Source organism: Argopecten irradians, chromosome 6, assembly GCF_041381155.1.
Source record: "Argopecten irradians isolate NY chromosome 6, Ai_NY, whole genome shotgun sequence".
In the NCBI taxonomy this organism is placed as follows: Eukaryota; Metazoa; Mollusca; class Bivalvia; order Pectinida; family Pectinidae; genus Argopecten; species Argopecten irradians.
This window is the reverse complement of record NC_091139.1, coordinates 29613965-29686053: the sequence shown is the minus strand read 5'-3', so window position 1 is coordinate 29686053 and position 72089 is coordinate 29613965. Positions and strand designations below refer to the sequence as shown.

The window sequence follows — 72089 nt, the reverse complement described above, 5'->3', positions numbered from 1 at the left end:
AAGACAAAACCACATAATATAACGACAAAACCACATAATATAACGACAAAACCACATAATATATTAGAGATTTACCGCATAAGACAGTAATGGCTTTCCATACGCCACATTTCAACAACTATATGTGGTTATTAACACACAACACTGCGTGTGTTAGTTCGCAAAACCTGCCTATATCACTAGGCTCTTAAAATGTGTTTGCCTAATATATAGTTAGCTCGCAATGCCTCTTAAAACATGAAATCGTATGAAAGATTTGGCCTACGCTACGTCAGCGGCATATTTCTAATACATCGCGGTACCGCCGCCGTGTTCAATTTGATGCTACATTGCTACAGTGAAAAACTTATCGAAGCTTGATCAAAACGTGTAAAACGTAGCAGACCTCAACAGATCGTAACAGGCCTAGAGAGATCGTAGTGGTATCCTTGATAGACCGTGCTAAAGCCGTAGTGTACCTTTAAACCTCCCGGAACAGCACTTTCCCCTATATCTTCGGTCCACCACGTAATCCGTAAAAGACCGTGGCAAAACTTTACAAGACCTAGCTCAACTTGAATACTGAGACAAAAATAGCCAAAATTCCACGGCGCACCACGTTTCGGTCAAACGGGGCTACCGTGGTCGCCGGGAACATAGTGTAAACCTAGCATAATGAAACAATATTCATTGCCGAAAATGTCATTTCAAACTCGTATTAATAACAAAATGTGTTAAAAGAAAAGAAAATCTTACGTATATTTGGTATAAATATAAAATCATTATAGCCAAGTGCAAATATTTTTTCTCACTTAATCTGCCTTTTGCAATAATAGCTTTGGTATAATTTGATGAACGTTCACTGCCTAAGATGGGATTTAAAACTTTATCTGTAAATGAAATCTCAATATTTTGTGCGATTTATATGTAAATTTGTTTAATTTTTGTTTATACACAATACACATACCTATATTCATATTTTTCTGTAACAAGCTTTCTGCTCTTGTGATTTATATTTCATACTGAATTTACCTTAGGTTGTAATCAGGGCATCAATGCAGACACATAGGGAAGAGGAGGGGGGGGGGGGGGGGGGGTCAGGGAATATAGTTGGATGAGGGAGTAGATAAGGCCTTTGTTTATTTATGGGAGTTTGGCAGGTCATTTCAATTGAGGTCAAGCAGTCAGGGCTAATGTCATTATATTGTTGTGAATATCTAAGGGAGGGGTGTTTATTAGGGTCTGGATAAGGAAGGGCAGTGATGTCAGAAATTGAGTGGGGTCTTACACGTGGTGTGGGTGTGTGTACATAATTTAGGGTATTATAGTTTAGGGGATCTAGCCTTTAACCAAGCAGTAGAGGACACTTGCTTCGACAGCGTCCTTAGTTAGCTTAAGCTGATTAGTCACATGACCAAGACAGTCAATTATGATTGGGCAAATCTTATGTGACAGGAATATTAGGTACTAGGTAGCTGGGCTCTGGTCAATTTCATAATTCTTGGAACAGAGTCATTTGCTTGTTATTGTCCCAGATACTCCGAAAGTTTATGTTGTTTTGTTAATTACATAACTTTAATTATATTTTATTGTAATATGCTTTCTGATGATACCGGCTGAGGTGCTATCCCTGGTAAATAAAGTCGTCCCTGGTAGAAAAAATTCTTAACCTGATACCGGTGGGGACGCCCCCGGTAAATAAGGTCCCCGGTAGGAAAATTGACTTCAAACCAGATGGGTCCGCCCCTGGTAAATAAGGTCACCCCTAAATGCATGGTAGAAGTCTACCTGCAATATTTCTAAAGTATAACCTGATACCAGATGGGTCATCCCTGGTAAAATTAAGAGTAGAAGTCTACCTGTATAACAAGTATGTTTGTAGTCATACGAGTAACTCCCAAGAAGCCACATGCTAGGTTATTTAGTCATAGTTTAGATTGTAGGGTTTTATTTGTAAATTTCATAGTATGATTTAATTGCTTTTGAATTAGATAGATGTATCAGTAATAAAGCAATTGGAATATAATTTTGCCTCATTGTATTGTGTGTAAAGCGAAATAGAGTCACCGCTTTTGTATAAACAAGTTCTGTATATTTTACAATATATTTATTGATTAACACGTAACACTGTGCGCCTCAGTGGCGGCCTAATCTAACAGTATCCAAAGAACGATTATATATTAATATTTTCAAAACGTGAAAACACATCTTTATTGTGCTTATTTTTGTCCTTATGCAGTCTTGTAAATGCATTCTATACCTTTAGTTTCATGGCCAAAAGGACGCAATTCGAGTTGTCTTCGTGACCGGGCGCGATCGTGTATTTAACTTTGATGACAGTATTTTGATGGCAATATTTCTGCCATTTTGTATTATATGACCTTGCAACTCAAAACTGTTTTAGACATCGTTCCATAGTATATACCTACATGATAACTTTGATGACAGTATTTTGATGGCAATATTTCTGCCATTTTGTATGATATGACCTTGAAACTCAAAACTGTTATAGACATCGTTCCATAGAATATACCTACATGAATGTGCGACAATTGGCCATTTAATAGCAAATTGTAAATTCGCTGAGTTCCCGTTAAAATCATCCAAATGTATGTACCATATTAGTTCTTGTCTTTACGCTTTATGTATGTTAAGATGAGAGCCTTTGTGAAAAATGTGTAAAATGACCGACAAACTTGTCGATATAGCTACCTACTGGGTCTAGACAGTGCCCATAATTGTGGTTTAGTTGATGTTATCTGTTAAATGTTTCTAAGTTTTAAAAGATTCTTTAAATTGCACTTTAATGGAAATGATGCAATAAAATCAACTGAATGGATCACTTCCTGTCGTGTCTCTGGACTTTCAAACTTCAAACTTTATTATTAGTCAATTTTCAAAAGACAACTGTGTACAGAAACATATTTACAACATTCAACAAATGTAACATAGATAGAGGACAAATTACAATGTATATAACTTTTTGTGAAACATACATGTGCATTGAACAGATCACTGCCTAAGATGGGGTAATAAGATATACTATATCTATAAATGAAACCTCAACATTTTGTGTGGTTTATGTGAAATGAAGCCGCCACTTTTGTATAAACAAGTTCTGAATGTATTTCATATGTGGTTATTAACACGTAACACTGCGCGTCTCAGTAGCGGCCAGATCTAACAGCATTCAAACAACGATGTACATGTATATGTTAATATTATGAAAATTTTTGTCCTTATGCAATTCTATACCTTTGGTTTCAGTAACTAGTAAGCAAGTTAAATGATGGTCAAAAAGACACAACTCGAGATGATCTTGGCGAACTGTCGCAATCATATTTAACTTTGATGATCCAATTGCCAATTTCATGAGCCAATATCTCTGCCAATTTGTATGATATAACATTGAAACAAAAACTGTTCTAAACATCGTTCCATAGTACAGTATATACCTACATGTATGTGCAAAAAATGACCATTATACACCAAATTGTAAATGCGCTGAGATCCCGTGAAAATCATGAAGCTTTATAGGCACTCGTTACAACACAGCATTTATGCACCATATTAATTCTTGTCTTTATGCTTTATGTATGTTTAGATGAGAGTATACGTGAAAAGGTCACTTTATAATTACTGATACCATTGTAAAAATGTAAAATAAAATAGCAGACCACAACTTAGCTCATGGTCGGACCGTGTGTATTTATTCTTCCGCACTGAAGTGGCAAATATCATCACTTTTAGGCAGTAAATATACCGCAAAAATTAATTTTGAACACTTATTTGACTTTGTAAAATTAAATCCTGTGCATTGTAAATATTGCAATTCTCAAAATGTTGGTAACTATTGGTGGTGAATAACATATTAAAAGCTCTTCTTGTTTCGTGAGTATGAAACTTACGACACATATAACTTGAACTATGTTGTGCTCTTGGGGCAAGATTTGACCATTGTGACCTTGAATTCATGTCAACGTAATTCGATTGTAAGCGTATACATTTATACCATACATGAGCTCAGCTGATGTTTCAAAGGAATTGTGTTAATGTAAAATGATATTTCAGCATATACATTGTAATTCAACATTTTACTACCGTGACCTTCAAGAGTGATTAAGGTCATACAACAAAAACTTATTTTGACATGCGGCAATCAGTCTTTGATGTAAAGATGTTCTACAACAATTGTACTGATGTAGCATATGTGACTTGTATGACCTTGACTATAATTTTTATTTTTAATCTTAATTCATGCAGGCACACATGTATGCCATAGGTGTATGAAATATGAAATATGTATAATCGAGTTTGATGACGTAACATAGTCACAAAGTTTTGGCGTAAAACTGTTGTAGATATCTGTCCATGCTATGTCTATGCAAAATTCAGGCATGTATGTTAAGTATTAAAGGCGCTGAAATCTTGTGCATTTTTGGCGGGAAAACGGCAAAATCGCTGTTTTCCAAGGTCTATATCTCTGCCATTTTGGTTCCGATGAACTTTTCTGTGGCAATTTTCGCTTTTGACATTTGTTTGACACCGTAGCGAGCTCTTGACCTTGTGACCTTGACATAATCTCTGATAACATGTGATGAACAAAAATCGCGCTATGTCACGATCTACCTTAAAGACAAAACGGGGACAACGTACAACGTACGGTTATGAAGTAAGGAACGTTTAAAATTTGGTCTAAAAAGGTAGTTTTTTTTCGTTTGTGGCCTTGACCTTGAACATTTTTTACAAAAAAATCGAACGTACGTTTCAAGATCTCATGTACCTACATAATGTGTCAAAAGTTGAGCGTCGTACTGTGTTTCGTTCGTGAGATCCTGCTGACAAGATTTGTGGAAATAAGGGAAAAAAAAGAAATAATAACTCGTTTTGATCGCGATCAAAACACGGGATTTCCACATATGTAATGATATAAGTAATGTTAGCGAACGGACGATTGCTTGAACGAATGGGCGATGTGACTCAATATTAATCAAAAAGCGTTTCTTACGAAAGTAGTCTGGTCCAACCGAAAAACAGATTTAGGGGAATCCCCTTTTGGGCACTAGATTTCATAGAGAGGTGAATATATCGGAGCCTGCTGATTGGATATATTCAGGGTACATTAGTTAATGGTTAATGTGTGGGTCGGGCAATAGATGTAGATGTAAAATTTGTAAAGAATTTTGATGTGAATTTGTTTGGTTCTGTGGTTGCAAAACTGCCGTGTATTTCCCCAACATAGCACCGGTTTTGCTTAAACAGCCGGTGTCACATGTGACAGCTCTGCCACACACATAAAAGGTTTTGAAACTGTCAGTTATTGGGTTTGTGCATTACCTTTCTTTGATTAAATGTACATCCTATTAATAGTTAGGTTCACGTAAGGACGGTCTCCCATACATGCGGTGTAGCTACACATGTACATGTACGTGTATTAACGCAAACATGGCGATTGTGTACATTGTTCATGCAGAACTTAAAACATCTCGAAATTATAGTATTCAAGTTGGGTATAGGTAATAACCAGCCAAATGAGAAAAAAAGACCTTCGAAACGGCCCGTGTGTTACGAAGATTGAGCCCAGGACAGAAATTTAACCCGGCCGCTGATTGGCTGGCTAATCTTGAATTTCAAAAGTAAAAATGTTTTCTGACAGGTAATTATTCCTTGATAACCATGATATGAATTTGGAAATTCAGATTGAGATTTAGGTTCAAAATATCAATTTTGATAATGAATAGGTAAAAACATTAGAATTTCAGGTTTTTTAAAAGTGCAAAAATTCTCCTTTTCTTATGAAGATCTTGGACCAATGCGGAATAACACGTACAGTTAGAGTTTTAGTATTAGATACCGATTATCTCCCTTTGGCCACATGCCACATCATGTAATCACAACTCAAAATCGCTGAAAGTTCTATACCTCCGCCATTTTGAATCATATGACATTGAAATTGGTCATTTTATGTGTCTGAAAGCATGATCTTTCACATCCAATTCAAAACATTTCACCTTTGAATTTTCATGAATTACGCTAAAATTTACGTTAAAAAATGAACGAAACGCCATATTCGGAGGTCTATATTTCCGCCATTTTCACATTCATGTCTTTGAAATTAAAAACCTGTACAGACAATAGGATAAAGCTTACATTTACAAAAATTCAACACTCTACATGAGATGATAAAGGCCCTACGAGCTCACAAATAACGGACAAAAATAAGAAAAAGAAACAAATTGCCATATTTGGAGAGCTATATTTTCGCCATTTTTCTATATAACCCCTTAAAAATAAATAACTTTTGAAGACAAAAGTTCATACAACATAGGTATGAAAAATCAACACTGTACATACAGGTTTAAAGGCTGAAACGTCTCGGGCAAGGACAAATATAAACTAAAATTTCGATTTTCGATGTCCTATATCTCCGCCATTTTGAATCTTATGACCTTGAACTTGGTCATTTTATGTGTCTGAAAGCATGATCTTTCACATCAAATTCAAAACATTTCACCTTTGAATTTTCATGAATTACGCTAAAATTTACGTTAAAAAATGAACGAAACGCCATATTCGGAGGTCTATATTTCCGCCATTTTCAAATTCATGTCTTTGAAATTAAAAACCTGTACAGACAATAGGCTAAAGCTTACATTTACAAAAATTCAACACTCTACATGAGATGATAAAGGCCCTACGAGCTCACAAATAACGGACAAAAATAAGAAAAAGAAACAAATTGCCATATTTGGAGAGCTATATTTTCGCCATTTTTCTATATAACCCCTTAAAAATAAATAACTTTTGAAGACAAAAGTTCATACAACATAGGTATGAAAAATCAACACTGTACATACAGGTTTAAAGGCGCTGAAACGTCTCGGGCAAGGACAAATATAAACTAAAATTTCGATTTTCGATGTCCTATATCTCCGCCATTTTGAATCTTATGACCTTGAACTTGGTCATTTTATGTGTCTGAAAGCATGATCTTTCACATCAAATTCAAAACATTTCACCTTTGAATTTTCATGAATTACGCTAAAATTTACGTTAAAAAATGAACGAAACGCCATATTCGGAGGTCTATATTTCCGCCATTTTCACATTCATGTCTTTGAAATTAAAAATATTTACAGATAATAGGCTAAAGTTTACATTTACAAAAAATCAACACCCTACATGAGACGATAAAGGCCCTACGAGCTCACAAATAACGGACAAAAATAAGAAAATGAAACAAATTGCCATATTTGGAGAGCTATATTTTCGCCATTTTTCTATATAACCTCTTAAAAATAAATAACTTTTGAAGACAAAAGTTCATACAACATAGGTATGAAAAATAAACACTGTACATACAGGTTTAAAGGCGCTGAAACGTCTCGTGCAAGGACAAATATAAACTAAAATTTCGATTTTCGATGTCCTGTATCTCCGCCATTTTGAATCTTATGACCTTGAACTTGGTCATTTTATGTGTCTGAAAGCATGATCTTTCACATCCAATTCAAAACATTTCACCTTTGAATTTTCATGAATTACGCTAAAATTTACGTTAAAAAATGAACGAAACGCCATATTCGGAGGTCTATATTTCCGCCATTTTCACATTCATGTCTTTGAAATTAAAAACATTTACAGATAATAGGCTAAAGTTTACATTTACAAAAAATCAACACCCTATATGAGACGATAAAGGCCCTACGAGCTCACAAATAACGGACAAAAATAAGAAAATGAAACAAATTGCCATATTTGGAGAGCTATATTTTCGCCATTTTTCTATATAACCCCTTAAAAATAAATAACTTTTGAAGACAAAAGTTCATACAACATAGGTATGAGAAATCAACACTGTACATACAGGTTTAAAGGCGCTGAAACGTCTCGTGCAAGGACAAATATAAACTAAAAATTCGATTTTCGATGTCCTATATCTCCGCCATTTTGAATCTTATGACCTTGAACTTGGTCATTTTATGTGTCTGAAAGCATGATCTTTCACATCCAATTCAAAACATTTCACCTTTGAATTTTCATGAATTACGCTAAAATTTACGTTAAAAAATGAACGAAACGCCATATTCGGAGGTCTATATTTCCGCCATTTTCCAATTCATGTCTTTGAAATTAAAAACCTGTACAGACATTAGGATAAAGCTTACATTTACAAAAATTCAACACTCTACATGAGATGATAAAGGCCCTACGAGCTCACAATTAACGGACAAAAATAAGAAAAAGAAACAAATTGCAATATTTGGAGAGCTATATTTCCGCCATTTTTCTATATAACCCCTTAAAAATAAATAACTTGTGAAGACAAAAGTTCATACAACATAGGTATGAAAAATCAACACTGTACATACAGGTTTAAAGGCGCTGAAACGTCTCGTGCAAGGACAAATATAAACTAAAATTTCGATTTTTGATGTCCTATATCTCCGCCATTTTTGATCATATGACCTTGAAATAGGTCATTTTATGTTCCTGAGAACATGGTCTTTCATATGCGCCCTTCAGAACATTTCTACGGTAAAGTTCATATTTGACCTTTGTTTGACCTCATTTGACCCTCTAGCGAACTCATGACCTAGACATAATCTCTGATAACATGTAATGAGAAAAAAACTTTCAATATCGCGATCTACCTGAATAACTAAACATGGACGATGTACAGCGTATAGTTATGAAGTTATGAGCATTTAAACTTCGTTCGAAAAAAGTAGTTTTTTATGTCTGTGACCTTGACCTTGACCTTTATCGTACAAAATCGAACGTACGTTTCAAGCACTCATGTACCTACATAACGTGTCCAAATTTGAACGTCGTACCTTGTTCCGTTCTTGAGAAAAAGTGTTAAGAAGGTTTCGTGGAAATAATAAGAATAATAAGAAAAAACAGAACAATAACAATAGGGATTTCCATCCTGAATGGAAATCCCTAATAAATGTATTTATTGCAATAGTCGCTTTATGCGGTCGATCAAAGACACTCTAAATCCGAGATGATGATTTTTAGGATGATTAAAAATATTTTAATATTTCACCTCAGACATCAATATCGATAACTGTAGGTGATAATGAATATGGTTGTATTTACTGGTGATAAATATCACCTTTAATTGCTTGTGACGTCATATTTTGAGGTGATTTTGTGACGTCACAATCACCACAATATTGAGCTAATCGACAGTAAAATAGTTTGCCCAATACTGAAAATGTCGCTAACTTGATCATAGGTTTTCTGAAATTTCCTATGTTTTGGTTTCATTATTTTAATGAATTACCCATTATTAATGGTTATATTTACAAAGACACTTTGTACTTTCTACACCAGGAATTTATAGTGGAGTTTACTAAATGTTTAAAATCTTTCCTCAAAACGGAAAATTTCGTGTTACAGTCATGGCGACTGTGCTCTTTTACTGACCATGATAGCCTAGATTTTAGTTATAGAACACAATATCTAAATATTATTCAGCTGATTTAATAACATATTACAAATTTTTAACACTGTAGTCTATAAAAACGCATTTAATGTGTTGGACTTCATCGTACCCATATATAGATAATAAATGGTTACTCTGGAAACTGCAGCTGTATTTTGGTAAGCGTTAAGAAAAAGAAAGTTGTGAGTGACCTTTTTTCTGTCCTAAGCCAAACAAACTGCTTATATTTCCAGACAGAGGTAATTAATCGAATTGGTGCATTTGCTAAAATTAAAAATTAAGAATACATTAAAGATATACACAGTTTGTGCATTCATATGTGTTGTAGGGATCCTTGTATGAAAACTGCAATACACCCTCAGTTCGCTATAACTTTATTGTCCGAAATTACAATTTCACATATTTATTGATGAGAGGCTTAATTTCGCGAAAGGCTCTAAAGGAGCAACATTGTAGGAAAAATCAAACAGCGTCAAAAAACTCTTATTTTGATGAAAACTTCAGTAAAGGCGAAATGAAACGAAAGATGATATCCGTAAAGGCGATTATTTTCGCGGGACGAAAATTTCTTCTTGTGATCTCAATATTACGAAAAAATATAAATATATCACACTTACGACATTATATACCTTATAACCGCCTTTACTCACAGAGGTATGTAAACAATGACTAATTATTGTTCTACCTGTCTGATTTTCATTAGACTTATCATACGATCTATATCAGATTTGACATTATTTAAGCGAATACTAATATAATCACAGAATATAGACTTGTCCTCATCCTTGTCGAGTATACTTAAATGACAATCCCACGCTCTCTGTAACTCCGCTCTATCATAGTAATGGTGGGAGGCGATAAGCGTTTTAAATGCTTCTGAATTAGTAAAAATTCTCTTAGAAGGAACAAATAAATTATTTGTTGGTTCTATTCCTGTCTTTGAAGCTAAGATCCCGAAATACACATCTTCAAATTTAAACAGTTTTGTATACCTAGCTGCTATCACAAATGTTCTTACGGTAGGCATGGACATAATTACGAATCCTCCAAGTATATATCTGGGAAAGTTTCTAAATGGGAATTCTGATTTTGTTACGTACCATTGAGAATTCACGTCCCGAATGGGCAAGTTGTTTAGCAAAATGTGTCCATTGTAGATATATGTTGAATTCCGTACATTTGGTTGGTCCAGGAAAGCCAGCAGTAAGTCAGGTGCGACATACACATCGTCATCAATTGGTACCACATACTGTACACGTGAGCAGCGGTCCACTGCCCAATTCAACGAGTTGATGGTCTTCCAATTAAATTTAGAACAATCGTCATTATAATTCACGAGGAGTATGTCGTTAAATATTTCTGATTCTTCTTGTAGTTTTTTGAAAACTTTTATGTCGTTGTCCGGAATACAAAACGAAAAAATGGTTCGTATAGAGGGAAAACGTTTCTTGTTGGCCCAGGTTTCACGAATGATGACCCGCAGAACATTATTTTCTGGACTACTTTTAACAATTATCAACACTTTGGGAATATCAAGCTGGTCACATGTTTGATCAGGGCTAATGATATATTTATCGTCGAATAAATTCACTGGCTTTCTATCGGCGTACCCTTTAACTTCATATTGCTTTACAATTTTCGTCATGTTGAAACTCATGGGATATTTATCCGGTCTATATTTCTCCAATTCTGGTGGCTGAGCATCTAGTGTCATGTTTTTACGCAGCTGATCTACCTTATTCGAACCTACACTGTCCTGTTGATGACCTCCTGGATTTACCGGAATATTTGGTTCTGGAGCCCCATGTTGTTGTACGCGAACGTCCCTTTGTGGAGCTCCTGGGTTTTTAAGAACCTGCCGATTGATATCTCGTTTCATACGTTGTTCTCCGGATTTTGAATTTGACTTAACAAGACGACGTATCTGCTGGTTTGGTTGTTTTCCACCGAAAAAGTATTCCTTTTGATTTTGTTCTAATAACTCTCTGAATCTCATTTGATAATTAATCTTATCCGTGTACCTGGTAGACAGGACAACTATTAGAAATACTGTGAACACTGCCGCCATTGTAAAGATCTTGGGGTGATTCCAAACCACCGTTATGGCCCTCAGGAAGTGTTTAGGCCTCCGCATGGCTTCTGATCTGCTCGAAATAATATACATCAGAGTGTGAATATAAACATTTTTTAGTATCCTTAGTTTTTCTGACAACTGAAACACACATAATTTTCCATTTCATACCCACAGATGCTTCATCCCATCAAATACACACCTGTGTTGTTATCGTACCGTATAACTAGTCATGCAGTACCAACAACCAGTGACAGGCTAGGCGTATAATCCAAGTGTTTATCGAAAATTTTATCAATAAAATAGCTACTTGTAAACTAAAGATGCTATTAAAACGTCAGGGTTGAATTCTAGTTAAGGTTTCCTTATATAAGATATGAAAACTATTGAAAAAATGTTTATGTTTGCATACGGGATAATGGAAAATTTACATTATAAAGAGATATATGAGCCAGAGGAAATGTGTTTGTGTATGAAGGCTATAGAAATTGTACTTGCCGGTTGGTATACTTTTGTAAAATACTCAACAAAACATGATTTTAAAGCAACCTTTTAGAGAGAATGTCATGATCCTTTATATATTAACATGAAAATGAAAACAATCACATGTAAAATCCTCGAAGTTTCATTTGATGTTGGGAAAAACATTCATAAAGACTTTTTTTGTAATATTTGTCTATTATGTCATAAACCCTTCCCTTATTATCAATTTTTTTTCGAAATTGCATCTTTAACACTTGTGTGGTTTGTTTGACCTGCCTAATTCTCTTTTTTATATTGTTCGATACAATAACACCACAGTATATAAGATATTATTCAGATATAGTATTTTGATGAGGTCGATACATGGTTATATCGACCTAAGACATATTGACCGATGACGTAGTCATCAAACGCAAAGCGTTTATGTAACATAGCCGATTATGACAAAAAAAATACGAAAATATATTAATGCAAAAGCTAGGTATTAGTGAACGATATTTTATATATAGACAAACCTCGATGTATCGAAGTTCAAGGGACCGACAGAAAAACTTCGAGACTTCGAATTATGCATGGTTGGAATATTAGACTTTTCTGTTCCTTGACCAAGTTACAGTTGTGTACATATGTCGTCTCCGTTCCGTAAATTTTATAATTATTGTATTTACCACAAGCAAAACAAAATAAAAACGAATTATGTAATCAATCATGTGTATTGTTATCGTAAGTAATGCATTATAAACAATATTCATTAAATGTGACCAATTTATGCACGTGACAGAGAAAATGTGACCCTTGGATGTCACCTTTGTCACCTTTGGATAAATGCAAATAAGGAGCTACTTATTGCACTACAGTTTTAAAATTATTGAAAAATTAAAGAATTTTTATCTCGGTAACCACGAAATTAAGATACCAAATTCAGTCGCCTTTACGATCATGCAATGGGGCATCAGACACAATTCTAAAATCCTACCTTTAGAGAAGGTGTTGCTTGAAATAAGCTCATAAACAAACATTAATTATTTAAACCCTGCTTTAAACATGGGAAAACAGAATATGTTTAGTGGACAGATTATACCACTAACTGAATATGACATAATTTATGCACGTGACCTCGCCAATGTGAACCTAGGATGTAAAAGTTTTAACCAGGTCATGTCAAGATTCACAGTACTAAACATTAATCTCAAACTATGAAAGCGTTGAAATATCGTAGTTTTCAGCAAAAATATTAAAGTTTTTAATGCTTAAAAGGAACAAATATACTTTACTTGGTCACTGTGAATTACTTTTTATTTTTGCCAACAGTTTTCTGAATTGAACTTTACGAACTCGGGATTTACATGTAAAAAATATTACCTCTATGCTAATATTTAATTGATTAGGACAATAAAATGTGAATTTTCATTCTTTGACATTTCATCCCTGAAATTACCATTAGCCCAGAAAAAACGATATTCTGATTAGCATACAATATCCAGCTGACCCTAAGGTATCTTTATGCAAAATATTTTGCTTATCATGGAGTGGCCCAAATTGATATTTTATTCTGTATAATTGACTAGTGTTCGGAGGTCCTATATTTAAATCCCGGTCTCACATCTACATTTTTATTTCTATTTCTGCGACACTGAAAACCTTGATACTAATTCTAAAGTAAACGTTTGACAACTTCTGTGATTTTTCAAGATTTCAAGATTTTTTATTCACTCATGACATATGTACATTTGTAGCAAGAGGTCAAAAGGAACAAAAATTATAATAATAATAAAAAAAAATAAAGAGGAACAAAAATTATAATAATAATAAAAAAAAATAAAGAGGGAAATAATAGATGGACACAGTCATCAATAGACAAATTTAGATACATTGAAACTAACAATTCTATTTTTTCCTTATATAGTTTAAAGAAGCTTAATTACTTACTCTCTGAATAAAACTAAACTACTTACTTTACTTAATAAAGCTGTATTGCATATAGGTAACATTCCTTTCATTTTGTGAGAATTATGATTAGTAAAGTAGTATCTTGGCATATAATTTTCTCGTAATGCTACAACAGATTCATGATTACATACATATAGATAGTGGTACTCATCTCCAACACAATTTGTACCGAGAGGACATAACCTTTCCTCGCGAGGGATGTTATTCCATCTGCCTGTCTCTATTTTAAATTTAGGGAATTTTAAATTAGAAGTTCTAAATTTACACAGATATTTAAGTTGGTTATGATTCAGTTTCAAAAGGTATGGTTCAAAATTGAATTGAGACTTAAATAAAGAATGCATTTGTCCTCTCAAGGAACTGTCAATTTCATGATACCATCTTTGAATAAATTGATCTTGTAGTCTTTGTTTAATAATTATTTTAAGATAGTTTCTATTAACTTTATGTGAGATACTATTCATAGGATAGCGCTGTCGTGTTACCCACGCCTGGACTATGTCATAAAAAAAGAAGACATTTCAGGAGAATGGAAATTCTGACCAATCACAGGCTTACAGAGACTTTATTGAAATATACATTTACAGAAGGTGAATCCCAACTTCAAAGCCTCCAGTGGACGTCGAAAGCCCAAACGACCTATCTCGATAATGTCATAGCAGTATATTAAATTATATTGCTATTCAAATGTCCAGAGATGGATGTGACGACAGTGATACTAATCCCTATGAAGAATGGGTTAAGAGGATAGATAAAAAGCGAAAAATTTAAATAGAAAATAAAGTTTGTACATTAATAAGCATGTAAGAGGACACGGGGACACATAAACTTACCATTTATCTTACAAATGTCAGATTGACCTTTCTTTTCACCTGGGGACTACCAATCTTACACCTATTTTACAGCGTGTGTCGAGTATCTATATATACAATTACTTCCCATTTATATCTCTAATAATAGGTATCATGATTTAAGCGTCGAATATCTGACCTATATTCAACAAATGTTTCCAAAAGAAAAATACGATAAGAACATATATCAACACAATAGTGTCAGTTACCCATCGTTTATTACAACAGAAAAGGGATGGTCAGCAAAGATAATATACACTCGGATATATTTCATACACCACTATGTATGGATATAAATTACGGCTACAGTTTTGTCTGTTATTGTTAGACTAATTTGATTAAAGATGCTCCAAAGCAAACGGAGCACACACTATATTCATCATTTGGGCATAATTGGTGTTTACTCGCATAAATGTATGTCTAATTAACACACAAAATAAAGTGTTTATTGGTTTATGAGCAATCAGTATGTTATTCCATGGCTCTATAGACATTTTTCTCACTCTATAAATATATATATATGTAATACTGTGCCAAGGTCTAAAACTCGACCGGCCATATAACACTACCCAATGTAATAAAAAGTATGATTATTAACAAACCGTATAAGATGTGACAATTGGAATACTCGCAATCAACAACCAGATAATTTTATCTTTAATTTAGTATATGATACAATATATATCATGCCGTATAAATGTCACTAGGTACCCAGAAACATTGGAAAACAGCCAGATTTCAACTGGTCGGACACTGTGGTGTCCTCCGATGAACACGCCAGGATTCTAAGGGGTAGCTCGAAAACCACTGCATGTCGAAAAGGATGAAAGTTAGGTTTGGTTTGTTTATTTTTTACGTCCTATTAACAACCAGGGTCATGTAAGGACGTGCCAGGTTTGTTGGTGGAGGAAAGCCGGAGTACCCGGAGAAAAACCACCGACCAGCGGTCAGTACCTGGCAACTGCCCCACATGGGATTCGAACCCGCATCCCAGAGGTGGAGGGCTTGTGGTAATATGTCGGGACATCTTAACCACTCGGCCACCGCGGCCCCAAGTTAGGTAGAAAAGAAACTTACCGTTTAGTTAGTTCATGTCTAAATACCATCAATTTGCCTTACGTAGCCCTTTGAAATTTCCGATTGAGAACTTTGTGTCTCAAACCGCCATGCTAGTATGTGTGTAGTACAATTGTTTTCACCGCGTTGATTGGCTCTCGAAAATTAATTGACCAATCAACGCCGAGAAAACAAATTTACTGCCTTTTTTAGAATCATGGAGCAAAGGTGTTGAAAGAATGAACTCGGATAAAGAAGCGATTTACGAAATATTTAATGAATGCGAAGTGAACTCAACAGAAAACGCGATTCAGGTTATACAGCTAGGAAAACAAGTTAAAGACATAAAAAGGCCAATTCAAGTTAATCTAGGTAAAAAGAAAATAAAAAGGACAATGTGTAAGAATATTACATACCTGCATAATAGTGAGAAGGTAAAAAAAGTTTAATATGTGTGGATGTTGTGTTGTTTTGTTTAAACAGTTGATATATACTTCAGATTGACCAAACATATGTTTGGATGTTGTGTTGTATGACCGAACATATGTGTGGATGTTATTTTGTGTTGTATAAACAGTTGATATATAATTCAGATTGGCGAAGCATATGTTTGGGTTTTTCATTACAACAAATATATACATGTATCTACATCTGCTTTATGATAAGAGCCGCCAGGGTTTGGGTGCCCTGGGGTCAACTCCCCGAACAATAATGTCCTCGCACAGGAGTTCCCTCGCTCAAAATAAAAAAAAACAAATAATATTAATTAAAACTTTAATATTTTACTCTCATTCAAATGTTGTTAAATAATTATAGTTTTTATGAATGAGAGAGACAAAAAGGTAAATTTTGAAAGGATCGTCCCTAGCTACATGTATAACGATGAAATTACAATTAAAGGGGCAAAACTCTTTGAAAAGTAAAAAAATGTAAAAGTTTTTTTGCTTTTTTTTAGATACTTTTGAATATCATGTTAGTATACTGTTTTGAGATTTGTTCTTTTTGATTCAATGTTTATAGAAGAAAGTATTCATTATTTGTGTAAACAAACAAAAACTAGCCCAAAAAGAAACACACATTAAAAATTATAGACATACACACCAAAAGAACTCAGGTCATACAGATTACATAAAACATCACATCAAAAGGACTCAGGTCATACAGATTACATAAAACAAAACATCACACCAAAAAGGACTCAGGTCATACAGATTACATAAAACATCACACCAAAAGGACTCATGTCATACAGATAACATAAAACATCACACCAAAAAGGACTCAGGTCATACAGATTACATAAAACATCAACACCAAAAAGGACTCAGGTCATACAGATTACATAAAACATCACACCAAAAGGACTCATGTCATACAGATTACATAAAACATCACACCAAAAGGACTCAGGTCATACAGATTACATAAAACATCAGACCAAAAGGACTCAGGTCATACAGATAACATAAAACATCACACCAAAAGGACTCAGGTCATACAGATTACATAAAACATCACACCAAAAGGACGCATGTCATACAGATAACATAAAACATCAAACCAAAAGGACTCGGGTCATACAGATTACATAAAACATCAGACCAAAAGGACTCAGGTCATACAGATAACATAAAACATCACACCAAAAAGGACTCAGGTCATACAGATTACATAAAACATCAAATCAAAAGGACTCAGGTCATACAGATTACATAAAACATCAAACAAAAGGACTCGGTCATACAGATTACATAAAACATCAAACCAAAAGGACTCAGGTCATACAGATTACATAAAACATCACACCAAAAGGACTCAGGTCATACAGATAACATAAAACATCACACCAAAAAGGACTCAGGTCATACAGATTACATAAAACATCACACCAAAAGGACTCAGGTCATACAGATTACATAAAACATCACACCAAAAGGACTCAGGTCATACAGATTACATAAAACATCACACCAAAAGGACTCAGGTCATACAGATTACATAAAACATCAAACCAAAAAGGACTCAGGTCATACAGATTACATAAAACATCACACCAAAAGGACTCAGGTCATACAGATTACATAAAACATCACACCAAAAGGACTCAGGTCATACAGATTACATAAAACATCACACCAAAAAGGACTCAGGTCATACAGATTACATAAAACATCACACCAAAAGGACTCAGGTCATACAGATTACATAAAACATCACACCAAAAGGACTCAGGTCATACAGATTACATAAAACATCACACCAAAAGGACTCAGGTCATACAGATTACATAAAACATCACACCAAAAAGGACTCAGGTCATACAGATTACATAAAACATCAAACCAAAAGGACTCAGGTCATACAGATTACATAAAACATCACACCAAAAGGACTCAGGTCATACAGATTACATAAAACATCACACCAAAAGGACTCAGGTCATACAGATTACATAAAACATCACACCAAAAGGACTCAGGTCATACAGATTACATAAAACATCACACCAAAAGGACTCAGGTCATACAGATTACATAAAAACATCACACTAAAAGGAACTCGGTCATACAGATTACATAAAACATCACACAAAAGGACTCGGTCATACAGATTACATAAAACATCACACCAAAAGGACACAGGTCAAACAGATTACATAAAACATCACACCAAAAGAACTCAGGTCATACAGATTACATACATAAAACATCACACCAAAAGGACTCAGGTCATACAGATTACATAAAACATTACACCAAAAGGACTCAGGTCATACAGATTACATAAAACATCACACTAAAAGGACTCGGGTTATACAGATTACATAAAACATCACACCAAAAGGACACAGGTCAAACAGATTACATAAAACATCACACCAAAAGGAACTCAGGTCATACAGATTACATAAAACATCACACTAAAAGGACTCGGGTCATACAGATTACATAAAACATCAAACCAAAAGGACTCAGGTCATACAGATTACATAAAACATCACACCAAAAGGACTCAGGTCATACAGATTACATAAAACATTACACCAAAAAGGACCCAGGTCATACAGATTACATAAAACATCACACCAAAAGGACTCATGTCATACAGATTACATAAAACATCACACCAAAAAGGACTCAGGTCATACAGATTACATAAAACATCACACTAAAAGGACTCGGGTTATACAGATTACATAAAACATCACACCAAAAGGACACAGGTCAAACAGATTACATAAAACATCACACCAAAAGAACTCAGGTCATACAGATTACATAAAACATCACACCAAAAGGACTCAGGTCATACAGATTACATAAAACATTACACCAAAAGGACTCAGGTCATACAGATTACATAAAACATCACACCAAAAGGACTCAGGTCATACAGATTACATAAAACATCACACCAAAAGGACTCAGGTCATACAGATTACATAAAACATTACACCAAAAAGGACCCAGGTCATACAGATTACATAAAACATCACACCAAAAGGACTCATGTCATACAGATTACATAAAACATCACACCAAAAGGACACGGGTCATACAGATTACATAAAACATTACACCAAAAGGACCCACCAAAGGACCCAAGTCATACAGATTACATAAAACATCACACCAAAAAGGACCCAGGTCATACAGATTACATAAAACATCACACCAAAAGGACTCAGGTCATATAGTTTACATAAAACATCACACCAAAAGGACTCAGGTCATACAGATTACATAAAACATCAGACCAAAAGGACTCAGGTCATACAGATTACATAAATCATCAGACCAAAAGGACTCATGTCATAAAATTAACATAAAACATCACACCAAAGGGACTCATGTCATATAGATTACATAAAACATCACACCAAAAGGACTCGGGTCATACAGATTACATAAAACATCACACCAAAAGGACTCAGGTCATATAGTTTACATAAAACATCACACCAAAAGGACTCAGGTCATACAGATAACATAAAACATCACACCAAAAGGACTCGGATCATACAGATTACATAAAACATCACACCAAAAGGACTCAGGTCATATAGTTTACATGAAACATCACACCAAAAGGTCACAGGTCATACAGATTACATAAAAATGTGTATGACTTCATGCAAGAATAATGAAATTGAGCGGTATCGAAAAAAATTCAGTCTCACCAAAAGAATTGTCTCTAATTTGAATATCACAATATTATCAGGTTTTTTTCATGTGTTTCTCTTTCATACCTTGCCAGATTTGAACAGATTTTTGACAATACCAAAATATATATTCTATGGTTTCAATATCTGTTTTACAGATATTACAGAAATTGAGGAATAAAAAATATGAATAGATTTTGAATTATTAATTTATGAATTATTTAAAGAAAGTATACGATGTTCTAGTCGCTACTGAAACCATTGTATTGATGTATCTTTGGTAATTTGAAAAGGTATTTTACATATGTTTTTAGGTATGAATGGTCTATCTAGTTTGTTCAACACTCTAAGGTTTAAATTCAGATTCTTACATGTTTTCTTGATGCAACTACATATACTTTGGTAAAGCAAAATATTCTCTGATGCTCAACAAAATGTTTGGTGAAAATTATATTATTACATATAGAAAGTGCAAGGAAATATATTGAGCATGATTATTAGTATGGAAATTATTCATTCATAAGAGAGGGTAAATTAAATGCTTAATATCTTTAAATCTATCTAATGATTATTTTTGTTCATCTATTTTATGTAAGCATGTCTCTGTAACCATGATATAATTTAATGTTACATTAATTTCTATCTGTTGGAAGTTTAAGTTGTTTTTTTCCATAGACCGAAAGAATTGCACGTTGATTATTATGACGTCATACACGAAAAACGTTTTCGCGGAAAATTTTAAAAGAAATACAGTTATTGGCTAAACTAAAGATAAGCTACCAATGCGCCTCATATCACATTTGTTCTATTGTAAAACTAAATAAAAATACAAAAATCAATGCATAATGAGTACCTTACTGAGTTATTAAAATAAAATTATAGGAGTGACGCTTGGTATCTATGAAGAATTTTATTCCGCTATAACTTCATAAACACAAAGGATATTGAGAGTAATCAAATTTCGCTGACTGTCAAAAGAAAAAACCAAAAAGAAAAACGATCCGGTGGGGTTACTAAAACGGTATTTTAAATAAGGGTATTGATTGATCCTTGATGAGATCGTGCATAACCTACTGAGACGATCGTGTTGGATGTGTAGTGAAAACCCACCCAATTATATTTACAGAGGTTCAAATATAGGACACATATTAAAAGTCGCCATTGTCTAGTCAATTTATATTGACACGATTTACATTTAAATATCACGACAGTTCTTACTGATCCCAAGGACAACATCCCGTGCCTGTAGTGCCTTTCTGTTACAATTTCATTACTAAGTATCATGCAATTATTAATTGTTTATAGTATAGTTTGAAATAAATATCAACAGTTTCCATTTGACAAATACATATGAATAACCAAGAACATAAACTTCAATGATATCATTTAATAAAATAGTCAGAAAGTTCAATGATTTATTGCTTGATATTTACATGATTTTTTTACATTTTGATCCATATATTCACAGTGTATATAAAATGTGGTATATTTTCTCTTTGGTATAAATGATATTTTATTTGAATTAATTTAGATTATGTTACAATACAACTAACACTTTGGTTTGGTTTGTTTAGTTTTACGTCCTATTAACAGCCAGGGTCATGTAAGGACGTGCCAGGTTTGTTGGTGGAGGAAAGCCGGAGTACCCGGAGAAAAACCACCGGCCAGCGGTCAGTACCTGGCAACTGCCCCACATGGGATTCGAACCCGCATCCCAGAGGTGGAGGGCTTGTGGTAATATGTCGGGACATCTTAACCACTCGGCCACCGCGGCCCCTCACAACTAACACGCTTATAATACAAATAATAGACAGACTACTCTAATGTTGGTGTCGACAGTACTGGTAGAAGAACAAACAAACAATATTTCATGCTATCACAAGATCTTGTTAAGCAAATATTTATGAGAATTTAAAGGATGTGGATATTGCAATCGTAAGTTACAGATTGTGGCAATATCTGAGGCCTCCCCCTGGTTTTACTACATTTTGTGATTACGAAGGTACAATACCCCGGTCCTTTGTATCCACATATGAAAGAGCTTTTTTTCTCCTCGGCGCTATTACCTTGAATGGATTCTTCATTTTATGGAGATATAGCACAACAACTTTTCTCATTTTAAACCTCTTCTCCACTGTTCATGATGATATAATACTTAGTTTTTTTTATTTAGCATTACATAGACCATTTATTTTATTTACATTAGTAACACATTGTGGATGTTAATATCCATTAGTAATGCTTAATGTATCAACAACGATATACTCTACAAGATAGAACAGCCGTTTGGACGGTCATTAGACGTTACCATATCAACTATAATGAAGTCATAAAGGTCACGTTCTGTGTGTCAGTTATACCCTCATATACTTTACTTTTGCTTAATCAGATAATATTGTAAAAGTGACAATCAGTTATTCAAGCTATTATGATATTTTTTAAGTTCCAAATTTATTGTTACGCCGTTAATTCCGCCAATCCGAAGCGATATTACAAACGGCAACGTCATTTTTGTGTTTACGGGCTAATAAAGTCAATTCTCAATGACAATGCCTATTACAAGCAAGATTAAATCATTACAATTTTCCCACAAAAATGCACCACCATTTTTGAAATATTGCAGTAATAAATTTGCGATAAGAAAAACGCGACTGGAAATGAATTCATACAAACATAAATATATTCATACATACATTCACACAAACATACATACATGTAGACCTATATATTTGCGTATACAATGTAGTGTCTAATAATTATTACTGGTAACAAATCATCCATGGAAACTTAATAGGGTAGCGTAATACTTTTATTAATATTTTAGTAAGTTTTCTTTAACGATTCCATCCAGTTCACCATGCTATCTATTTCAGATTTCAACTGGTTTAGACGGGTACCTATGGTATGACATAGTATACTTTTTGAGGTCTTATCCGATATCAAACTTAAATGGCATTCCCAAGCCCTTTTAAGATCATACGGATCCTGGTAAAAATGAGAGGCTATGACCGTTTTAAAGGATTCGGAAGCAGTTACTGTTTTCTTAGCATCTACATGACCGCTTTCTGTGGCTTCTATTCCAACTCTTACAGCTAAAATACCCAAATACACATCTTCAAATTTTAACAATTTGGTATACATGGCTGCAATCAAAAATGTTCTCACTGTTGGCATGGACATCACTACAAAGCCTCCGAAAATATAGTTCGGATATGTTTTAAAGGCATATTCGTTTGTCGAAACGTACCATTTACGAAACATTCCATTTCCGTCTCTCACTGGAGAACTTCCACGAATCAAATAGCCGTGGTAAAGTTTCTCAGCTCGCCTCATCGGAAGTTTGTCTAGAAAACTAAGCAGCAAATCGGGTGCAACGTAAATATCGTCATCTATGGATATCACATACGCCGCACGTGCACAGTTGCTGGCAGCCCATCGTAATCCACTCATTGTTTTCAGGGTCAAGTTATAATAGTCATCAGAGTAATTGACGAGAAGAATATCGTTAGTTTTAGAAGATTCTTCTTGTAGGTGTAACAAGGATTTGCCGTTCTTTGGTATTCCAAACGAAAATGCAATCCTAAGCCAAGGGAATCGTTTTCTGTCGGCCCATGTTTCGCGAATGACAGCCCTTTTTACACTATGATCGGGACTACTTTTTACAATAAACAATACTTTTATACTGTCACGTCCACTGCATGTTTCTGTGGGTTGAATGATGTATCGATGATCAAAGACATTAATGGGTTTCTCATTAGCGTAACCTTTTGTTTCATACTGATGTATTATATCAGACAAATTCACCTTGAACGGATACTTGGAAGGCGTAAACACTTTCTCCTCTGTTACTTCATTTAAATGTCTAATTTGAACCACTTCATCGTCCTGTTGAACGGCATCTTTGCGCTGTAGAACCATTTGAAAATCCCTGTCGCCATTTGGCTGAACTGAATCATTTTGTTCCTGCAATTCATCATCGTTTTCACGAAAAGTTTCAGTATCATTCATAGATTTCAAACCGTTCCTCCTGCCTTCTTGGTCATTCTGACGCTGGCTATCGTTGACCTCGTCATTCTCATCGTTGTCATCTTTGTTGACAGAGGACGATCTACCTCCTGTGAATAAAGCCTGCTTTCCTGCACTTACTCGGTCCTGAATCGTGAGGATATTGGCATTGTTTATACGAGATGTGGTGTTGGCAAAACCATGGCTGTGTAGGTATAGCATTATATATACCGCGACTATTAAAATCAAAGAACATATTCTCAGAGACCGTTTCCACATAAGTGTGCCATTCCTATAGGTTGATCGCTGCATGTTTGCCTCTCCTATGTAGTGTATCCTCTGTCATCAAGCTCTCTCCACTCGTTTTAAATAACTAGCCACCTATCTATACCTTTCACTTCTGGCATAGATCGGCATGACCTTTTCTCGAGTATATTTGTTTAAATTTTGAAATTGATTGGCCATTTAAATATATCGGATATGAATAAGTATAAACCTGACTTAACACTAATGAACATTCTCTCTCACTCGCGAAGAAGTATACTCATAAAAATCTTAAGAAAATAAGTATTTTTAGGGTAAATCTTCTATAACAATGTATATATTAGTTTTCACGAATTCGTTCTATCCAGTGTTTTGAAGGTTTGTAGATGAGATCAAGAATATATTGTTAAACAGTGGTGTAAAATGAATCCTCATTTAAACTATATATATACTATTTCACTTTCATCGGTTCATTCTGAACATGTTTTAATAATTGAAAAGTAGAGAATGAATTTTGTATTGCATTACTTCCCAACTCAATGCGAGTAAGAATTTTTAATCGTAGGTAATTATATTTCATCATAAAGAAATATTATAGTCTTGGCAGTGTTTAATATAAGAACGTTCTCCTGTTACATTGATTGAGTACACTTCTAAGTAAATAGTGACAATGGGAATACGGACTAAGCCTTACCTGACCAAATATCACGCCACTACGTTTGTAAACACCCACAGCTGAAAGACTATGTAAATTCTAGTCACACATTACTAACCCATCAAAAAGGGGTGACTATGTCCCTGGTCAGATCGGCCATTCCAATTTTGAAACGAAATTAAAAGATTTTTACAATTGAAAAGGGCAGATTACATAAAATAGTAACAACTCGCTCACTAATGTTGAAGGTGTGAACAAAATGCTCAGTTGATATGCTGCGCGTTGGAGTCGTTAGAAATTTTGCAAAATGATATGTTTTGTTAATTGAAAACGCATACATGTATGTGGAAATTCTCTGACATTTCTAGTCATTATTCTTTACCTTTCCGTTCCCATATTTTCGTGAAAAGTATCTTTTATGAAAAAAATAAGTTTACATCTGAGAACAACATGGATAACCTTATGGACTTATATACAGTTAAATCCCTTCAATTACTTTCAATGTCAAGGTTGTAAAAAACCAATGTAATTTTTATTTTAAACCGCAACACATTCAAAACACTGGTGTGCTTTCTTGTTTGGTGACTCAGCAAGGTGTGGGAGAACACGTATACACGTTATGTAGACAGAGAGTTTGGAAAGGTCATATATCAGTTGATTTTGTAAGAATTATCAAATACAAAAATAATAGATGCTGTACCGAGTAAACTTCAAATGTTTCGATGCACATATTTGCCGAAAAACAATAAACTTAAAATTTATTCAGACGCAAATAACAAATTCAATATATATCACCGAACGATAATTGTATTTTCGAAAGATACAAACAACTTTAAAACATTTTGCAAATCATTGTACAGTTGACGTAAACAATTTTAATCGCTGTTATGTGTCAGTGATTCACGCGCGGCCTTAACATTCTGTACAGAAAACAATATCAATGCATACGTAAGTAGCTAGTGTGTTTACGTCATTGAATTTGCTTTTATTTGAATATATCGATGTGTCATGTAAGGCTTTCATGTTATTACAACATTACAGGTATCTTGATTTTCAACTATTTTTTCTACTGATAAACAATGCTAATGCGATCAGTACAACTTCGGTTGTCAGCATCGGGAGTGATCACAAATACATACACTTCAATAAATTAAGTAATTATATACATTTATTAAAATAAACTCTCTCTCTCTCTCTCTCTCTCTCTCTCTCTCTCTCTCTCTCTCTCTCTCTCTCTCTCTCTCTCTCTCTCTCTCTCTCTCTCATTTTTGTATTCTTTGTTATATAATTAATTATAATTCTGTAGGGAGAGGGCTTCATATAAGTTGCCCAATCCCATTGTATATATAATTACACAATAAAATATGTTTAAATCAAATGCTAATGTTAACGGCTGTTGTCCGTAGTTCTCGCATTAAGAACCAATCCGAATCAGTAAACATATCCGCATCGGTTGTCGGGAGAAAATCATTCATTCGATATGAAATTTAAAATTGTTTTTATTTACACCAACTTAATGTCACATAAATACCAATTTAAGTTCAGACGTTCACTAAATCAATCTGAAGGATACTTTCCACTGGGACCTGGCATGAAATTTCATTTTTTATTTAAGTATAATAAACGCTACCGGATTCGTGCATTATATCACGTTTTCTAATAAAGATATTATTGCTTTATTTTCTTTTAAACACCTTATTTGGTATTATAATTAAATGTCAACTAATTGGTTTTGCAATAAACAATGAGAAATTGATAGATTTTAGTTCACTTCATTAGAAACACGGTTGATTGAACCATGCAGATAAGTCGAATCATTTGCACTTCGGGATAAGTGCGAATATTTTTCATTCATTTCATTTTTCAATCAATACAAATTATACATAAATACAGAGTACATATATACATTATATTGTCAAAAGAATTAGACAACAGGCCATATTGCCTATATTTAGTCTTCTTCTGTACTACTTTCCGAGTTAGGCTTGAAATGAAATCATGGTATGTATTCACTCTATTACAAAAACATGGCATTACGTGTTTAGTATTGAACTCAGGAAAAAGGGATTTATATTCATAGTGTTAATTAATTTGGACTATGCATTACCCATTTAAAAGGATAATTTCTACTAAAAACAAATCAAGCAAACTATAGTTGATACATTAATTAATTAGAGTGAATGCAGGAAACACATTCTCCAACAAAGCCTTAAATGAAGAAATATACGATTCAATTTTGTTTTTTATATAGAACTACTCTTTCACGCTCATTCATTCCTTTCTCATTCATAATAGAATGTTATATTAAATTTAATATAAGTATAAAATAATGACTTTAATATGCTATAATACACCATAGACAAGTAAATTGTAGTAACTGAATAACTAGCTACATTAGTATTGCATATACTTCAAATTATTTGTACATAGAAAAACGTTTTGAGGATTTAATATATAGATTTACATGAGAAAGAATAAGTGTATTTATTTGATCAGGTACATGTACATTACGGATGCCACACAGTAGGCATTGTAGATTTACATAACCTAATAAATTGTAGATGGATAAAATGTGGTGCCTTAAATCATTATACAATGGACATTGAAAGAAAAAATGAACTAAATCTTCACTGGGAGCACCACATACACAGGATGAGTTATCAATCAGGTGATCAGAATGTTTATCAAAATTAAGGTCACTTTTAAAATTTCTAAGTTGGCAAAGGATTATGTTAAGTTGTCTTGGAGAGGAATCCATGAAGACTTCTGAAACTATCATATCGTGAGCAATTTTCAATTTACATTTAAAAGAAGAAATTGAAACAGAGTCTCAGTCTCTAATGGAACTGTCAAGTGAGTTCCACATATCCATGGTTGACGGAAAAAAACTTTTCTTATAGCTATTAGTTCTTGACTGTGGAATATTAAATACTCTGTTATTTCTAAAATTGTATACATTGTTTAGATTTAAATATGGTTGTATAATATTATAAAGATACATTGGAGTATAATTATTAATAATTTTAAACATTAGTATAAGTTTGTGATCCTGTCTTCTTTTACTTAATGGTTCTAGTTGTGTTTCGTTATATAAAATATAGTGAGATGTACCTCTTCTAAGTCCTGTTATTAATATTAGGGTTGAAGAGAATTTGCCATTTAAGTGCCCATTCTGAGATAGAGGCTAAGTCATTATTAAGCAGTGAAGATGGTGTTTCCAGATCATTATTATTTTGTATTATTACATAAAGAGAAGTGTCATCTGCAAATAATTTTATATTACTGTTAATATCATTAGTAATATCATTAATAAAGAGTAAAAACAAAAATGGACCAAGGACAGATCCTTGAGGGACTCCTGCCGAAATAGGTTTAGTGCTGGATTGATACCCTTCAAATATTACCCTTTGTTTTCTGTCAGATAGGTAAGCATTGAACCAATTATATAATTTACCTTTAATACCATAAGATTTTAATTTATGTAAAAGACCTAAATGCCATACGCGATCAAAAGCTTTACTTATATCACAGAAAACAAAGCGCAAATCTTTACCTTGATCTAACATACTACTTATAGTATTATATATATCAGTTAACTGATTAACTGTAGAGTCAGTGGGTCGAAAACCTGACTGATGTTCACTTTACATAAAGACAGAAGTGACCGCTATGGGCCGATAATTATTAAGGTCACTGGTTTCGCCTTTTCCTTTATAAATTGCAGTAACATTAGCAACTTTTAAAATATCTGGTATTTCTCCAATATTTAATGTTTTATTAAATAATAATTTAAGTGGATATACTAAAGATGGCGAGATATTTTTAATAATAACTGGTAAAATACCATCTGGACCAGCTGGTTTATTTTTATTTAGAATGTGAAGTTGGTCAATAATATCTTGTTCATTTATATTTATTTCTGAGAGTTCAACATGAGGCAGGGGAGGTAATTCAGGTAGATCAGAGTCTCTGATGTCAGAAGCAATACTAGTAAAGTGATTATTCAATGCCTCAGCTTTATCAAGTGGATGAATAAGAATTTCATTGTTGTTTATTAATGGAGAAGATTGGCTATTATTAATATTGATTTTTCCCATAGCTTTAGCAATTTGCCACCACTTTTTAGGATTAGTAGACTTATCAGCAAGAGAGCTCTGTAATTTTTTCATATAACTTTCCTTTGTTTTCCTAATCAAATCAATTACTTCATTCCGAAAGTTCCTAAATTTTGCCCAGTCCTGAACCCTATTTTTTTGTTTAGCAAGACGATGTAATCTGTTTTTTTTGTCTCAATTTATGTCTAATTTCACCAGTCATCCACGGCTTATCATCAGGATGTACAATAACTGTTTTATGTGGTAAATGTTTGTTAGTAGCAGTGTTTATTTTCTCTAACAGAATAGAATATAATTCGTTAATATTATTACTATCATTAAAAATAACATCCCAATCAGTATTACGTAATTCACTATTAATATTTTCCCAATTTGCTTCATTGAAATTAAAAACATTTTTTTTATAAGGTTTGCTTCTACAAGTTTTAAAACAGATATAAGCTAGTATTGGGCAGTGATCACTACAGAGGGGAGAAAGTACTTGTGTTGAATTAAAAATATTCACATTATTGGTAATAAAAACATCTATCAGTGTAGCAGTGGTATCAGTAATACGTGTGGGTGCTTGTATGAGGTTTATTCTAAAATAATATGTTCAATATTTTCAGTCTCTAAATCATTTCTGCGATTAACATGAATATTACTTTTAGTATAAATCAAGATACCTCCACCATGTTGAAGCTGCCTATCTCTTCGATATAAATTAGGATGGGATTTCAATTGTAGATCAGTATTCAATACATTGGGGTCGAGATGAGTTTCAGTTAGGCATATGATATCATTATCACATAATTCAGCATCAATTAGATCAATTTTATTCCTGAGAGACCTAACATTTAAGTGTACTATTGATAAATCATTGAATAAATAATTTTCATCAGAAGAAGCTGAGGATGGACCTGGATTTGTGTGAATATCACCTGACATGATAAGTAGAATTACAATAATTAAAAGGTAATACTTTAAATTAGAAGTAAAGGGACATAAGATGCAAGTCATATTTAATCTGCTACATTCATACACACTCATACTTACAAAAAAAATATAGAAAATCATAATTAACTTTAAAGTACTTACTAAAAATGAGTTAGAGAGGGAAGATCAACACAACGATGAGGACAAAGTTGCATATGTCTCCTCCGTGTACTTTATGAATTATATCAAGGATTTAGAAATATATACGGATATAATACATTATAAATGTATGTCTTGGTTATAAAATATAAGCAAGGTTTAATTTCAGTTGATAATAATTTGATCAAATTAGATCTAATTTGTTGCGTACAGTACTGCATTGACAAAAAAAAAATATGTCAATCAATCAATAAGTTTAGGGGATTTACTAGAGAGAGAGAGATATAGAATTAATTCTTACACTGTAAGCTTATTATATATATGTGTGTCATTGGGTAATCTATGCATGAGGTACAGTAGTCCGCTAAACTAGAAGAGGTAGACTTCGACTTATCCGTTAGTAATAAGTGTCTACCACAGTCTACTATACACTGACTCTTCCCTTAACACGATTTCCTACCCCAGTGTTGACACAACCATAGTTACCATTAAACATACTATTACCAGGTTCATATTGGTACTCAATCTCACTGGTTATTATGAAAACATTCGTTTGATTTGTTTCTTAACCGAAAATTGAAATAGACATTTGACGACCCATTGATTGTCTTGTCCTATGAAGGGAAGCTAAGTATGAGGCTAAGTGTACAAGAGAATGTATGATGTTGACATTTAAGAAGGGAGTAGATGGGTATTTAAATATGGGTGAGTAAACAGGTCGTCTGCCGCGTACAAACATGAATGAAATTAAAAATGTGGAGTGGTAATAGCTCCTTTCTAAGTTTAAACACGCAATAAAACTGATTCAAACCTTACGTAAATGATTCATACTCGATTTAACCCAAACTATATTACGTGTATTTAGATTAAGAACAAGAGGCCTGAGGACCTTGAAGGTCATCTGAGATTTTCAGAGGTCAAATCTCAAAGGATGAAAATTTGAATTTTTCATCAGTTTTTCTATTTAAACTTCACAAACCCAAAATTTTCAGGCAAAACCTTCAAAGATGTTATCTCTATTCAAATATTTAATTAATTAGGACTTAAACAATGAAAATGTGAATTTTCAGCCTTTGACATTTGACCTCTGAAATTACCATGAACGCAGAAACAATCGGATATTCTGAAAAGCATTCAATATGCAGCTGACCATAATGTATCTTCATGCAAAATATTTTGCTTGTCACTGAGTGGCCGTAAAACGGTCCAAAGTGATCCCCCTCCTTTTGTTTTTATAAAAGACTACAAGATAACTTGTACACATGATTTTATAGTAAACATCAGAAACACTTTCCCTTAAAACCACCTTTTGCCTCTCTGTCCCAATGAACTAAAATGGTTGTAAGACATGCAAGCCTTGTGGGGAGTAGGAATTTAAAGGAAAGAAATCAGTAAAGTTCCCCCTTTGTAGCTCCGCCTCTCTCACCCCGGGGCTCAAACCATTTCTACAAAATGTTTTTGTTCACTCCAGATGTTTCACACAAAATGTTGTTGTAATCAATGCAAACGTTGTAGAAGATACGGAATTTAAAGAATATATCCAGCTAGGAAACCTTTTGTAGTCCCATCCCTTTATCCCCAGGAGTCGGACCAACCTCATTTGCATGAAATATAATTGCCCTCCACAAAAATGCTTCACACAAAATTTGGAATTAATCCGGAATGAGGTAAAGGGGGAGTGTTTTTTTTTTACATATATCGAGTCAGGACAAAGGACAAATTACGATGGTAACTCCGTAAATCAGGTTATATTGGATGTGGTCATATGTTGGCTTACGGGGTATGTGGCGTTTGGCATGAAACGCCAAAATTAAACACACCAAACTTACGTCGGCATCAAAAGTTGAAATCTCGCTTTCTGACAACATTTAGGTAGTGGAAGGCTATCTCTTTTTGACAATATTTAGGTAGTGGAAGTCAATCTCTTTCTGACAATATTAAGGTAGTTGAAGTCAATCTCTTTCTGTCAATATTACGTAGTGGAAGTCAATCATTTTCTGACAATATTTAGGTAGTGGAATAACATATCTTTCTGACATTATTTAGGTAGTGGGCGGTCATCTCTTTCTGACAATATTTAGGTAATGGAAGTCCATCTCTTTCTGATAATATTTAGGTAGTGGAAGTCTATCGCCATATTTGTGTAAACATACTGGAAAGTGGATAAAGGACTATATTCTCGTTTGTTGTTTTCAATACAGTATGAAACTAATGTTTGTATTTATTTGCATATGATTTACGAGTAGATCGTCTACACACTGTCGATTGCTAATTGTGAAAGTAAGTTGCTCAGTTACATTGCGTAAACACACAGTTGAAGGTACAGTTAACCGGATAGAAACAATAACACTTATTCTAGTTTTATCATTCAATAAATTGTTAATTGATCTTGTTAAACCGTTCAGGTCAGATAAACTAAAGTGCAATGTTAACAATTATAGATGCTCCACTGCCGACAAAGCATAAACGATACTCGCGATTTGAACTATATTTGTTGTGTAATCATGTAAATGTTTGTCTAATTAACACAAAAATAATATGAAATAACTTATTTTGTTTTGCTTTCGGTGGATGCGCAATTAGTGTTTCATTCCATATAGGGCATAGTTCCGTGGACTTTTTTCGGGACGCAATAAATTATTTTCAATATTATATCTTGAAGTAAAATAAGAAGCTCAAACTTTTCAATGGTGGTAATGATATAAACTAAGGAATTGTTGTTACTGAAGAAAATACTCATTCTTCTGCTTCTACTTCGATAGAGCAAAATACTATTCGACAGCGGTGCTGAATCTTTAAGCTTGATAGTTCTTATTTGTTTATTACAAAAGACGCTGTAAATATGATTAATACATACACCGAAATTAAAACATCTTAAATGCAATCCATCGACACTAACGATAACGAAAGAATATCGTTTTTATCGTAGAATAATTTACTGGGAATATATTTGCTTCTTTGAAAGACAGTTACACAGCAGAAGTAATGTTATACATGTATTAACATTTTGTCAGTCGTCAGTTGACTGTTTAGTAGTTTAATGTCCTATTTTTCACTGTAATGCAGTTTAGCAATAATAAAACGTTAATCGCGTTGATAACAACGGTTCCCCTATCCCACTTCTAGACATTATAACAACAATTAAAACAAAGTAACTAATGAACGTTCAGAATCAAGCGAGATGTTCCGATTGTCAATAAGATGCCACATTCAGATTGGTTTTGCTAAACAAATCAAATTGCAGCTTAGAGAAATGGTCGCTGCTCTCCAACATTCCCTACACTGAAGCCACGACACTTAAGGAGAAGACTTAGATAGGCCTTGCCTGCTGTCTAATCCTCTTGACTGTTAATAATTTGTCAATAAAATTTGTTGCAATTGAAAATGAAATTGAAGCCTGATTCAACTTCACTGTGAAACTAAGATTTAGGTGAATTCACTGGATCAGTATGTACTGAATAAAGAAGACAGATCTGCATTCAAATTAGATTCATTGCTGATCCAATTATTTAATGTTATTTCTACCAATTCATAGGGCATACGTATAGTTTGGAGAAGAGTAGATGATTAATTGAAAGGTTCAATTTCAATAATTTAGTTGTTTACTTTCAATTAAATAAAAACAAACAAAACTAACCAGAACAATTAACAGTTATTTATATTTTATATAACATAATATGAATATCATTTTTATCAAAATATTTCAATAAAAAGAACAAAAGATTTCTGAATAATAAACATAATTAAAGTACCAGGCTCTAAATGATATAACCACATTACAGATCAAGACGGTCACGGTTCGATTCCTGGATCCAACAGAAATACTGCATGAAGCAACCTCCTCTTTACTCGAGTTTCTGATTCATTCTCGTTTCTAACAGGTCCAAAGAGGTATAAAATACTGCAAACGTGAATATTTTCTCGTTAATATATTTGCTATATTTGCTACAATGGCATTCATTCATTATATATTTATAGTTAACTTAGTAAAATGTCAAGATCTGTACCTGTTGATAAATTCGCACGTGGATATATTCGCGGAGATCAAATGAAAAAGAAATAGGTACAAATTAACTCAACTTGAACTCAGTATACGGGATTTTATGCCAAATAAATAAAGTTAATTTCCATTGCCGTTAGTTATCGATTTCTTTAATAAATATGGTATTTTATCTATTTATTTGAATATTATCATTTAATGTGTAATTACGCAAATTAGAAACAAATCGCGATATTGCCTTAAAACGGTAAACATTGAATTTTAGTGAATTAATCATATGACCATAAGTGAACTTCCTATTACTTTACATTTCGCGGTTGAAATTTTTGTGACCATGTCGATGTCGCGAAAATGCCATCAGGTGAAAGTCACCATTCATATGCTACCTAGTCTGCATATGACTGAAAACGTATTTTATACAAATACGTTTGTTTGTTTAAGTGTTTTGCGTCTTTTGTTCAATTCACCATAGCGTAGACCCCGTTACGTGTTCAACTTGTTTTAGATACGTAATACATGTATTGTATCCAAGTGCCTTTTAAATGTACACACATATAGAAAAATATATTTCTATTATATCTCTTGTCACGTCTACAACAATACAAAGTACACGGGAACAATTTAGGGTTAGAAGTCAAAGTGGTAGGATAAAAATGCTTGTAAACAGTGTGAAACCGTTCAGTAGTTTAATGTCCAATTTTTCACTGCAATGCAGTTTAGTAATAATAAAACGTTAATCGCGTTGATAACAACGGTTCCCCTATCCCACTTCTAGACATTATAACAACAATTAAAACAAAGTAACTAATGAACGTTCAGAATCAAGCGAGATGTTCCGATTGTCAATAAGATGCCACATTCAGATTGGTTTTGCTAAACAAATCAAATTGCAGCTTAGAGAAATGGTCGCTGCTCTCCAACATTCCCTACACTGAAGCCACGACACTTAAGGAGAAGACTTAGATAGGCCTTGCCTGCTGTCTAATCGTCTTGACTGTAAATAATTTGTCAATAAAATTTGTTGAAATTGAAAATGAAATTGAAGCCTGATTCAACGTCACTGTTTCAGATTCAACTAAGATTTAGGTGAATTCACTGGATCAGTATGTACTGAATAAAGAAGACAGATCTGCATTCAAATTAGATTCATTGCTGATCCAATTATTTTATGTTATTTCTACAAATTCATAGGGCATACGTATAGTTTGGAGAAGAGTAGATGATTAATTGAAAGGTTTAATTTCAATAACTTAGTAGTTTACTTTCAATTAAACAAAAACAAACAAAACTAACCAAAACAATTAGCAGTTATTTATATTTTATATAACATACTATGAATATCATTTTTATCAAAATATTTCAATAAAAAGAACAAAAGATTTCTGAATAATAAACATAATTAAAGTACCAGGCTCTAAATGATATAACCACATTACAGATCAAGACGGTCACGGTTCGATTCCTGGATCCAACAGAAATACTGCATGAAGCAACCTCCTCTTTACTCTAGTTTCTGATTCATTCTCGTTTCTAACAGGTCCAAAGAGGTATAAAATACTGCAAACGTGAATATTTTCTCGTTAATATATTTGCTAGTTAATATATTTGCTATATTTGCTACAATGGCATTCATTCATCATATTTTCGCAAATTAGAAACAAATCTCGATATTGCCTTAAAACGGTAAACATTGAATTTTAGTGAATTAATCATATGACCATAAGTGAACTTCCTATTACTTTACATTTCGCGGTTGAAATTTTTGCGACCATGTCGATGTCGCGAAAACGCCATCAAGTGAAAGTCACCATTCATATGCTACCTAGTCTTCATATGACTGAAAACGTATATTTTATACAAATACGTTTGTTTTTTTAAGTGTTTTGCGTCTTTTGTTCAATTCACCATAGCGTAGAACCCGTTACGTGTTCAACTTGTTTTAGATACGTAATACATGTATTGTATCCAAGTGTCTTTTAAATGTACAGACATATAGAAAAAATATATTTCTATTGTATCTCTTGTCACGTCTACAACAATACAAAGTACACGGGAACAATTTAGGTCAGTACACTTTTTTGTGGTAATCATAATGCTAGTATTTATTTTTCCCAAGGTAAGTGTTCGTAAATATTAAACAAAAACATAATTTGAATTACGCGTCACAGTGGATATGGACAATAGTACATTTTACATATGGCACATCACTTGTTAGAATAGAAACAATTCGTCATAAACATGTTTTACAGTATGCAATCATTTTTATAATGACGTAAGCACAAGGAACATGTTATGGTTCATTTAAGCGTTATTGACACTATCTTATACGTCAAAGTGGTAGGATAAAAAATGCTTGTAAACAGTGTAAAACCGCGTTTTTTCATCGTTGACATCACACATTGTGACATCAGTGTTTGTAATTGATGTTTCGACTATTTGGATGAATAAATACATTTTTACTTAAGATTTTGTTATTATTTTCAAAGGATTTATATTCCAAACCAATACACAATATCGATGTCCATTTTTTGAAGACAAGATAACGTCGGGTTTTCACGTCGTTCTGGGTTTTTTTAAAAGTGGTATGAAAACATATTGGCCAATCAGGAATTCAGATTTAGTATAAAAAAAAAAAAGAAAAATTAATTATAACGTGAATATTTTCTCGTTAATATATTTGCTATATTTGCTACAATGGCATTCATTCATCATATTTTCGCAAATTAGAAACAAATCTCGATATTGCCTTAAAACGGTAAACATTGAATTTTAGTGAATTAATCATATGACCATAAGTGAACTTCCTATTACTTTACATTTCGCGGTTGAAATTTTTGCGACCATGTCGATGTCGCGAAAACGCCATCAAGTGAAAGTCACCATTCATATGCTACCTAGTCTTCATATGACTGAAAACGTATATTTTATACAAATACGTTTGTTTTTTTAAGTGTTTTGCGTCTTTTGTTCAATTCACCATAGCGTAGAACCCGTTACGTGTTCAACTTGTTTTAGATACGTAATACATGTATTGTATCCAAGTGTCTTTTAAATGTACAGACATATAGAAAAAATATATTTCTATTGTATCTCTTGTCACGTCTACAACAATACAAAGTACACGGGAACAATTTAGGTCAGTACACTTTTTTGTGGTAATCATAATGCTAGTATTTATTTTTCCCAAGGTAAGTGTTCGTAAATATTAAACAAAAACATAATTTGAATTACGCGTCACAGTGGATATGGACAATAGTACATTTTACATATGGCACATCACTTGTTAGAATAGAAACAATTCGTCATAAACATGTTTTACAGTATGCAATCATTTTTATAATGACGTAAGCACAAGGAACATGTTATGGTTCATTTAAGCGTTATTGACACTATCTTATACGTCAAAGTGGTAGGATAAAAAATGCTTGTAAACAGTGTAAAACCGCGTTTTTTCATCGTTGACATCACACATTGTGACATCAGTGTTTGTAATTGATGTTTCGACTATTTGGATGAATAAATACATTTTTACTTAAGATTTTGTTATTATTTTCAAAGGATTTATATTCCAAACCAATACACAATATCGATGTCCATTTTTTGAAGACAAGATAACGTCGGGTTTTCACGTCGTTCTGGTTTTTTTTAAAAGTGGTATGAAAACATATTGGCCAATCAGGAATTCAGATTTAGTATAAAAAAAAAAAAAGAAAAATTAATTATAACTGTATGAATAATGATCTAGTAAATCAGTATAAACCAATCCATAGTAAAGAAACAATTTTACTTCATTGGTTGTTGTTATGTATATTAACGAGTGCTTATATTTCAGGAGTTATCGCACACGAAACAAGATAGACATCCATTCTTAACCTCGCAAAAATAATTGCAAAGAAATTAAGTTCGAATACCGAATACTCTCAAAAAATAACACAAAAAACATTGGATATGTATCCATTCTTAACTCTGCTGTAATAATTTGCAAAGGATTTATGTTTGAATGCTGAATAATTCCGAACAATAATTTAACCATGCTTGTACTGAGCATTTTCATTGGATTAAGTTTATGTTATAAGCCAATAACAAAATAACGTCGTATTTGATTGGTTGATACGGTTACATAAAGAGAAAAGAGAGTCCATCAATTAAAGTGAAATTACAGGTAAAAATATTAAATCTTAAGAATAAAGTTAATTACAATTCAATGTTATGTATATATGAAACAAAACTGTCAGTATACACTCAATGATCCTTAATTAACGAAAAAAAGTATTGTTTCTATTATAACGTTCATGATTTCATTCTGACGGCTTCCATATAACGCATGATGCTGTTTATCTCGGACTGCATTTTACGGAGACGATCACCGATAAAATCACAGAAAACCGCCTTATCGTCATCCTGGTCCAGAACACTAAGGTGACAATCCCAAGCTCTCTGTAAATCTTTCGGGTCATAGTAATTGTGTGATGCAATAAGCGTTTTAAACGCTTCTGAGGACGTGAACGTTTTCATAGAATTAACATATCCGTTATTTGTTGCTTCTATTTCAACAACTTTAGCTAGCATCCCCAAATAAACATCCTCGAACTTAAACAGTTTGATATACCTAGCTGCTTTTGTAAATTGCTTTACAGTCGGCATAGACATTATCACAAATCCGCCAAAAATATAATTGGGATATTTCTGAAATGGGTATTCCGTTTTTGTCACAAACCATTTTGATAACGAGTTCCTGATTGGTTCTGTGTTAACCAATAAATGACCAGAAAAGACGTTTTCTGTTTTCTTTATATTTGGTCTGTTTAGAAAATTTATCAGCAAGTCAGGAGCGACATAGACGTCATCGTCTATTGATAAGACGTATTCCGCCAGAGGGCAGTACGTCTCTGCCCAATTTAACGCGTTGATGGTCTTTAGAGTAAGATTGTAGTAGTTATCTACATAATCCACCAGAAGTATATCCCTGAATACATCGGATTCCTCCTGTAGGTTTAATAACACTTTACCATTACTCGGAATCCCGAATGAAAAAATAGTTCGTATCAAGGGAAAGCGTTTCCTGTTGCCCCATGTCTCACGAATGGTGACTCGCCTTGCATTATGGTCCGGACTACTTTTTACTATAAACAATACTCTCGGCGTATTAGACTGAGTACATGTATGATTAGGACTTATTATATATCTATAATTGAACGAATTAATTGGCTTTTTATCACCATATCCTTTAATGCCCCTTTCACTTAAAATGTCTGTTTTGTTTACAATAATAGGATACTTATCATGTTTAGGATATTCAAAGTCATAATTTCCCTTTTCGGGATCCTGTTTTTTTCTTGTGTCTCGTTGGTTTTCTTGGACATCGTTTTCTAGAACTTCTTGATTCTCATTGCCAGATATTTCCTGAGCTCTTTGATTATCACGAATATCTTTTTGTTGGTCTCCTTGGTTTTGACGAGTATCTTTTTGTTGACCATTTTGAGGTTCGCTATTGTCTTTTTGTAGGGCTATTTGGTTTTCTACGATTTCCTTTTGTTGAACTTCGTGGTTTTCACTGATATCATCTTGTTGACCTATTTGGTTTTCATGAACATTTTCTTGTTGAGCTCCTTGGTTTTCATGAACATTTTCTTGTTGAGCTCCTTGGTTTTCACGAATATAAGTTTTGTGTTCTATTTCGTTTTCACGAATATCATTTAGTTTATCTCCTTGCTTTTCACGAATATCATTTAGTTTATCTCTTTGCTTTTCACGAATGCCACTTTGTTCAGCTCCTTTTTTATCCACACTGCGCTTATTCAAATTACTCATATCACCCATTTTTTTGTAAAGAGATTGGCCCTGGTGCTGAAACACATTTTCCCTCGACTTCTCTTTATACTTTGCACTATTTTCTTGACGAAATGATCCTTCGCCTTCGATGATGTTTCCTCTCTGATCTTTATCAAACAGCTGTATAAACCTCCTCTGAAAGTTGATACTGGACGGGTTATCGACCTTGTCAGTGTGTCTGGAGGACAAGTTGGAGGACAAGAAAATCACAACAAATAATGTGACCACAGTCACCACTATACCCAGCTTCCCGAGGTGTTTCCAGGCCAACATTATGGCTCTTAGATTATGCTTTGGTCTTCGCATGTCTGAACCTTTACCTTACAACGGTACTCTTCTTTACCTGTGTGCAATACGTCCAAACCTTTCAAACTTTCCTTAGTTCTTTAAACATGGCCTACATATTAAATTGCTATAAATAGACACCAATACCTAAAGGTCCCAAAACGTTCGTGATTGAATTTTAGACAGTGTGTGTACAGAGAACGAATACAAACCTTGAGGCAAGTTTAAATGTCTGATGTTTACCATTATACATAAATACACAAATGATTTCCATTGTATTAAACGACTGAATGAATACGTACCACAGAGGAATGTCTTTATAGGATCCCAGGAGACATCCTTTTTAGATAAAACATTTATAAAACCTTTTTTTAGAAAGTAAGAAATAGGAAATAAAAAAAATAGTAATAGTAATAGTAATACTATTTTCATGGAGAAATAGTGATAATGCCGCAGTAGTACTCTTTCTCTTTCTTGAATCATTAATGTATATGACTTGATCAAATAGAAGTAACTTTGAGTAATTGATTTAGGAAACACAAAGACTTTATGTGTATACTCTGTTGTATTGGCTGGATGTTAATCCACTCTTTAGTCTGGGAAAGTTACATCTGTTCCATATGAATTGTCTATATGGAACTAATAAAGTAAAACCTGTTTAATTTCCACAGCAGGTGATCAGGTGGTCCGAGAAATACAGGGTAGTCGTCAGATACTGGTCTCCAGTAAATAAAACTAATATCTTAAACTATAACAAACATTGCTTGTGAAAACATTTGAATATTTATTTGTTTACATTACATAATTAATTATTAATGAAAGTTATTTCTAATCACTCTGATACTAACAATGTACAAAATTGTATGTTAAAATAATGAACAAAAAAAAACATCTCAAGGCCCAAACACCTTTTCGACGAATATTATAAAGGTGATAAGTTTCTGTTCGAGGATTAAGGAATATTCGAAAATAGCGGTTCGAAGTATGCGGGTTATGTTACCTGAACAAATAAGGGCACGGTCGGGCCCAAGCGATCGGTTAAGGTATAAGAGGAATGCGGATTCGAGATAGAGTAATTAAACTGTACCTTCCATACTATAGACAATATCAACTACTATTCTGTAAAAGCTTGCCATGTCACCTAATATATTCTCTCATAGGTTGTACCGCTGTCTAATTTGTGATGACCTTGGCCTAGTTTCATAAATATTCTTCAAAGGAATTCCTTAACTTGAAATCCTCCATAGAATACAGATTTTTCCGATAATTGAGATACCCCTATCAACTATTTAAGATTATATTGATCAAAATCTCAAAACAACGTTATATTGTTTTATTGCTGCTCTTTATATTACCTTTCCACTATTGGTTTGAGATCTTTGTAAGAATTATTATTATTCATTACACTCATGTAAGACGAAGTCACGCAGACAATTATACCATTAAAATTGCATCGGGCGTCCTTCTCGAAGGGCTTGTAAGAAATATATGTTAAATGCTTATTGATTGGAAGTCACCAAGCCATTGAAGAGGTTTCAGTACGAAACCTGATATTCATTTCATGTTTAAAGTGTCTATAAATATATCATTTGCTCAGCTAAAGTTGTGTTTAATCTGGTAAACGGACAATACTGTTTTATTCAAAGCCTTTTGGGTGCTTAAATAATTGATATATAAAGTGATTTGCGTTATTGGGGCTATCATTACAGAATCATAATGGATTTTAAAATTTTGATACAAATTAACTTTCTCAACGACTGCGAATATACGCATTTAAGAAAATTTAGCCCTCAGGTTATTATCCTTAATTAACATAACAAACTATATCTCAATAATATAATACAAATGTACTTTTAAAACTCTAACTCACAGGTAATTGGCATTAATGAACATAACAAACTATAACTAAATAACATAATACTTTAAAGTTACATACCACACAATCAATTTAAATTACGATTGTGTAATATTTCTTCATATTTAATTGATATTACCAATAAACTATTGTCACAATGAGATAAATAAAAATGCACGATTGCTAAGAGTTATGCTTTACGTTCTCCATCCAGCTTGCTATATTATCTATTTCAGACTTAAGGTTTTGTAGACGTTTACCAATGTAATCACAATATATAGATTTATCATCGCTTTGATCCAATATACTTAAATGACAATCCCAAGCCCTTTGTAAATCTTTGGCATTATCATAAAAGTGGGAAGCTATGATTGTTTTAAATGATTCCGAAACTGTAAAAGTTCTCCTGGAATTGACATACCCATTGTTCGATGCTTCTATCCCTACCTTAGATGCTAGAATCCCCAAATAAACATCCTCAAACTTCAACGTCATAGTATACTGTGCTGCAATTACAAAGTCCTTTACAGTCGACATAGACATGATAACAAAACCGCCGAAAATGTAGTTTGGGTAGTTCCGAAACGGATACTCGGACACGGAAACGTGCCATTTATCCTTTGGGTTACGAATTGGCTTTGTATTGACCATTAGATGTCCAGAGTAGAGTTTTTCCGTTTTAAGAACACTGGGTCTAGCGAGAAACTTAAGAAGCAAATCTGGTGCAACATACATGTCGTCGTCGACAGACACAACATATCCCACACGTTTACATGTAGTTACCGCCCACTGTAAACCTTCCAATGTCTTCTGGGTCAGATTATAATAGTTATCTGTGTAGTCTCCTACAATGAGCATGTCCCCATAAGTAGATGATTCATCCAGCAAAGTTTTCAATCGAGAAGAGTCTTCCGGCTTCCCAAACGAGAAAATGACACGGATGGATGGAAACCTCTTCGTGTTTGCCCATGTTCCTCGGATGACAGATCGTTGCTGTGCATGATCTGGCTTACTCTTGACGATAAACATAACCTTTATATTATCATTGTCTCTACAAAGTTGGTATGGGTTGGCAATAACAGTATCATTGACACTGTTCAGAGCGCGCTCATTAGCGTATCGTTTAGTATCGTGCTGTTGTAATATAGCAGTTAGATTTACATTTCCTGGGTAAACATCAGGAGAGAATGTTCCTTGTTCTTCGTGTAAATGAACGCTGTCATTGATTTCGACATAACGTTTCACTTTTCCCACAAGTGTTAATTTTCTTTCTTTTTTGTGACTCGACAAATATGGTCTTTCAACACTTTGCGGTTCACCAACAGTATCATTACGTTCGACGCGATTGTTCTCATTGGAAAATATATTTATTTTTTTCTCAGCATCAGTTTTCACACGAACAGTATGCCCATTAATGGCTTGTTCATGGGTTTCGGTTTCAAAGACATTTCGTGTGAATCCATGCTGTTTTACGTGGTGTTTTTCTAACTCCGCATCCCTGGTAATGATACTCCAACGATAAGGTAACGAAAATAGTAAAAATAATCCCATAACAAGAAAGAGTAGATGAATGTTGCCGCCTAATTGCCAAAGCAGCGTTGTTGCTCTTCTCGTACACCTCCGCATTTTATATCCAAATGTACAGTAACAGGGAACGACGGATATAGTCTAAGGTGGTATGTTGCTTTTGTAGTTATAAAAACCCCGGCCATTGAAAGTCGAAGAATGTTGTTTTTTCGTCTTAAATGTATGTGCATGTGTGTGATTAAAAGACCTATGGAGTTATGTTGGTCTCTTAGTAATATTTTTATTTATTTGCTGAAGGAATTAAGCTTTAATGGAAGCTGTGCTTTGAGTTTGCGAAGGTCATTTCAATTCAACTATTAAGAATACCATATATTACACGGTGTGCTTTGTACTTGTGTTAGTCATTCACTGAACGAAACATTTAACCAGGTGCCATTTGGATTTATTTATCACACCATATGTGCTATTGTGTTTACAGGTATGGGGTCCTCTACCAATATAGATATTGGAATTATGAAAAACAATCTTTGTCTGGGAGTTATGAGACGCACTTCATGCTTTCTAACGTTTTTATTGACACCACCTCATTTTCTGCTTTCTAACGTTTCCCTTGACACCACCTCACTTTCTTCTTTCTAACGTTTTTCTAGACACCATCTCACTTTCTGCTTCCTAACGTCTCTCTTGACACCACCTCACTTAAGGCATTGAAGGATTTGTGTTCTGTTTTCTGGTACACATCAGCCGTAGTTTCTGCTCTCGCGTAGCGTTTACCATTAACGCAACGCAGGAACATGTTTGCCCGTTATCAGTCTAATGTGATTTTTGGAATGTGCTGTTTGTAGTCACTAGAGAGCATTCTTAGTGTGATAGCACAAGAAGGACACGTGTTTCACTTTTACAAGGATACACAACAGGAATAATACAGCAGCCTCCCAAACTATAAAGACCTTCCAACACAACGCACTACATCACATCCAGGGGCTGTTGTCCTTGATTGACCTTAGCTGGTAATAAGAGGTTCAATCAAACAACCGATTTAGAGATATCGTTATTTCTACAACACTTAAACGCCTCTTTTTATCTACTCTCGTTGATTATTTAGATATCACAGAGTTGTCGGTCCTTGCATTGGTTGGTACATCACGTGTTCATGAACATATCGACAAGCTGCCATTTAAACGTAACTGTCGCTCACAAACTGATTACGTCAAAATCGATACCTGCAAGTTATACCCACAACGGCAGATAGTTTTATAATATGCGAAAAAAAAATCGTAAATTGAGATAAAATATTAAAAAAAATGTTGGTGTCAGCAATTAAAAAACAACAACAGTGTATTGTGTAGAGTAGGCGATAAAGATTCCTTAGCATTGAGCTGTTTTATCCTGCAACTGTCAAACATACTAAACAATAATTTTTGCCGGAAAAACTTGTGTTTTATCCGTCAGTACAAAATGCTTTATCCGTCAATACGATCACTTGGATTTGTTCTATATTTGAAGGAACCTTTTCTTACTTGACCCCGAACTTGAACCTTCCGATGAATGAAACGTCATTCATTCTCGCAAAATAGTGACGTCACAGTCACAGGAATTTTTGCGATATCGAAAATCTCGTACGGCGATGTCGTATTTTTTCTTTGCTCATTGCAAAGGTATAGATTTTTTTTTAAATGTTTGAGTAATATTACACACTAAATAGAATTACTGGTACTTAGCTTCAATATTTCCCACGGTAGTAAGAAAGAATAAACTCTCATTCGGTTTAGGGAATGAATCCTCCACATTAAAGAAGCGTCTCGCTTCGAGTTAAAACAAGTAAATAACTGGCAATTTGCTTCTGTTTTGAATGTCGTAATGATGGCAAGATAAACAAAATACATATTCGCGTGATAAACCGTAAGTTGTAAAATGTCATATGCAAATACCAATAAAATATCATATTCGAGCTCGTGCTTCAAGCGCGTGCTGAATTTTGACCTAATGATCATCGCAATTCCACCTACTTTCATATATAGCGTTGATGTTTACCAGGTAAAAAGACTGTTTATACTGGTTTTCATACAATATAAGTTAGAATTTCTATGACTGAATATTTTAATATGATTTAGATTCTTGTTTGTAAGAGTCCAACAAGTTTAACAAAGTTTTCGACAAAGTAAAAAAAGACAGTTGTGAATCTCCGCCTTGGATAGAGATTTCTCTGTCCTACTCTCAAGGTAAGCAATGATTATATTAATCTCATAGCTAGTCATACTGATATCTGATTTCTCTACTAAAAGGTATAATTTGAAATTATACTGTGGCATATTTTACTGTGATAAGGGCAATTAGACTTTTTTACATACAAGTATGCATATTTGATTTTCAAATATTTTCAAAACGTGGAAACAGCTATTAGATTGAATTCAGAATCTTCATGAGTCCTAAGTAGTCATTTGATCAGAATAAATTCAATAGCATGCATACATGTTTGATATGCATCATTGAGCGCAGTACATGTGCTTTATCCATATATGATTGAAATGAAGTTAAGTCTTGTCCCCTTAAATCAAACTTGACAATTAAGTTTCAAAAGCAAACAAGTACCCGTGTAGTGGCATCATTGATTTACATTAGGGTTTTACTCCCAAACTTATGTCTTCGTCTTACATATTCTTAGCAGTCTTCAATCACCAAACCATTATTTATTCTATATTACTTTTCAAAGTATATTTTGAAAATAAAAGAGTGCGTGACAAAAACAATATGATAACTGAAGGTATCACTTTCTCTAGAGTAAAATAAAACTTCTAAAGAAATATATATTCTGCCCCAGGCTGAAATTTTATCAGTCCACTCCGAATGATCGACACGATGTGTATTGTTGACCGCGGTTAAATATAGTACGTAAATGTTCTCCCTAGTTCACAATAAACATCAATGTGTGGTCACAGCCCTGTTATTATCAGGTAACGTTTAGTACCGTTTTGGTCTGTTTGACTTCAACAATACGACCGTGAAGTGTAATATAGGTCAATAGTTGGAGAGTGGTTTATAAATGATGTGTCATTTACTCAGGGGATCTAAAGTCAAATCGACCCTTTCACACTAAAGCGATTGTTGAATCATACGATGAAGAAATGGAGTGCATTATATAGTAGCAAACACAAGTGTTATACGTACGACATTTAAAGACCATTTTATTAGTGATATACCTAAAATAGAGACGTAAAAATGTATTAAATAGAAGATTCCCTATTTCTTTAAGTCTTATATCTACAGTTATATTTCATCTCGTGAAACTTTCATGTTTTTTACTTGTGCTTCACATTCGATGAAATGTAAATGTTATTCATCAAGAAACAATGAATACTTTCAACGTTTGTTTTTATAGCAATATAATCATATTCTCCATCAAATCAATGGGTACGCATCGATTTGTTTTCCTTAGACAAAATATCGACTATTAGTCAGGACACCTCCAAATTATTCTACATTGTATTATATTTTGAACTTTTTATTAATGATTATGATATGTTATGTAATGTCATAGTAAAGGCAAGATCAGTTTGACGTACTTAGTTATTTGATATGATAATAATAAAACTTAATTTCACGATGGTTACATATTAAGTACAGTACTACTCTTACATAAGGCCCTCACAATAATATGATGAAAACAAATAGCACATTCATTTTGACAGAAATAAACATGAAATGTTGTAATCGTTCGATTTTTTACTCAAATACGCATGCATTCAATCACAGAAATTCTTTCTAAGAAATAAACTAATGTTAATTATATTAAACATACCTATTTTATCCCAAAGTGCATATACATGTTAATAATTTATCAATCATTTACAAAAAAATGTAACAGGATAGTGCATTTACAAGGGGACAGTAGCCAGTGTAATATTGAGAATATATATATACTTTAACTTGATAATGCAAAGAAAATTAAATTTATTAGATACATTGTTATAAAATGATTTTTAACATTCTTTCTGAAGACAAATAGTGATGGCACAGCTTTTACACTAGCTGGTAAGGTATTCCACAGCTTAACTCCATTGTAATGAAAGTATTTTTAACAATGCAGAGTGTGTTGTATGTAAGATTAATTTATTTTGTGTCGTTGATCTTAGCCCATATTGATACATTTCATTGCAAGAACTTTAAAGTAAGTTCAAGTTTTCAAATATTCCGATGCCAGGTCATTTAATAACCTATAAACTATGATACATAATTCTATAAAGGAAGAGCATGAGTATCTTTAAAAGCTTTTTGTTGGAGTCAAAGTGGATTTGTTCAAAACAACTCTAAGTGACTGTTTTTGACTTTTAGTAATTGCATTTTTTTATTTCTTAGTGACTGTTGGGGCCGTACCAGCTCAGTCCATTATTGGGAGAATATATGCATTGTAAATTTTGACATCGGCATTCAAATATCTAGACATCCTACACACTAAAGCAACTGCACTAGAAATCCTACACACTAAAGCAACTGCCCTAGACATCCTACACACTAAAGCAACTGCCCTAGACATCCTACACACTAAAGCAACTGCCCTAGACATCCTACACACTAAAGCAACTGCCCTAGACATCCTACACACTAAAGCAACTGCCCTAGACATCCTACACACTAAAGCAACTGCCCTAGACATCCTACACACTAAAGCAACTGCCCTAGACATCCTACACACTAAAGCAACTGCCCTAGACATCCTACACACTAAAGCAACTGCCCTAGAAATCCTACACACTAAAGCAACTGCCCTAGACATCCTATACACTAAAGCAACTGCCCTAGACATTCTACACACTAAAGCAACTGACCTAGACATCCTACACACTACGGCAACTGCCCTAGACATCCTACACACTAAAGCAACTGCCCTAGACATCCTACACACTAAAGCAACTGCCCTAGACATCCTACACACTAAAGCAACTGCCCTAGACATCCTACACACTAAAGCAACTGCCCTAGAAATCCTACACACTAAAGCAACTGCCCTAGACATCCTACACACTAAAGCAACTGCCCTAGACATCCTACACACTAAAGCAACTGTCCTAGACATCCTACACACTAAAGCAACTGCCCTAGACATCCTACACACTAAAGCAACTGCCCTAGACATCCTACACACTAAAGCAACTGCCCTAGACATCCTACACACTAAAGCAACTGCCCTAGACATCCTACACACTAAAGCAACTGTCCTAGACATCCTACACACTAAAACAACTGTCCTAGACATCCTACACACTAAAACAACTGCCCTAGACATCCTACACACAAAAGCAACTGACCTAGACATCCTACACACTACGGCAACTGCCCTAGAAATTCTACACACTAAAGCAACTGAGAATCCTAGACATCTACACACTACGGCAACTGCCCTAGACATCCTACACACTAAAGCAACTGACCTAGACATCCTACACACTAAAGCAACTGCCCTAGACATCCTACACACTAAAGCAACTGACCTAGACATCCTACACACTAAAGCAACTGCCCTAGACATCCTACACACTAAAGCAACTGCCCTAGACATCCTACACACTAAAGCAACTGACCTAGAAATCCTACACACTAAAGCAACTGACCTAGACATCCTACACACTAAAGCAACTGCCCTGACTAGTTTTGATACCGCTTGTTTTATATTTGTTCTGACCAAGTGAGGTTTTTATTAAAGATGCTCCACCGTTGACAAATGGTATTTTTTCACTATTCTGCTACAGGAGCAGACGATTTAGTATTTTTCTTCAGTTACAAAAGTTACTTACTTTACACCATTACCACCATTGAAAAGTTTGAGCTTCTAATTTTACTTCAAGTTAAAAATATGAAAAATAATTAATTGCATCCCGAAAAAAAATCCGTATCACTATATCCTATATGGAATGAACTACTGAAATGCGCATGTACCAAAGGCAATATACATTATTTTATATTATTGTCTGTGTTAATGAGACTATTATATACACGATTAAACACCAATCATGCTCTGTCGGCGGTGGAGTATCTTTAAGGTATACACTCAAAAGCTTTTGACATGAGGTATAATGTATTTCCTCATTATCTGCATACAATACCATGGGTATATGATCATCTGATTTTTGTATTCTGGAAATTAACATAAATTTAGTCTTCCGTTAATCTAGTTTAATGTTGTTATTTGTACACCAGTTAACAATTTGGTTCAAATTTTCTTGGAGTTGACATGTAACTCCTTCATAGTCAATACCCTTTACATGCATAGTACTATCATCTGCATACATATCTATTTGTCAATTTTTCACATATAGCAGTATGTCAATTACAGGAACTATATAGACACTAAGAGACCAAGTATCGATCCTTGTGGAACTCCGGATTTTATGAATTCAGATGATGAGGAGATATTTCTATACTGATTTTGTTTAACTCTGCCGCATTTTAAGTATAAAGCACACAATTTATACTTTAATATTATTAATATTTACTTATATTTCTAGCAAACGCTAGATTGACAGGATTAAGATTGAAATACACACCGAGAATTTCTTTATGAAATTAGTCAGGAAACATATTGGTTAATTTATTACTTTTAATTTGTATTTATAAATAGTTTTAAGATGCCTGTTTCATCATTTTGAAAACTGAAAATGTATACATCATGCTTATAACGCCGCAAGCGTTAAATAGTTCAATTTGTGAAAATGATATCATTCAGGAATCTGCCAACATAATTAAAATATTTTTTCACGGATTCTGCTACAATGCATTCTCTCTTTATACATGATTCAAAGGTTCACACAATTTCGTTCTGCACAAATTCCATCCAATCGGCTATGCTATTTATTTCAGATTTTAACTGTTTCAGTCGCTTTCCTATAAAGTCACAAAACACCGATTTACCGTGGTCCCCGTCCAGAATACTCAGATGACAATCCCAAGCGTTCCTTAAATCTTTTAGATTGCCGTAGTAGTGAGAAGCAATTATAGATTTGAAGGAGGAGGATGCGGTAAATGTCCGTCCCGAATTTACAAATGCATTATCACGAATCCTTATTCCAAGTCTGGCTGCTAGAATTCCTAGATAAACATCCTCAAATTTAAACAACTGGGTATATTGTGCTGCTACGGTAAAATTCTTCACCGTTGACATTGACATAATTACAAATCCGCCAAATATATATGGAGGATAATTTCTGAAAGGGTATTCCGTCTTTGGGGTGTACCACTTGGAGGTAGAGACCCGGATCGGTTTCGTGCCATCCAGCCGATGGCCAGAAAACAATGCCTCTGCCTTCCATTTTGGCAGATTGTCCAGAAATCTTAACAGGAGATCTGGTGCCACATACATATCATCGTCTACAGAAACAACATGAAGGGCTCGATAACAATAGGTTACCGCCCAGTTCAGCCCGCTCATTGTCTTCAAGGTAAGGTTTAGATAGCTGTCTAAGTAATCTGCCAGAAAGATGTCCTGGTATCTAGAGGATTCCCCGTGTAAATCCTCTAATGTTATGTTCTCCTTTGGTATTCCGAGGGAGAAAATTGTCCGACTCCATGGAAACCGTTTCCTGTCAGCCCAAGTATAGCGGATGATTTCTCGTTTCGAGAAATGATGAGGAGCACTTTTCACAATGAACAAGACGCGTATGGTATCAGATCCTTCGCATGTCTGATTTGGATTTATCATATATTGATAATCTAACACATTAATTGGCTTAACATCAGAAAATCCCTTCTCCTCGTACTGCCTAAGTATTTTGGTCAAGTTCCTATGTGGATATTCACCAGACGAAAATCTAGGTAATGTTCCTGTCATCGAGGAATTCTGACGTCCATGTTTTTCAACGTTTTCTGGGTGTCGTTTGGACTTTGTATCCGGTATAAGTTCAATTTTTCTACCAGGTGGGGCATTCACAGCTTGATGGCTCCTTGGCAGCAACTCACCATTTACATCATCATTCTTGTTATCTGTTCCCATTGGAATGGTTTCTTCTCCGTCTTTATGTTGGTGATTTAAGTGTCCCTTATAGCGCTTTTCTATCGACACTGTTTCTCTACCATTTTCTTGATGCAAGAGACGTTGTCGAAATCTTTCAGCATCTGCGCCCATCATGACTTGATCATTCTGGGTATGTTTGTACAGTATAATGCTCGCTCCTATCAGAAATAATACGAGAAAAACTTTCGGATCACGAAGAAACATAACAATCGGAAATGTACGTTTAAGCTTTCTCATGGTGCCTCACTTTCTCGCTAACCTACAACGAGAAATAGACTAAAGCCACGTAGAAGTAAGTCTATTCTGAAATTTGTTTGTGTAAAGTTTTACCAGTATAAGGTGTATGGCATGTTGGTAAATTTCATTGTTGGCTAGGAACTAGTGTAAAAAGAGGGCTTTAAACTTTTAAGGTCTAAGAATCTTTATTTAAAACAGTAATTGGTGGTTTTGTGCTGGTTTTGTGTTTGTTTATCTCATTAATAGCGACTGTTTTCTTTTATGATAATAAGACTGACTTTGTGATATTGGTGTTATCATCTAATCTTACGGCATTGTCGTCAACGACGCAAATATATAGCATCTTAAAATTGTATTTATTTCATAAAAAATTTTAAGAAGATTGTTTGTCTGAAAACATGATATCATTCATCATTTACATTATTTTTGTTTTTATTCTATTTAAAGATAATAGGGCTTACCATGACTCAGTTTGCTTTTCGTGGGCAATACAGGTAATCCTTCTTTACGTGATATCTTGTACTCAAGAAATTTAAATAGAACACAGAATTCATCAAAAGGAATTTTATATCAACATCTAGTGGGCAATTTTGGTTTGCAATACTATTTAAAGAAACCCATTGATTAAAAGTGTAAAAACAGTATTACAAGTATACGATTAAGTAGTCATAAGTTAAATATTGAAAATGGTAGGTTTCGAAATTTGGCACGACATAAAAAGTTCTCAGATTATTTATTTCCTCAATATTGAGATTATATGTCCTACATGAATGAAATGTTATAACATTAACTCGATTGGATCAAAGATAATATGGTAACTGGTGCATAAATTACATATTTTGTGATAAACAATGCAGGCTATGTACATAGTCAATTGGTCAGTTAAGCTGACAAGATAAAGTGTCACTTGGTAAGAAGAAAATTTACTTCAGAGAGCATAAGCTCTACTTATCGGGCAACTCCGATGATGCAGCTATATCCAATTTCCATGCAAAGTCTGCTACCCAGAAGGAACAAATATTGATCACCATCTTCGTGTAAGCCATGTTTCACATAGTCACTAACCTGTAACGTATTCACAACATGTTCTAACAATGCATCCCTTGATCTATATAAGGATGGACACTGTATAAGAAAGTGCTAAGCAATGTTATCCGTTTCATTTCGACACAATTTAGTGAGTCACTTTATAATCCATAGTTACAGGTAAATGATCGGACACATTAAGGAAATGATCATCATGTATCACACAAGAGGTTACAAAACCACACTTACTGGTCTCTACAAAAATATGGTCAATCAAAGTACGGGTCTCTCCGTCGCTTGTACACATCTAATGCTATTGCTTTCCACAAACCATTCCTTGGTCTATGGATGAAAGGTGCTATTAAGGACACCTGCTCTCTCATTAGTAATTTACAAACAAGTCCGTGCGGCACCACATGTGGTGCCTGCAATAGTATGAAATCCCTCATTTATATATACATATGACGGCGGCGCGAACCCTGGCACCTGCCTGTAAACATTATATGGAGATCGATTGACTCCCTATGGCATTACTAGTAAACTAACTACAACTAACTAGTATGCCCATTGTAACATTTTAACTGTTTTCCACCCCCCTTTTGTTACGACTATTTATTGGAGGGGTGGACTACCAGACCGAGGAGCGAGGCCTCGGTAGGGTATTGGTCCTGAGCCAGCCCGGAACACGTCTTCAATGTTCCATAGAATGTGCCAGGCTGACGCAGATGGAGTTCCTCTATCCTCATATTTGTTACTCGGTCGGTTACAAAGTGCAGCCGACCATATAGGATAACACGGTTCCTTTGCCAAACGGGTTGATTCCTCCCAGGGAACAATCCTACAGCAGGGGTTATGTCCCACACTCTAGGGTTGGCCCTAAAGGAATACAGGCTGAGACTGATCACTGGAGATTGTAAGGATTCTATATGCGGAGTCCTAAATAGATTAGAAGGACTGGGCGATTCTCCCGACCTCTTTAGACAGTCGCGAGCAGGAGAGGATGAATATGAGATGACCGGGAGCTCCCCAGGAGTGACCTCCATGTCAAGGTCATGTTGAGCAAATGCTTGTCGTTGGGTTTCTGAGAGCTCCCCCGACGGTCTCGAGATAAGGTCATTCAAAAACTCCAGGACTTCGCTATGCCGACCCTCATTCAAAAACTCCGGGACTTCGCTATGCCGACCCCTTCCCCCTTCAATGGAAGTGGCATTAGCTTGAGAACAGTCATGGGTATTGTCTAAGTTAGCCCTACAGGTTCCAAAACTCCTACTTGAGTACTTTATTGGGCGGTCGGTATCATTTATTACTCGCATTATGGTATGCTCGGTTAGGGGACGGACCAAGGTGTTGCCTAATAGTGGGCCGGCTGTGTTAAGGACGGGTTGTACCATGGACACCTGGTCCGGCTTGCCCTCCCATTTAACTGGACAGTAGTTGACAGTATTCGGCTTTAACGTCGAAGACTGCGACGCTGGTACCGCACACGACTTGGGTCGTGACCTACCTTTGCAAGGAGTGATGGTTATTGTCTCCTCACCTATATGCATTTTACCTAAGTGTAAATCTAACACACAGTTATTTGCTGCTAAGAAGTCAACCCCCAGTAACACGTCATCGGCAATTGGTGCCTCACACGCTGTCCATGGTACTTCTACGCTGCCAACGCCCATTTGTAGGTCTTTAATTTCCCACACTTCTGTCACATCCCCTGTAAAGCTACGGAGTCGGATACGATTACCTAGAATTAAAGGTCCCTTAAGCTTGTCCAAGAGTCCCCGTCTTACAAGTGTCATTGTCAATCGAGATCACGTTCGCTGCGGGGGGGGGGGGGGGGGGGGGGGGGGGGGGGGGGGGCAGCCTGCTGGCTGTACTGTCTGTCTTTGGGTCGCGCGTCTGAAGAGTTACCATAATCTGTGTACTGAGGACGCGATGCGTCTGGTACGTAGTATGACGGCGGATAATAGACTCCGCTTTGTGGTTCCGGATACCGCGGTGGGGGCGGTGACCTAGCTCGCGTCTCTGGAGGGAATAATTTCTTTAACTCATTTCTAATAATTTGAGCAACCAACTACTGCGAAAGCGGAGTGTTATCGCCTTCTTTAGTGCCCTCAGCAAAGTCTACCTGGCGGCTAGGAAAATTATTTGAGCGGCTCCCGAATAGAGCACACTGATTGGCTAAATAGGCGCAAACATATTTCACAGCCTCAGAAACCGTTTTCGGATTCTTATCCATAGCTTTTTGTGCCGCCGTACGATCTCTACAGCCGCGGAGAAAAGATTCAGTACCTAATTGGTTTAGAGTAATCTCGTTAGCTTCCTCATAACCATCTTTAACTACCGTTTGAACTCTCTGCGCATACTCCGTTATTGATTCCGTCTCCTCCTGCCGGAGGTTCGAGGCCTCTCGACGGTTTATGACAGCCTCTTGTTTAGAACTGAATCTTTCCTTCATTTTTTGCTTTAAACTCCTATATGTAGTATCGCGTGGAAGCGTATCCGCGAACTCCAACGCGTCATCTTGTTAACAGTCAAAAAACCGTCTAATGGACTTCTCCTCTGTCCAGTCATTTTCATCGGCAATGCGATCAAACTTTAGCACAAACGGCTCCCAGCGGCCCTTGCCGTCAAATGTTGGCATTTTATGCCTTTGCGGGCTCCTATGATCAGGCTCGTTCCTGTTAGGTGTCCTAGTAGTATCACGCGGATTACGCGGCTGATTATTCGCGTTTGCATCAACACTACCTGTTCTCTGAGCTGGCATGGATTGTACATCAACATAACCCACAACAGCCTGTTGTGGATTATTGATTGCCAATCCATGTGGAGACATGCCTGGCGGTACAGGTGTGTGATAACCATACGGTTGCATGGGCGGAACGCCTGAAAATGGAAACATCGTAGGCGGTGCGTAAAATCCGCCTGGAAATGGGGTAGCTAATGGAGGTGGAGTGAACTAGTTTAGAGGCATACCTACTGGTTGGACGGGCAACGACTGTTGACCCTGTCCCCCTTGTTGAATGTTATTCCCAACAGTGCTATTAGGATGCCGATCCTGCTCCTCCAGCTGATACTGCGTCAGACACCTGCCAGGAGCTGTCGTCAGAATGAACAAATGATGGTTTATTATCTAACGAACCAATCATTTGCTTAATTTCCTCGTGTTCCTTTTGTACCTTTATTTCTTCTATCCCCTTCCTTATTTTCCTAAATTCCTCCCTCCACATTTCATCCCTATCCATGTTAAATGGAGGAATGGGGGGAGCCGTCATGTCGACGGCAGTTATATGACCCTCCAACATCCATGTTATCCATACATCACGTTTTATGATAGATATGTCACTAAGCTAATCAGGAGACAAGGGCGCGCCTTTTTGTTCTCTTTCATGAATTATATTGTTAGCGGTTGATTCTCCAACCCCTTGAAATGTTTTGAACTGCTGCTTAGTCGCAGTGAAGAAATTAATACATTCAGACATTATCTAAATATCTACTAGTACGGCTTAAAAAGAATTCTAAGAAATAACAACACTATGGCTGACAAGCCGTTTACATGTAAAAAACCAACTCAACAACAGCCGAGAAATTGTCAAAGATTTTTTCCCTTCTTTTAAGACCGCTACAAAAAGGCCGAAATTATCCTGAAAAGAAATAAAATCAGGCGCCCGTAGGTATAATAAATGTCGGAGACTGAGAAGAGAAAGAAAAAAATATTGAAGCCAATTCCCGCTACCATGAACACGTGGTCGGTAGCGGAATTACGCCGTAGCACAAGTGTTGAAATAAAGCCAAATTATTTGAAATATCCAAAAATATTGAAACGGTTTCTTTAAAAAAACCACCTGTTTCAACGTACAAAGTTATCCACGATATAAATGACAAAAGTTGTCTACGATATGAATGACAAAAGTTATCTACGAAGTATTAAATTACATAACAAGTCAAAATGGCAACCCACGTACGCGGTTATCGAGAGAGACCCGAAGTCCGAGAACGTGAGAAAATAAATCAAAATATGGCGTGGAAACGCTCACAATTCTAACACCAGTATTGTAAACCGTGGTTTACAACAATACATATTTATCTACAGTACATAGCATCTACAATAACAACCAACAATACATGTTATATTTCACAAGTTTACTCACAGTAGTAAAACACGTCTGTACAGATTAGGAGTTGGAAAGAGAGGGAGAGCGATTCGCGAGCGCCACGTGACCGCGTCCGCACACATCGGTGACGTCATCAAACCTGCGGTTCACAAACAAGTGTGAAGTCACAAGTAAAGCATATATATGTATTACATAGCATTATATACTCAAATCGACAACCGAAATAAATATTCCAAAAAACACATTTAAGTTCGAAGAATATCACCTTTTCATAGCCTCCCCATCTCACCAACGAAACATCCACCAATTGTATCAGTTCTTATAACTATCAAAACCAGTTAAACAGTCACATTTTGGAATTTCTACGAAGCACCGAGCAGACACTCCATATACACTGACGCCGTCTTGCCATCTTGAAGTTCACAAGAATCGTTTACATGAAATTCACGTGAAAATGTTCACATGAGTCCCACGTGACGTTTTACACACGACTTTACATGAAATTCACGTGAAAATATTCATATGAGACCCACGTGACGATTTCCACATGACGAATTAATACCTGTGAATATGATAATGATAATTTACCCCAAGGGACACCAGTAATGGATCAGATATAAGCCAGATAATCATTATTTGAAATTTTAATTATTAATTGGCGAATGGACTGACATTAGAGATCACAACAGCACATTATAATCTGCCATATCTACATTTTACCTTCACATAAGAGGTTCCATTGAAATCACAGGTAAATGTATGGATATGTAATGTGGATATGTCCAGATAATAATAGTTGTGGAAAGGGCGTTCATAAGTCGTAATAACTTTAAATCAATAAAGTACATCTAAATTAAAACGAATACCAATCTCATTAAAATGCATATCATTCTTACAAAATCCCATCACGGGCCATGTTTTGGTGGACTTTTGCATTGTCCAGTCACATTATTGACATCACAGTTTTGGAGATGATCACATTTGCTTGCAAAATATGCTGCATCATCCCTAATTTCAGAGCAGTAAATGATTATGTAGTTTTTGCACTTAAGCACATTTCTGCTTTTATAACAAGAATTATCCAGACCTAGACGTATCCCTAAAAGGATATTAGATCCTCTATGTAACGGAATTCTAAAGATTGAGATATGTAACTGATATCGACCCTGACTTATATCAGATAAATCATCGTCGTGCTATTTATAGCACTACCTAAGATAGGGTCACGTTCATGTAGGTACATCGCCAATGACTGAATGGAAGTATATGTAATGTAGAAATGTAGTAGTATCTTTATAACAGACTTCAATAGCAGCAAAATATGTATTGTAATCCGGTAAACAATGAATAACAACACAAAATAAAACTACTGACAGTTTGCACATTGTCATCTTATTTCCGTTTACTGAAAACATTTGCCTACATTCGGTAATAATTACAATTTTGAAATGATGGATATTTTAGATTTTCTTATAAGTAAACTTATTCAAATTCACAAAGACGGGAACTGGTATATGTACAACCCTATTTATCTATCATTTAACGTTATTTTACACTTCAGAAAAGAACAAACTTAACCTGTCAAGTTTTCATATATGGATTATGATTCAAACATACAAACAAATTAAACAATAGCATAATATGACATTTGTTAGAATGTAAAATAATGAATCATTACCACTTATATATTTCTTCGAAAGTTCTTATATGCACTGCATACAAAATCAACAAACATGTCAATAGTCACAGCTGTAATGTTTATTTTAGCTTCGGAATGTGTAATATTTAAACAAGTACTTGTGGACGAGCATGAAGGGTCCCACGAACAATCAATCTAAACAATTCTGTGGGTGCAGTGTTTCAAGGTAAACACAGGGGTTGAACTGCCACTGTATGTGTTCTTGAAATAGTGATCGCCGGAGCGAGACAATAGAAAAGAAATTTCAGGCAATATTTGAGTCTAATTTTGATAATTCTAAAAGCCTTTCATAACTGTAAAATTAGTTGAAACTGACTCAATGGGTCTTTCTTTTATACTTGCTATAAGTGTGATATGATAGATAAGTAATATCACACATATGTGTTGATCTGACAAGTCGGATAGCATGGGTTTGTTGTGTGGAGGAAAATATCACGAGTGTGCGTTGTGCAATCCGACTTGTCAGATCAACACATATGGGCGGTATTGCATTTATCACATACTGGCTACCGTTATTATTATGACGTTTTAATGATTTAGAGCTTTGTAAGTTTTAGTCATAACCGCCTCACTTAAAGTTTACTTGTCACTTGTCAGTAACCATAACAAAGTTTACCGAGGACGTAAATTCTCCCTACTATTTGCCAATCACACGAAAATTTATTTAGTCTATATTGTGTAAATATAATCTGAGTGTCTAGACACCGATTTCACATTTATGTGATGCTGGTCAAACTATGATATAAGAAATGAATACATTAAATTCTCCCACCATAGTCACTACGTCATAGCTGGTTAGACCACGTCCCAATGACGGAGGTCATCCTGACAAAATCATGCGTCATATTGGATTTCATAGTGTTTCTTGAAAGCAAAGTGTGTGCTATGAGAAGGAAGTGTATAAGTATATAAAAAGGACTATGAAACGTTTGCAGTAACATTTTAGTCAATATCTGTTTTGAATGACGAAATTGTTCAATAGCGGGAAAATATATACGATTACTTTGATTTAAGGTCTGCGGATAAAATATTATATAAAATAAGAGGAATGACCGAAATAGAGGTATGATGACCGCACTGATTCGATATTCGTTCGTATATGTTAAATAGCATTTTAGCTGGAATATTATCAGTATCAAACATGGGTTAGTCCTAGAACATATTAAGTATTTGACGTTTATTTTCGTAATCATAATATGCAGTAAACACCTCCTTGATCACAATTACGTCACTGCCTTCAACAAAATCTCTTACTCCGACGATCGCTATTTCCGGAATTCATACAGTGCAATTCGACCCCTGTGATATAGGCAATTCCTTGGTTTATGGCGATTTTATCATATTGGCATTTACACAATAACACTTATAAATTTCTTCTCAAAGTCATTAAAAAGAGATGTATAAGTATGTAATAATAAAAGAAAGACTATTTACGTTTGGGCCGGCTTCCTCCATAACCTTATTACTACTAATGGTTGGATAGGGAGACAACTCTGAAGCTTCATGACCACATGGCTATCATAAATAACAACAGCATCAATTTTGTTTATATCTAAGGGAGTTATACATTACATTTACAATACATGTACGATATCTAATTATGTCATAAAATATAACATACACATTCGCAAAAGTAATAGTGTTTGAAAATACACATTTGGGACAGATATTTGTAAAATAAGTGTACTAAAATTCTATTTTGTTCATCAAAGAGGACGTTTTCGGATTCTTCTTTTAAAATCGTTGATTTACATGAGTTGTTTGGGGCAAAATCATGTACTTTCGTATTGTAATATGGTAATGTCACAATTTGTCCTAATGGTATTAGAAGCATCAATGAAATCAATTGTTTTATAACGATAGTATTCTGAGTTAACACCGGAGGTTGTCTTTAATAAGAATAGCCGCGGGTTTCAGCCGAGCCTATTTATCTCTAATTAAGCACTCTTTTTGTATTCTGTAACCACCTCCAACGGTGAAAAGGCATATCTGAGTCAGATATGTCGAATAAGTCATGTGTCTAACAAAAAGTTTTTGCTCTCTCCATCATCCACAGTTCCTTAGTGCAAGAGATCTGTTCCTGTTTAGAAATATCCCTGGTCATCACTTTAGAATCGTTAAGAGGTTTAACATGGACAACTTTCGGTCGTGGATTTGAATTCGTTTTAACCATAGCTGTCCCAACCAAAACAGTAAGGAAGTCAATGATCTCAAACACACTTAGCGCACTGGCTCCAATGCACAACCCCATGGCCCCGCCAATGTCTCCTGAAAAAAGAATGTTTATACTGTCTTTATATATTTACAGTGTCATCTGCCCATACGGGGTAGGTATTGATTGTGACGCCATGTGTTTGCGAGCGTAACGTAAGGATACGATCAGAATCAAGTCAATATATTAACCGAATTGAAGGTCCTTAATATTTTAGGAGAAAAGGACGTGGAATTTCGCTCAAAAACTAATGAGTAATAATTGATACCTACTTATTAGAATTTTTAAAATATCAATCTCATCATTTGATATGCAAGGTACAAACAAGGGATCCCAAAGGGATCTTGGCGCCAATCAAAGTATGATCTATGTCTGACAACCGAAAGAGGGATCTTTTCTCTGCTTTTCAAACTTATACTTATACATATGAAATTTGAGAAAGATCCTTTCAGTACTTTCTGTGATATATAGCAGAAACAAACTTCAATTACCAAGATCCAAGATGGCTACCTGTCAGCCATCTTGTCAACTGATCGGTCTCAAAACGCAATATGCACAACTCAGGTGCAAGGGAAACCTGCACATGTAATTTGAGACAGATCCCTTCAGTACTTTCTGAGAAATAGCAGTAACAAACCGCCTCCTGTCGGCCATATTGTTTAACGATTGGTCCGAAAAAGTGATTTGCACAACTATGCCCCTAGGGAAACCTGCACATGGAACAGATCCCTTCAGTAATTTCAGAGAAATATCGGTATCAAACTTCAATTGTCAAAATCCAAGATGGCGTCCTTTCGGCCATCTTGTTTATCGATCGGTCCGAAAATACAATATGCACAACTAGGACCCTTGGGGAACCTACATGTGAAATTTGAGACTTTCTGAGAAATAGCGGTTACACTAATTGTTAACGGACGGGAGGATGGACGGACGACGGACCCAGACGAAAGGCGATTTGAATAGCCCACCATCTGATGATAGTGGGCTAAAAAGAACGATTACCGTAAGACACCATCATAAGTAGCTCATTGTTACGGCAATATTCACCCGAGTGTGATATTGACTAGGTTTTTAAACAAGGTTCTTAAGTATAATGCAATTTTGTAAAGTTTATACTGTGAGTTGCTAAACTGTAATCATTCTAATCGCCTTTTGAACAACTGAGCCAAGGATATAATATAACACCGTATTTAGGCCATAAAAATAACCTAGTAATTGTGAAGTAATTATTTTTCAAATAAACAAACATTGAAAAATATAGCAATTATGATGTAAAATTCTAAAGTTTACATACCCATTAGTGCGAATATCGTATAGTCGATTTGCTGAGTAAGTTCATCGTATCGGAGTTCATGAAATAATACGTTCAGGTGAAGAAAGTTGTCCCTGGGAATTGAAATTATACATCGTATTGTAGAGACTTTAAATCAGTTAACAATTACTATTTGTTTTCTAGTTTGTTTATTTTTTATCGTGATTTTTATTATCATTTTCAAATTGCCATAGATGAAAACAGAGTTAATTTGTAAAGCAATCATTATGGCTTAAAAGCACTAAAATACAATATTATAATTTTCAATGCTAAGAGATTATTATAGTCATATTTTAAAAAGTATGATGTATCAACAATAACAATTTCACTTTCATTTTCTTTCATTAACATGTTTCGTGCATTAACGTTTGTGTTGTTACAAAAATTCCTTAATAACTAAAATTTTCCTAAGGAAAGCATTATAGCACTTACGATTTTTTTCTTTAACTTATATAAAGCGTTTATATGGAAAATTAGAAAAAAAGAGTTTCCTTAAGTTAAGGACTGCTCAGAAAACTGGGGCTGGAATATTATACACGCGGCATAACGTTTTAAAATAGAAAACAAACGTACACACAAATAGTTCTGATCTTCAGCTTGCGACGCTCCATCGGCATACTCTAAGCAATGCACAATGCAATATTGTTTACCATTTTTTTTTTAATTTTTCACGCTTAACAATATTTAAAATATTGAATAAAAATCTTAAATTTTGAACTAACATTTATATTTTATCATTATATATATATTTTTAACAATACTTTATTTTACCAATATTGCAAATATTGATATGTTCCATTGGCCATATCCATAGAAGTATCAAGAAAACATGGGTTTATTTCCGCATATGATTATAGGAAGCGTGTTTTATTTACAGTTTCAGATATCGAAAGTGTCGTTATTGATAGTCATTTGGGCCTCTAGAGAGTGTCTGATATCGTTTCATTGTTGAGAGAGCGTTTGTGTTCGCATCCCATGAGATTCGAGTTGTGACAAACTTTACCTGTAAAATTGTTGATTCATTCGGAGTGACTCTTTAAAGTCGCCCATCATCTTTACGATGTCATCAAGCACAAGAACCAATTCCAGAAATTCCGTCTTTTCAAATTTGAAATTTTGTAACTGTGTTGGAGTAGGCATGATTCTGTTGAAATATCGATGATCAAACTTATGCTTTAATCCTGCCAGAGCTGGTTCTATTTTGATGTATACATTTAACATTTTATAGTATTCATCCAGCAGCATCAGCACACAATCCTCAGATTCCATACTGAATTCTTTATTATGAAAGGTCCCAGATGCAAATGTTCTCACTTCTTCTATAAAATATTTCATCTCATTAGAATCAAATTGGTGGACAATTGTCTGAAGGATTCGCTCCTGATTGAAGTACTGCGAAAGGTATTCTACTGTCATATTCAGGTACGAACTCGCCTTTCGGATTCCCTTTGTAATGTACATAGTAGTGCATTTTTTGTCAAATGTAGACAATACGGATGTAATCGGTTCAGATCGATCCGTCAACACGCGACTAAGATGATTCAGATTACCAATAACACTGTCTTTATAGAATGCATGCATGTTACTTCTCTGTACTATGAAATCAAATGCCAACTCAATCGAGGTGGAGTTCAGTGTTTGTAGTCTCGCTTTGTCCATTCTTCCAGTTTCCATATGTGACTTGGCTAAAGATAGATAACGGTTGATCGTTTTCTTGCTTTCCTCAATTGTATTCTGAATTGCAGTCCATTGAAGATCAGGTGCAATAGTCGACACTGCTGGCATTCTCTGAGTTTTCACCTCATCTTCATCGAACCAAATGTTTGGATACTGGTTTGGGAACCATGTTAAGAAATCGCTATTTATCACCGCCCGTATTGCTTCCAAGTCCGTTTTAGTTTTGGATAGCATCATTTCGTAATATGCTCTCCATTTATCGGGTCTGTCTGTCAAGAACATCAGGCGAATCTGACTATCAAGTAAAGTAGTCACTTCTACTAAATCAAAACCCAAACGTGCTTTGTCGAGTAGTATCGAATAGTCGTGGTACCTTTCGTACACTTTATGGCTTTTATCAAAGTATGAGCGTGTGTATAGTATATGCCAATAAAAGTGTATAATTATATTGCTTGACATGTTCAGCATTGCATCGACACTCTCAAGGTCATTCAAAACACGATAGAAGTTAGGTAAACTTGTTGCGTTGAGATGAGTGTATAAATGTTGTAAATCAACGTAGTCCCTCTCTTCTCGAAAAGCCAACTCCCGCGAATTTTTCAGTCGGGATTTGAGATTAAGGTTTTCCAGAACTCTCCTTTGGTTAGCCGAAAACCTAGAGAGCGCACCATAGGAGAGGTCAGGTCGGAACCAGGTCTGAGAGCAGGGTACAGGGCAACTGCATTTTACGTCACGATAACGACGGTATTTCACTGCAAGAAGTAGAAGTATAATAAATTAATATTTCGGGAAAAAAGGCAACAAAATGCAAAACTTTGATCAAATATTAAGCCTAAATAAAATTTCGAAGATATACTGGATCCTTAAATCTTGAATTTCCACTACGTTACTATTTTTTATTTTGTTTTCTAAATCATATTTATGAAAAACATTCATATTTCTTTTATCATTACATAATACTGATATATAATACGTCATATATTACAAAAGAAGAAAAATAACTTCGGTAATTTAGTTGAAACCTTGTTTTTATCTTTTGAATTATTTTGGTAAAATAGATATAGATCAAATCCGAACTAACATATAAAAAGGTAGATACATGTACCTTTTGCCTCCTTCAAGCATTTACTGTATTGAACGACATTACAGGACGGTAAAGAGCCTGAAAAGAAAGATTCATTCAAATGCACATACCAAATACAAATGTCCATTCGAAAGGGAAACTAAGGATATTCATTGTAGGTACTGAAAACAATGTTTCTTTTGCGGTTATTATTTTGCGATCATCGTTTCAAAACATTTTGTGATGATTAAATTTCGCGAATTTACAACTAAATTAAATTTTATTGTGCAAGAATTTTGGAAATCTTAATTCACGAAAATAAACTTCTGCAAATTTACCTCGATCGCAAAATTCGCGAAAAAAAATAAGTCTAAAGATTACTTACATGTACTATAGCTACTTCACCAGTTCACGAGAGTGATTTACCATCCATATTTTCATATACTATCAAATTCTGATTTTGATATCTCACTTGATTTTATGGAAAACTCATGGAAGCACCGATTCTGATAGAATGTCGATGAGCTAGCTAGGAGAAATTAATTTTGCATTCGTTATTTTAATTTCAATGACGATTATGTTTATTCTTTTCTATGATTAAAACATTACATACAGTTAAACAAAAAAGACAACAAAAATCAACCCAAAAAATCAACAGCAACAAACAAAACAGAAGCACACTTACTCAATCCTTGTGGCATATGTATTGGCCGACATAGACACATGGCTGAGACATATTGCATCTCACATTCCATCTGACAGGCACCAACGGTGTATGAGTACATATCCAGGTACGTCAGAACCTTGTTCACACAGCTTCCGTGAGGAAGTGGCACGTTCTGTGCCTAAATCAAAGGCAATTTTATCATCAAAACAAATGGTAAATAGTCACATTTGTAATACAATATTGATATGTCATAATGAGGATAATATTTTCACGAAATTATACATTCATAAATTTATCAAAAGATACAAATGAATAAAATTGATAAATGTCTATATTTATATAATTTTTTTCAACTAATCAAATAAACAAAACCAAATATGTCGACACTAACTTTAAATCAATCATCGATATACGTAATATGACAACTACGCTAAGCATGTGCTTTAGAAACAAAATAAAATCGACCTAATATATATTGCTGTCAAAAGTAGACAATACCTTTAAAGACAGTTTCAAAAGTAGACAATACCTTTTAAGACAGTTTTGAAATCAGTATTTGAAATAGGATTTTATATCATACTTTTTATTTATTCATTAGCTATACATTAACTGGATATATTAATGCTTAAGATATGAGCCATTGCCAATGTGTTCCTACCTTGGAGACCTGGACATCCATGAAACCATGACGACCGGTTGGGAGCTCGTTACCGTATTCTGGCATGGGCACTTCTGTATCCTTGTGGAGAACAACCTTGACCCCACTGCTACTGTGAGGGCCTACCATGCTGTCATAATCTTCTACGTTCAACACCAGCTCAAGACCACTGTTTACTCCTAATAAATAAAAGGAATCCCTATTCCCAACCTTTTGGCAATTGACAAATTCATCTGCACGTGCGAGAAGGTATTGATGGTTACGTCATGTGTTTATATTTACATATGCCCCTATATAGTCAATGGGAGGAAAGTTGCGTTCAAATTAACTTAATCGCAATGACGTATGAATACAAACGCAGTGCAGGTTCGGACTACTTCTACTTCACGCCTCTATAAGATTTTGCGTCATAAGTTGACGGATATCAAAATAACAATAAAGAGTTTTATAAGATCCAATTGAATGTGTATTTGACATCAAAACAAAAGATGTGTTCAAGCATTATAACGGTAATAAACAAAAAAATCGCTGTTCGGGGCTACAATCGGGGGTGGGGGGGGGGGGTGGGGGTGGGGGGGGCTTTCCTCAAGAATATACATATAGTAAACAAACCTTTTTTGATAACACTATGGTTTCTATAATAGTAGCTTGGTATATACATTTCTCGCAAACGTTTCACCATTTCATTATTGCATTGAAACAAATAATGATATTCATTTCCAATATCATTGAAACATAGATTACAAGTTCTATTTACTTCAGGGGTCCCAGTCCATCTTCCAGTTTCTATAGGTAAGTGCATGTTCGAGGTTCTGAATTTTATGATGATTTGTCTATCTATTGGCTTTAGTTTCACAAGATACTTTTCAAATTCAAAATTACTTTTAAAAATAGAATAAGTACGACCTCTTGATGAATTCTCTATATCATTAAACCATTTTTGTATAAATTGATCTTGTAATCTTTGTTTTACGATAGATTTTAAATATTCTCTATTATTTGTACATACCATGTAAATAATTCTTACCTAGCGAATCGACAATATTACCGACATCGATAGATGTGTTACCATGGAAACAAAACTTACCTGGCGAGTCGACAATATTACCGCCATCCATTGATGTGTTACCATGGAAACTAAACTTACCTGGCGAGTCGACAATATTACCGCCATCAATGGATGTGTTACCATGGAAACAAAACTCACCGGGCGAGTCGACAATATTACCGCCATCAATGGATGTGTTACCCAGGAATGAGAAACACTGACCATGTTGTGTCATCACCGGCTTGAAGTCTGACCAGTTACAATTCTCTCCTTTCCATTTACACCTGTTGAATATCAAGAAAAACAACTCATCATGGGATAAATCTTTCATATGAAAATCTCGATTTTTTAATAATTTTTCAAATCTCGTATTTTTTGAAAAAAAAAATCAAATGACTGTCATATATACTCATCAGTCCATCCACCAAATACAAAAAATGTACGACAACATCCATTTTTATTGAGTTGGCCCCCTGTGATGAAAATATAAAAATATTGTACCAATTATTTATTTTATATTACTTAGTTATATTTAGTGAATGGTATCATCACAGTTTGTTTAATAATGGACCATTTTACTACTTTAATATCCTGATGTCATAGTTACAGATGTTGGTCCCAGCGTGACAAAACTCACTTACATAACGATGAAATCCTCTGGACGATGAGTATTGTTAACATATAATGTTTCCATCGTTACGTTCGTCCAACTCTCCAAAAACTCATCAGTACCATCAGATGAATCTCTCTTGCTATCGTATAACGCCTTCAGTATCTCGTAATGATCATTCTCTGTCGAAAGTGTTCTCCTATAACCAGAAATAATACACATGTTAAAATTAGCAAAGATAAGCCATTCAAAAAGAAATACTATATTAATTGTCATGTCAATAAAAAGCATCTGGGTCCAGTTGTTCAAAAGGTGATTACACGATAAGTGATTTTTTCATTTCTCATTTGCTGCAAAACCGGTGATTATATTTTCTTTAAAATTGGCAAGTAAGTAAAGAATGGAATGTCAAGTTTCTTAAAAAAATATTCTGACTTGAAAATTGTCGTTAAACTGTGATTAGCTTATTCTCCTTTCCAACCACTGGGACTGAGTTTCTAGAGAGAAAGCGTCTACTATTATCAATACCCGTCTTCTTGGAAACTCCTGATCTTCAAGTCCTGGGTGAGTTCGCATAGAAAGATCATATTAAGAATGATTTATTGCTTTATATTTCAGATGAGAAAACACATATAACACGAAAAACTGTCATATCTAACTACAAACGAAATTTTACTTATTTACAACTGGTACTTCACTAAATTATTGAAATTGAATGTTTACCTGAAGCTGTTTTGGTTACAGACTTTGGATGTTTACCTGAAGCTGTTTTGGTTACAGACTTTGAATGTTTACCTGAAGCTGTTTTGGTTACAGACTTTGGATGTTTACCTGAAGCTGTTTTGGTTACAGACTTTGGATGTTTACCTGAAGCTGTTTTGGTTACAGACTTTGGATTTTTACCTGAAGCTGTTTTGGTTACAGACTTTGAATGTTTACCTGAAGCTGTTTTGGTTACAGACTTTGGATGTTTACCTGAAGCTGTTTTGGTTACAGACTTTGGATTTTTACCTGAAGCTGTTTTGGTTACAGACTTTGGATGTTTACCTGAAGCTGTTTTGGTTACAGACTTTGAATGTTTACCTGAAGCTGTTTTGGTTACAGACTTTGGATGTTTACCTGAAGCTGTTTTGGTTACAGACTTTGGATGTTTACCTGAAGCTGTTTTGGTTACAGACTTTGAATGTTTACCTGAAGCTGTTTTGGTTACAGACTTTGGATGTTTACCTGAAGCTGTTTTGGTTACAGACTTTGGATTTTTACCTGAAGCTGTTTTGGTTACAGACTTTGGATGTTTACCTGAAGCTGTTTTGGTTACAGATGGTAACGGCAGGAAATTCCATACGTTCCCGGTATTGGACCTGGACATTCACAGATACCGGAAACGACATAAAATGTTGTATCCTTTCTGCAATATCTACCGCGAGAAGGCACGTGCTTAGCACGCACAGGGATATCCATATTACCCTGTAACAATAAAACCGTATCTTCAGATAATTATTGAGATATTTTAATCAAATTGACAATTTTTTTCTCTTGCATTTTCCTTATGGCGAAAGGTATGTTGAAGGATAAATAAGAAACATGGCCATAATACAAATACATGGATTTGTATATGTGCCTGGGTAAGAAAGCTTGAGCTGCTCCAACAATTACATGGCTATTATGACGTCATTACAAATGGTTCTCTCATAGCCCGGAGTTGAAAATGAAATATTTTCTGTAAATAAGTTCTAAGAAATGAAAACTAAGATCCCTCGCGCGCTTACATCCGGGCCATCGAGGGTGATTTACATAAGTTGTATAACTTGTTTTGTAAACTAAATAAAATAAACAAAGATATGAGATGAAAACATCGCCTCATAGCCTAAGTATAAAGGAAAGAGCCATTACACCCACTCGGTCGCTAAAGTGAGCAAACTTAACGGTATGGCTGCATAAAGTTTACTTAATTTTCTTATCCTCTAGGGGAAAATTATTATATATGCCTTCATATGATAAAGTCATAAGTAATCTTATTTATTTTTTTATTAATTCACTTTGCCTTATCGCTTATATACATGTAAATACTGTAATTGTCATTGAAAAGGAAGTTTTCAGCATATAGTTGTGACAGCGATATGATGTGTCCATGCTGAAGAAGAAGGGGTATGCATTGTAAATTGTTAAAAATCACGATTTGATTAAGTATTGCTCTACAATAAATGATACTTAGGCTAACAATACCTATCTTCTTTTTACAAAAGTAATTCGCAACGACCTTAACTTATATCAACTGGCCTGTGCACAAAGTCTTACAACACAGTGACCTCATGTAATATTTAGTTCAAGGTTTGATACTGAGTATGATTCCGATCACGCATTAATTCTGTTTACATGTCATTAGTGTAATAGACCCACGGGGATCATACAAATTCATTATTCTATAGATGACCAATACTGTAATTTGAAATTATGCCTTTGGCAAGAGTGAATTTATGATTAACCTGTTCTTTAAATTAGATGTGAAATTTCGTACATTCGTCATTTATAGCATTACGCTCAGTCACTAAATGTTTGCGAATTATTCATTTTTGGACGATGTGCAAGTTTATTCCGCTGTCTTTGCCGTTTTTTGCGAACAAAATATTGTATTCACGATATGTCTAAAAGGTTGGTTTATAATCCTCGGTTTCAGGTGAAAATCTCACTGTCGTCATTAAATGAGCGATAGTGCGACTTACACCTGGGACACGTGTTCACAGGTTCATATTCGAAAGATTTACGTCTAATTTACGATATCTGTGTAAAGGACATATTCCACTTTTACTAACTTTTCTTGAATAATCTATAATTGATAAATTGATAACACACATACAAAAAAATATGAAAAACGAATTCGTTGATAAAAGCATTTATAGTTAGGTAAAATTGATCTTATGGTGTCTTTCAAATCCAATAAAAAGTACCATAGGAAGATATGTAATATGTGTGTATATATATATAACCAAACATCACGTACAAATGTATGTCTTAGTCAAATACCAGTCTTTTTTTTTATTTTAAGTGTGTTTATTTCCAGTATAGCGTATATTGTAAAGGCGATATACAAGGTATTATTAATCGTTTATCCATTTTCTAGCGATTGTCTTTTTTTTAATTTTATTAAATAAAACTGATCCACCGAAATCAGTTCGTCAAAATTAGTATCTGGATCTATATCAAAGTGTTTATTAAAGATGCTACACCGCTGACCTGGGTCCTTTTTGGTGTGATGTTTTATGTTATCTGTATGACATGAGTCCTTTTGGTGTGATGTTTTATGTAATCTGTATGACCTGAGACCTTTTTGGTGTGATGTTTTATGTAATCTGTATGACCTGAGTCCTTTTGATGTGATGTTTTATGTAATCTGTATGACCTGAGTTCTTTTGGTGTGTATGTCTATAATTTTTAATGTGTGTTTCTTTTTGGGCTAGGTTTTGTTTGTTTACACAAATAATGAATACTTTCTTCTATAAACATTGAATCAAAAAGAACAAATCTCAAAACAGTATACTAACATGATATTCAAAAGTATCTAAAAAAAGCAAAAAAACTTTAACATTTTTTTACTTTTCAAAGAGTTTTGCCCCTTTAATTGTAATTTCATCGTTATACATGTAGCTAGGGACGATCCTTTCAAAATTTACCTTTTTGTCTCTCTCATTCATAAAAACTATAATTATTTAACAACATTTGAATCAGAGTAAAATATTTAAAGTTTTAATTAATATTATTTGTTTTTTATTTTGAGCGAGGGAACTCCTGTGCGAGGACATTATTGTTCGGGGAGTTGACCCCAGGGCACCCAAACCCTGGCGGCTCTTATCATAAAGCAGATGTAGATACATGTATATATTTGTTGTAATGAAAAACCCAAACATATGCTTCGCCAATCTGAATTATATATCAACTGTTTATACAACACAAAATAACATCCACACATATGTTCGGTCATACAACACAACATCCAAACATATGTTTGGTCAATCTGAAGTATATATCAACTGTTTAAACAAAACAACACAACATCCACACATATTAAACTTTTTTTACCTTTTCACTATTATGCAGGTATGTAATATTCTTACACATTGTCCTTTTTGTTTTCTTTATTATTACCTAGA

At 34.6% G+C, this 72089-nt stretch overlaps 7 protein-coding genes across 7 annotated transcripts; 1 reads left to right on the top strand and 6 right to left on the bottom strand.

Annotated features, from left to right (window-relative positions):
• Positions 1–9531: 9531 nt before the first annotated feature.
• On the bottom strand, positions 9532–11772 carry LOC138326331 (beta-1,3-galactosyltransferase 1-like). The gene has a single exon (XM_069272450.1). The coding sequence runs from the start codon at positions 11595–11597 to the stop codon at positions 10107–10109; it is 1491 nt and encodes a 496-aa protein (XP_069128551.1). The 5' UTR covers positions 11598–11772; the 3' UTR covers positions 9532–10106.
• A 9693-nt stretch (positions 11773–21465) lies between these two features.
• LOC138326330 (beta-1,3-galactosyltransferase 1-like) lies at positions 21466–24340 on the bottom strand. The gene has a single exon (XM_069272449.1). The coding sequence runs from the start codon at positions 24321–24323 to the stop codon at positions 22827–22829; it is 1497 nt and encodes a 498-aa protein (XP_069128550.1). The 5' UTR covers positions 24324–24340; the 3' UTR covers positions 21466–22826.
• Positions 24341–35710: 11370 nt separating this feature from the next.
• On the bottom strand, positions 35711–40338 carry LOC138325577 (uncharacterized). Its single transcript, XM_069271339.1, has one exon. The coding sequence runs from the start codon at positions 40255–40257 to the stop codon at positions 38410–38412; it is 1848 nt and encodes a 615-aa protein (XP_069127440.1). The 5' UTR covers positions 40258–40338; the 3' UTR covers positions 35711–38409.
• Positions 40339–41000: 662 nt separating this feature from the next.
• On the bottom strand, positions 41001–43697 carry LOC138326329 (beta-1,3-galactosyltransferase brn-like). The gene has a single exon (XM_069272448.1). The coding sequence runs from the start codon at positions 43640–43642 to the stop codon at positions 42275–42277; it is 1368 nt and encodes a 455-aa protein (XP_069128549.1). The 5' UTR covers positions 43643–43697; the 3' UTR covers positions 41001–42274.
• A 1548-nt stretch (positions 43698–45245) lies between these two features.
• LOC138326447 (uncharacterized) lies at positions 45246–49305 on the top strand. The gene is made up of 3 exons (XM_069272554.1): positions 45246–45276; positions 45748–45840; positions 48059–49305. The coding sequence occupies exons 1-3, from the start codon at positions 45246–45248 to the stop codon at positions 49303–49305; spliced, it is 1371 nt and encodes a 456-aa protein (XP_069128655.1).
• Positions 49306–50377: 1072 nt separating this feature from the next.
• On the bottom strand, positions 50378–51974 carry LOC138326328 (beta-1,3-galactosyltransferase brn-like). Its single transcript, XM_069272447.1, has one exon. The coding sequence runs from the start codon at positions 51858–51860 to the stop codon at positions 50418–50420; it is 1443 nt and encodes a 480-aa protein (XP_069128548.1). The 5' UTR covers positions 51861–51974; the 3' UTR covers positions 50378–50417.
• Positions 51975–58735: 6761 nt separating this feature from the next.
• On the bottom strand, positions 58736–66794 carry LOC138325576 (uncharacterized). Its single transcript, XM_069271338.1, has 6 exons — positions 66284–66794; positions 65644–65803; positions 65001–65057; positions 63222–64647; positions 62201–62292; positions 58736–60962 (listed from the first exon to the last, which is right to left on the bottom strand). The coding sequence occupies exons 1-6, from the start codon at positions 66410–66412 to the stop codon at positions 60715–60717; spliced, it is 2112 nt and encodes a 703-aa protein (XP_069127439.1). The 5' UTR covers positions 66413–66794; the 3' UTR covers positions 58736–60714.
• Positions 66795–72089: the final 5295 nt, after the last annotated feature.

What these genes read in the sequence shown, in the direction of transcription:
- LOC138326331 (XM_069272450.1), bottom strand. Translation starts at nt 11,597, where the DNA reads ATGTATATTATTTCGAGCAGATCAGAAGCCATGCGGAGGCCTAAACAC.
- LOC138326330 (XM_069272449.1), bottom strand. Translation starts at nt 24,323, where the DNA reads ATGCAGCGATCAACCTATAGGAATGGCACACTTATGTGGAAACGGTCT.
- LOC138325577 (XM_069271339.1), bottom strand. Translation starts at nt 40,257, where the DNA reads ATGCGAAGACCAAAGCATAATCTAAGAGCCATAATGTTGGCCTGGAAA.
- LOC138326329 (XM_069272448.1), bottom strand. Translation starts at nt 43,642, where the DNA reads ATGGGATTATTTTTACTATTTTCGTTACCTTATCGTTGGAGTATCATT.
- LOC138326447 (XM_069272554.1), top strand. Translation starts at nt 45,246, where the DNA reads ATGTCGTATTTTTTCTTTGCTCATTGCAAAG. An exon ending in TTTCTTTGCTCATTGCAAAG is followed by an intron (nt 45,277 to 45,747) that starts GTATAGATTTTT and finishes CTTGTTTGTAAG; the next exon opens with AGTCCAACAAGTTTAACAAA. An exon ending in TTCTCTGTCCTACTCTCAAG is followed by an intron (nt 45,841 to 48,058) that starts GTAAGCAATGAT and finishes TCAAATATCTAG; the next exon opens with ACATCCTACACACTAAAGCA.
- LOC138326328 (XM_069272447.1), bottom strand. Translation starts at nt 51,860, where the DNA reads ATGAGAAAGCTTAAACGTACATTTCCGATTGTTATGTTTCTTCGTGAT.
- LOC138325576 (XM_069271338.1), bottom strand. Translation starts at nt 66,412, where the DNA reads ATGGTAGGCCCTCACAGTAGCAGTGGGGTCAAGGTTGTTCTCCACAAG. An exon ending in ATGCTTGAAGGAGGCAAAAG is followed by an intron (nt 64,648 to 65,000) that starts GTACATGTATCT and finishes TACTTCTTGCAG; the next exon opens with TGAAATACCGTCGTTATCGT. An exon ending in ATGAATCAACAATTTTACAG is followed by an intron (nt 62,293 to 63,221) that starts GTAAAGTTTGTC and finishes TTCAATTCCCAG; the next exon opens with GGACAACTTTCTTCACCTGA.